This window comes from Rattus norvegicus, chromosome 4, assembly GCF_036323735.1.
Source record: "Rattus norvegicus strain BN/NHsdMcwi chromosome 4, GRCr8, whole genome shotgun sequence".
In the NCBI taxonomy this organism is placed as follows: Eukaryota; Metazoa; Chordata; class Mammalia; order Rodentia; family Muridae; genus Rattus; species Rattus norvegicus.
In genome coordinates this window covers 46,322,966-46,395,054 of record NC_086022.1, presented here as the reverse complement: position 1 = coordinate 46,395,054, position 72,089 = coordinate 46,322,966, and the positions used below count along the sequence as shown (strand labels likewise).

Genomic DNA, 72,089 nt, shown 5'->3' with positions numbered 1-72,089 from the left:
CCATTGATGAGAGTGGGGTGTTGAAATCTCCCACTATTATTGTGTGAGGTGCAATGTGTGTTTTGAGCTTTAGTAAGGTTTCTTTTACGTATGTAGGTGCCCTTGTATTTGGGGCATAGATATTTAGGATTGAGAGTTCATCTTGGTGGATTTTTCCTTTGATGAATATGAAGTGTCCTTCCTTATCTTTTTTGATGACTTTTAGTTGGAAATTGATTTTATTTGATATTAGAATGGCTACTCCAGCTTGCTTCTTCTGACCATTTGCTTGGAAAGTTGTTTTCCAGCCTTTCACTCTGAGGTAGTGTCTGTCTTTGTCTCTGAGGTGTGTTTCCTGTAGGCAGCAGAATGCAGGGTCCTCGTTGCGTATCCAGTTTGTTAATCTATGTCTTTTTATTGGGGAGTTGAGGCCATTGATATTGAGAGATATTAAGGAATAGTGATTATTGTTTCCCTTTATATTCATATTTGGATGTGAGGTTATGTTTGTGTGCTTTCATTCTCTTTGTTTTGTTGCCAAGACGATTAGTTTCTTGCTTCTTCTAGGGTATAGCTTGCCTCCTTATGTTGGGCTTTACCATTTATTATCCTTTGTAGTGCTGGATTTGTAGAAAGATATTGTGTAAATTTGGTTTTGTCATGGAATATCTTGGTTTCTCCATCAATGTTAATTGAGAGTTTTGCTGGATACAGTAACCTGGGTTGGCATTTGTGTTCTCTTAGGGTCTGTATGACATCAGTCCAGGATCTTCTGGCCTTCATAGTTTCTGGCGAGAAGTCTGGTGTGATTCTGATAGGTCTCCCTTTATATGTTACTTGACCTTTTTCCCTTACTGCTTTTAATATTCTTTCTTTATTTTGTGCGTTTGGTGTTTTGACAATTATGTGACGGGAGGTGTTTCTTTTCTGGTCCAATCTATTTGGAGTTCTGTAGGCTTCTTGTATGCCTATGGGTATCTCTTTTTTTAGGTTAGGGAAGTTTTCTTCTGTGATTTTGTTGAAGATATTTACTGGTCCTTTGAGCTGGGAGTCTTCACTCTCTTCTATACCTATTATCCTTAGGTTTGATCTTCTCATTGAGTCCTGGATTTCCTGTATGTTTTGGACCAGTAGCTTTTTCCGCTTTACATTATCTTTGACAGTTGAGTCAATGATTTCTATGGAATCTTCTGCTCCTGAGATTCTCTCTTCCATCTCTTGTATTCTGTTGGTGAAGCTTGTATCTACAGCTCCTTGTCTCTTCTTTTGGTTTTCTATATCCAGGGTTGTTTCCATGTGTTCTTTCTTGATTGCTTCTATTTCCATTTTTAATTCCTTCATCTGTTTGATTGTGTTTTCCTGGAATTCTTTCAGGGATTTTTGCCATTCCTCTCTGTAGGCCTCTACTTGTTTATTAATGATTTCCTGTGTTTCCCTAAGTGTGTTCATGTCTTTCTTGAAGTCCTCCAGCATCATGATCAAATATGATTTTGAAACTAGATCTTGCTTTTCTGGTGTGTTTGGATATTCCATGTTTGTTTTGGCGGGAGAATTGGGCTCCGATGATGGCATGCAGTCTTGGTTTCTGTTGCTTGGGTTCCTGCGCTTGCCTCTCGCCATCAGATTATCTCTAGTGTTACTTTGTTCTGCTATTTCTGACAGTGGCTAGACTGACCTATAAGCCTGTGTGTCAGGAGTGCTGTAGACCTGTTTTCCTCTCTTTCAGTCAGTTATGGGGACAGTGTGTTCTGCTTTCCGGCGTGTAGTTTTTCCTCTCTACAGGTCTTCAGCTGTTCCTGTGGGCCTGTGTCTTGAGTTCACCAGGCAGCTTTCTTGCAGCAGAAAATTTGGTCTTACCTGTGGTCCCGAGGCTCAGGTTCGCTCGTGGGGTGCTGCCCAGGGGCTCTCTGCAGCGGCAGCAACCAGGAAGACCTGTGCCGCCCCTTCCGGGAGCTTCAGTGCACCAGGGTTCCAGATGGTCTTTGGCTTTTTCCTCTGGCGTCCGAGATGTGTGTGCAGGGAGCAGTCTCTTCTGGTTTCCCAGGCTTGTCTGCCTCTCTGAAGGTTTAGCTCTCCCTCCCACGGGATTTGGGTGCAGAGAACTGTTTATCCGGTCTGTTTCTTTCAGGTTCCGGCGGTGTCTCAGGCGCAGAAGTCCTGCCGCTCCTGGGCCCTCCCCCACGGGAGCCCAGAGGCCTTATACAGTTTCCTCTTGGGCCAGGGATGTGGGCAGGGGTGAGCAGTGTTGGTGGTCTCTTCCGCTCTGCAGCCTCAGGAGTGCCCACCTGACCAGGCGGTTGGGTCTCTCTCTCACCGGGTCTGGGAGCAGAGAGCTGCTGCGGGCCGGGATCCGCGGGTGTGGGACTTCCAGTAAACACAGACCGTGCCTCCTAGAGAAATTCTGCTTCCGTGTCCCAAGCTCACCAGGCAGCTTTCTTGCAGCAGAATATTTGGTCTTACCTGTGGTCCCGAGGCTCAGGTTCGCTCGTGGGGTGCTGCCCAGGGGCTCTCTGCAGCGGCAGCAACCAGGGAGACCTGTGCCGCGCCAAAAATGGTCACTTTTTTAATTTTGCGCCAGAGTCTCGTATGTAGCCCTGACTGGCCCTGAACCTCTGAGTACCTCTGCGTGGTGATCCAATATTATGAATATAGCTTACATTCTAAGAGACTGGAACTTTCACTGGTTCTCACAGCTAGAGTTAATAATACCCCTTGAGGTCGCGTAAGTCTTCAGACCGATATGCTTATGTGCGCTCCTTGTTTAACATGACTGTAGGAGAACAACATGGCAACCAACCTCATTTGCTTTGGATTTCCCACGTAACCAACTTTTAAAACTAAGTTAATACATAGATGTAATCTTAAATTACATGGTCTTCCATGCCCCTGACTCAGAAAAATGCATATGTCTCATTTGCTAAATGCAGTGAATACAGAGTGTGAAAGCAGTCTTCTAAAATGAACATCCACTGTAAATGTTGAACACAACATGTATGTACTGGTTGATAAATAATGGCATTTGCTTGTTTTCTGGGTCAGTTGGGGTCAGTTAGAACCAATGATTTAATCTTGAGTAAAACTTCATTAAACGTTTCTGGAAGAGTACCACTCCTTTACCATGTGATGCTTCTGTACTGTTCAGTAGGGAACCCTCGATAGGGACAGACAGACATATAGAGACAGTCACAGAGTCAGACAGTAGATGTGAGAGAAAGATTCACAATGAGCATTCTTCAGGCAGGCACAGATTCAGACTCATAACAGACAGAAAGAAAACATAAGGCACAGGTATCACAAAGTAAACAGTTAAAATCTAGACTTTCTCTTAGGTGACTCCAAGGGAAACTTTGTATTTCTTTCATTAACCTGATTTTCATTGACTTTTGATTGATTTCCTTAATGTGATTACCTCCAACTGGTAACTTGGAGTAAATCACCAGTGTGTTTAATCCATGCACTTTTGCCTCCCCAGTGCTGGTATCAAAGGCCTGGCCACAAAGCCTGATATTAAGTACATTTTAACATACCACATTGGCCTTATTATTGTTTTTCTTTTTCTGAAGTTTGCTATATGAAACCTGTAGTATATTTAACATGCATATATGGTGTGTATTTCTCTTCTGCTTGAGAAAATTTACAGGCTTTGTGCTTCATTCATTGGTTAACTATTTTGTTGCTACTTTGAAATAATTATAATATAAAAGTCAAGACAATACTCCAATTATCTTCAATATCTACTATAGCATATACGTTACAGATGTAGGATGCATGTGAAGGATTCAGATGTGGGATGCAGGTCTAGGATGCAGGTGTGGGATGCAGGTGTAGGATGCAGGTGTAGAATACAGGTGTAGGATTCAGATGTGGGATGCAGGAGTAGAATTCAGGTATGGGTTGCAGGTGTAGGATGCAGGTGTGGGATGCAGGTGTAGGATGCAGGTGTAGAATACAGGTGTGGGATGCAGGTGTAGGATGCAGGTGTAGAATACAGGTGTGGGATGCAGGTGTAGGATGCCATGAAGACTTCTGTTTTCCTATTTTATTTCCCTACTTCTTGGACCTTCCTTGACCTTCACGACATTGATATTTTTTGAGAGCCTAAGCCACTGAATTAGTCTCAGAATGTTTCCAGGTGAGTGTTAGCCTTACAACCACTCCTTATGGTATATAGTGGTGTTATGGGCTTGTCAGTACACCATAGGGAACAGTTTGTCTCTGTACCAATGATGTTATTTTGATGACTTTGCTGCTTTGTAATTTATACCCTATTCAGCTCTTTACTCTCTGTTAAATAATCCTTTAGTGCCATGAATTCAGAAACTGTATCAAATTCAGACTTTCTGTGCCATGCATACTGGCTTTCCTAGACTTGCATGTCCCAACCTAGTCTTCCAATTCTCCTTTCACCCTTGCCAAACCTGAATTTCTGAAACTCAAGCTTTCCTAAGGCATTCTTCACCCTTTAGTGACTAGGCCCTTCAGTTCCACTCCGTACTTTACAGTACCACACAAGCAACACCAATGCTTATGACAACTGTTCTCTACCTGTGGATCTTGACCCCTTTAGGGTCAAATGATCCTTTCACAGGGGTCAACAAAGACCCCAGAAAACAAAGGTATTTACACTGTGGTTCATAATAGTGGTAAAATTTATACTTATGAAGTAGCAACAAAAATAATTTTATGCTTCAGGGTCACAGCATTCGAAAGGTCGAGAAACACTGGCTTATGCTAACCTGTGTAGGAAGATTTCCTTTGGTCAAACAAACATAGAAATCTATCATTATCACTATACCTTGTAAACTATATATTAGCAAATTAGACAGAAATTATATGGATAACAAATTCAGAATGTGTTAAATGTGCCTTTTCTTTTCAGTTGCCAGTTCATTGAAAGTAACATAAGAGATAAGCGATCGATGAAGCTGCCGTTCTGTCATGTACCCTTTGGAAAACACAACCTTGCAGCTGCCTGGCTGAGGTTGTCTTCCAGAGATCGTTGTGTCTTCTCCTTTTCACCAGCTCAGAGACTGCTCCTCTGCATACATCATTCCTTCTTCTCCATCAGTCACACTAATGCCCCCTGGTCACATGCACATTCATGACTTCTTACTGAACACACATGGTTCTGTTTGCATGACTGTGCTGCAGGCATGTCCACTGTGCTGCCTCCTTCCTTCCAGCCATCCAGATTCCCGATTAGGACTCCAGTTCCAATGATCTTTTCCTCCCAGTGTCTTTTTCTCTTCTTTTTTTTTTTTTTTATTATTAACTTGAGTATTTCTTATATACATTTCTTTTTTTTTTTTTTTGATTTTTTTTTTATTAACTTGAGTATTTCTTATATACATTTCGAGTGTTATTCCCTTTCCCGGTTTCCGGGCAAACATCCCCCTCCCCCCTCCCCTTCCTTATGGGTGTTCCCCTCCCAACCCTCCCCCCATTGCCGCCCTCCCCCCATAGACTAGTTCACTGTGGGTTCAGTCTTAGCAGGACCCAGGGCTTCCCCTTCCACTGGTGCTCTTACTAGGATATTCATTGCTACCTATGAGGTCAGAGTCCAGGATCAGTCCATGTATAGTCTTTAGGTAGTGGCTTAGTCCCTGGAAGCTCTGGTTGCTTGGCATTGTTGTACATATGGAGTCTCGAGCCCCTTCAAGCTCTTCCAGTTCTTTCTCTGATTCCTTCAACGGGGGTCCTATTCTCAGTTCAGTGGTTTGCTGCTAGTATTCACCTCTGTATTTGCTGTATTCTGGCTGTGTCTCTCAGGAGCGATCTACATCCGGCTCCTGTTGGTCAGCACTTCTTTGCTTCATCCATCTTGTCTAATTGGATGGCTGTATATGCATGGGCCACATGTGGGGCAGACTCTGAATGGGTGTTCCTTCAGTCTCTGTTTTAATCTTTGCCTCTCTCTTCCCTGCCAAGGGTATTCTTGTTCCCCTTTTAAAGAAGGAGTGAACCATTCACATTTTGATCATCTGTCTTGAGTTTCATTTGTTCTAGGCATTTAGGGTAATTCAAGCATTTGGGCTAATAGCCACTTATCAGTGAGTGCATACCATGTATGTCTTTCTGTGTTTGGGTTAGCTCACTCAGGATGATATTTTCCAGTTCCAGCCATTTGCCTACGAATTTCATAAAGTCGTTGTTTTTGATAGCTGAGTAATATTCCATTGTGTAGATGTACCACATTTTCTGTATCCATTCCTCTGTTGAAGGGCATCTGGGTTCTTTCCAGCTTCTGGCTATTATAAATAAGGCTGCAATGAACATAGTGGAGCACGTGTCTTTTTTATATGTTGGGGCATCTTTTGGGTATATGCCCAAGAGAGGTATAGCTGGATCCTCAGGCAGTTCAATGTCCAATTTTCTGAGGATCCTCCAGACTGATTTCCAGAATGGTTGTACCAGTTTGCAATCCCACCAACAATGGAGGAGTGTTCCTCTTTCTCCACATCCTCGCCAGCATCTGTTGTCCCCTGAGTTTTTGATTTTAGCCATTCTCACTGGTGTGAGGTGAAATCTCGGGGTTGTTTTGATTTGCATTTCCCTTATGACTAAAGATGTTGAACATTTCTTTAGGTGTTTCTCAGCCATTCGGCATTCCTCAGCTGTGAATTCTTTGTTTAGCTCTGAGCCCCATTTTTTAATAGGGTTATTTGTTTCCCTGTGGTCTAACTTCTTGAGTTCTTTGTATATTTTGGATATAAGGCCTCTATCTGTTGTAGGATTGGTAAAGATCTTTTCCCAATCTGTTGGTTGCCGTTTTGTCCTAACCACAGTGTCCTTTGCCTTACAGAAGCTTTGCAGTTTTATGAGATCCCATTTGTCAATTCTTGATCTTAGAGCGTAAGCCATTGGTGTTTTGTTCAGGAAATTTTTTCCAGTGCCCATGTGTTCCAGATGCTTCCCTAGTTTTTCTTCTATTAGTTTGAGTGTGTCTGGTTTGATGTGGAGGTCCTTGATCCACTTGGACTTAAGCTTTGTGATAAGCATGGATCGATCTGCATTCTTCTACATGTTGACCTCCAGTTGAACCAGCACCATTTGCTGAAAATGCTATCTTTTTTCCATTGGATGGTTTTGGCTCCTTTGTCAAAAATCAAGTGACCATATGTGTGTGGGTTCATTTCTGGGTCTTCAATTCTATTCCATTGGTCTATCTGTCTGTCTCTGTACCAATACCATGCAGTTTTTATCACTATTGCTCTGTAATACTGCTTGAGTTCAGGGATAGTGATTCCCCCTGAAGTCCTTTCATTGTTGAGGATAGCTTTAGCTATCCTGGGTTTTTTGTTATTCCAGATGAATTTGCAAATTGTTCTGTCTAACTCTTTGAAGAATTGGATTGGTATTTTGATGGGGATTGCATTGAATCTGTAGATTGCTTTTGGTAAAATGGCCATTTTTACTATATTAATCCTGCCAATCCATGAGCATGGGAGATCTTTCCATCTTCTGAGGTCTTCTTCAATTTCCTTCTTCAGTGTCTTGAAGTTCTTATTGTACAGATCTTTTACTTGCTTTGTTAAAGTCACTCCGAGGTACTTTATATTATTTGGGTCTATTATGAAGGGTGTCGTTTCCCTAATTTCTTTCTCGGCTTGTTTCTCTTTTGTATAGAGGAAGGCAACTGATTTATTTGAGTTAATTTTATACCCAGCCACTTTGCTGAAGTTGTTTATCAGCTTTAGTAGTTCTCTGGTGGAACTTTTGGGATCACTTAAATATACTATCATATCATCTGCAAATAGTGATATTTTGACTTCTTTTCCGATCTGTATCCCCTTGACATCCTTTTGTTGTCTGATTGCTCTGGCTAGAACTTCAAGAACTATATTGAATAAGTAGGGAGAGAGTGGGCAGCCTTGTCTAGTCCCTGATTTTAGTGGGATTGCTTCAAGTTTCTCTCCATTTAGTTTAATGTTAGCAACTGGTTTGCTGTATATGGCTTTTACCATGTTCAGGTATCGGCCTTGAATTCCTATTCTTTCCAGGACTTTTATCATGAAGGGGTGTTGAATTTTGTCAAATGCTTTCTCAGCATCTAATGAAATGATCATGTGGTTTTGTTCTTTCAGTTTGTTTATATAATGGATCACGTTGATGGTTTTCCGTATATTAAACCATCCCTGCATGCCTGGGATGAAGCCTACTTGATCATGGTGGATGATTGTTTTGATGTGCTCTTGGATTCGGTTTGCCAGAATTTTGTTGAGTATTTTTGCGTCGATATTCATAAGGGAAATTGGTCTGAAGTTCTCCTTCTTTGTTGTGTCTTTGTGTGGTTTAGGTATAAGAGTAATTGTGGCTTCGTAGATGGTATTCGGTAGTGCTCCATCTGTTTCAATTTTGTGGAATAGTTTGGATAATATTGGTATGAGGTCTTCTATGAAGGTTTGATAGAATTCTGCACTAAACCCGTGTGGACCTGGGCTCTTTTTGGTTGGGAGACCTTTAATGACTGCTTCTATTTCCTTAGGAGTTATGGGGTTGTTTAACTGGTTTATCTGTTCCTGATTTAACTTCGATACCTGGTATCTGTCTAGGAAATTGTCCATTTCCTGAAGATTTTCAAGTTTTGTTGAATATAGGTTTTTGTAGTAAGATCTGATGATTTTTTGAATTTCCTCTGAATCTGTTGTTATGTCTCCCTTTTCATTTCTGATTTTGTTAATTTGGACGCACTCTCTGTGTCCTCTCGTTAGTCTGGCTAAGGGTTTATCTATCTTGTTGATTTTCTCAAAGAACCAACTTTTGGTTCTGTTGATTCTTTCTATGGTCCTTTTTGTTTCTACTTGGTTGATTTCAGCTCTGAGTTTGAGTATTTCCTGCCTTCTACTCCTCCTGGATGTATTTGCTTCTTTTTGTTCTAGAGCTTTTAGGTGTGCTGTCAAGCTGCTGACATATGCTCTGTCCTGTTTCTTTCTGCAGGCACTCAGCGCTATGAGTTTTCCTCTTAGCACAGCTTTCATTGTGTCCCATAAGTTTGGGTATGTTGTACCTTCATTTTCATTAAATTCTAAAAAGTTTTTAATTTCTTTCTTTATTTCTTCCTTGACCAGGTTATCATTGAGTAGAGCATTGTTCAATTTCCAAGTATATGTGGACATTCTTCCTTGATTGTTATTGAAGACCAGTTTTAGGCCGTGGTGGTCTGAGAGCACGCATGGGATTATTTCTATCTTTCTGTACCTGTTGAGGCCCGTTTTTTGACCAATCATATGGTCAATTTTGGAGAAAGTACCATGAGGAGCTGAGAAGAAGGTATATCCTTTTGCTTTAGGATAGAATGTTCTATAAATATCCGTTAGGTCCATTTGGCTCATGACTTCTCTTAGTCTGTCTACATCTGTTTAATTTCTGTTTCCATGATCTGTCCATTGATGAGAGTGGGGTGTTGAAATCTCCCACTATTATTGTGTGAGGTCCAATGTGTGTTTTGAGCTTTAGTAAGGTTTCTTTTACATATGTAGGTGCCCTTGTATTTGGGGCATAGATATTTAGGATTGAGAGTTCATCTTGGTGGATTTTTCCTTTGATGAATATGTAGTATCCTTCCTTATCTTTTTTGATGACTTTTAGTTGAAAATTGATTTTATTTGATATTAGAATGGCTACTCCAGCTTGCTTCTTCTGACCATTTGCTTGGAAAGTTGTTTTCCAGCCTTTCACTCTGAGGTAGTGTCTGTCTTTGTCTCTGAGGTGTGTTTCCTGTAGGCAGCAGAATGCAGGGTCCTCGTTGCGTATCCAGTTTGTTAATCTATTTCTTTTTATTGGGGAGTTGAGGCCATTGATGTTGAGAGATATTAAGGAATAGTGGTTATTGCTTCCCGTTATATTCATATTTGGATGTGAGGTTATGTTTGTGTGCTTTCATTCTCTTTGTTTTGTTGCCAAGACGATTAGTTTCTTGTTTCTTCTAGGGTATAGCTTGCCTCCTTATGTTGGGCTTTACCATTTATTATCCTTTGTAGTGCTGGATTTGTAGAAAGATATTGTGTAAATTTCGTTTTGTCATGGAATATCTTGGTTTCTCCATCTATGTTAATTGAGAGTTTTGCAGGATACAGTAACCTGGGCTGGCATTTGTGTTCTCTTAGGGTCTGTATGACATCAGTCCAGGATCTTCTGGCCTTCATAGTTTCTGGCGAGAAGTCTGGTGTGATTTGATAGGTCTGCCTTTATATGTTACTTGACCTTTTTCCCTTACTGCTTTTAATATTCTTTCTTTATTTTGTGCATTTGGTGTTTTGACTATTATGTGACGGGAGGTGTTTCTTTTCTGGTCCAATCTATTTGGAGTTCTGTAGGCATCTTGTATGCCTATCGGTATCTCTTTTTTTAGGTTAGGGAAGTTTTCTTCTATGATTTTGTTGAAGATATTTACTGGTCCTTTGAGCTGGGAGTCTTCACTCTCTTCTATACCTATTATCCTTAGGTTTGATCTTCTCATTGAGTCCTGGATTTCCTGTATGTTTTGGACCAGTAGCTTTTTCCGCTTTACATTATCTTTGACAGTTGAGTCAATGATTTCTATGGAATCTTCTGGTCCTGAGATTCTCTCTTCCATCTCTTGAATTCTGTTGGTGAGGCTTGTATCTACAGCTCCTTGTCTCTTCTTTTGGTTTTCTATATCCAGGGTTGTTTCCATGTGTTCTTTCTTGATTGCTTCTATTTCCATTTTTAATTCCTTCAACTGTTTGATTGTGTTTTCCTGGAATTCTTTCAGGGATTTTTGCGATTCCTCTCTGTAGGCTTCTACTTGTTTATTAATGTTTTCCTGTGTTTCCCTAAGTGTGTTCATGTCTTTCTTGAAGTCCTCCAGCATCATGATCAGATATGATTTTGAAACTAGATTTTGCTTTTCTGGTGTGTTTGGATATTCCATGTTTGTTTTGGTGGGAGAATTGGGCTCCGATGATGGCATGTAGTCTTGGTTTCTGTTGCTTGGGTTCCTGCGCTTGCCTCTCGCCATCAGATTATCTCTAGTGTTACTTTGTTCTGCTATTTCTGACAGTGGCTAGACTGTCCTATAAGCCTGTGTGTCAGGAGTGCTGTAGACCTGTTTTCCTCTCTTTCAGTCAGTTATGGGGACAGAGTGTTCTGCTTTCGGGCGTGTAGTTTTTCCTCTCTACAGGTCTTCAGCTGTTCCTGTGGGCCTGTGTCTTGAGTTCACCAGGCAGCTTTCTTGCAGCAGACAAGTTGGTCTTACCTGTGGTCCCGAGGCTCAAGTTTGCTCGCGGGGTGCTGCCCAAGGGCTCTCTGCGGCGGCAGCAACCAGGAAGACCTGTGCCGCCCCTTCCGGGAGCTTCAGTGCACCAGGGTTCCAGATGGCCTTTGGTGTTTTTCTCTGGCGTCCGAGAAGTATGTACAGAGAGCAGTCTCTTCTGGTTTCCCAGGCTTGTCTGCCTCTCTGAAGGTTCAGCTCTCCCTCCCACGGGATTTGGGTGCAGAGAACTGTTTATCCGGTCTGTTTCCCTCAGGTTCCGGCGGTGTCTCAGGCAGGGGTCCTGCCGCTCCTGGGCCCTCCCCCACGGGAGCCCAGAGGCCTTATACAGTTTCCTCTTGGGCCAGGGATGTGGGCAGGGGTGGGCAGTGTTGGTGGTCTCTTCCGCTCTGCAGCCTCAGGAGTGCCCACCTGATCAGGCGGTGAGGTGTCTTTCCCACAGGGTCTGGGAGCAGAGAGCTGTTGCCGGCTGGGATCCGCGGGCGTGGGACCTCCGGCAAACACAGGACGTGCCTGGTCCTAGATGAACTCTGCCTCTGTGTGTCCCGATCTCACCAGGCAGCTCTCTTGCAGCAGACAAGTTGGTCTTACCTGTGGTCCTGAGGCTCAAGTTTGCTCGCGGGGTGCTGCCCAAGGGCTCTCTGCGGCGGCAGCCGTCTTTTTCTCTTCTTTCCACTCTTTTCTTTCTTCTGAGGATCCATGTGTTGTCTTAAACTATTGGGACTACTAAAACAAAATGCCACAGACTGGTGGTCTTATAAAACAGGAAAATTTAGTTTGAACAGTTCTGAAATTGAAAACCCAAAATCAAGATGCCAAGGAGACTGTGGGTGTGATGGGGCTTGCTTCTTCATAGACATCCAACTTTCCCTCTCAGTGACAGATGGCCTCTTCGGTCTCTTTTATAAGAACGGTGAAGGCTTCACTCCCATCCCAAATTCCACCTCCTACTCCACTGGGGGAGGCGATTTCAGCATAAGAACTGGGGAGAATGTAAGCACTCAGATGATACTCGGGGATGGTTAACTGTTTGCATGCTTGCCTCCTCTACACACTGGAGCTCATGTGCTCAGTGTACACCTTATAAATAATATCATAGTCCTTGGAGCTCAGTGAGCACTGGCAGCTGAGGAAATGAACAGCCCAGACCTGATCTTTGCTACCTGCCATTAGAGGGCTATCCACTGGTCCTTTACACCAGTTATACCTGGTAACGACATCACATGATTGACTATAAAGGAACTTTTCAACAGAGTCAACATTATAGTTATATGAAAACAGATTGCTTTTTATGCCTCTTCTCCTTCACCACATGGGTACTTTTTGAAATATTTGGTACAAGAGGAGAGGAAAAGGACTTGGCTTTCTTCCTTTGAGTAATAACCCAACCCAGGAGGCATCATGCATATTTTCATCTCAAAAACTTAAGATTGACAAATTCAGAGTGCGTGTCCATAACATTGCTTAGCAATGAGAGAAAAATTTGGGACGCATGGGTATTCCATATTTTTGAAACATTAGTAATTCTCTATAATTTGGGGAAAATATATGACTTTGTGGCACTTACCTATTAGAGAAAATTTTAACTTTAAAATTTTTAGAGAAAATTTAAATTTCAGCCACCAATTTTCTGTTTTCTTGTTCACTCAAAAATGGCTTCAGTGTTTATTTTTACATTTTCAGATATGTTAGCCTTTGGTGAAATTCAAAAGGAAAGATAACAACATCCAAGAGGCACAACTCTTTCCTCTGAAATAAAACTTGAAGCGTGACCACTCGTTATAATTCACTTCACTATGTAAGTGCGTGCTGCTGATAAGCAAACCCATATTTTCAGCTTAGTGTAAATCTGCAAAGAACATGGTGGTGAGCGACATTCTCACGTGTGTCTGTGACTTAGATAAACAGCCCTTATCATGAGAGTCTTTGCTTTCTTACAGCTAAAGCTGTGTTTCTTTTGACCTTTATATTTGTTCAAGAGAACTAGCCAAAAGCCTTGCCTGTGGTACCTATGTGTTCTCATGGCACATCTTGCCCACTTCAACTCCCCACTGAACTGTTTCTATTACCTCTGTTGAAAAGCTGGGTCATCTAAAGAGGTCAAGACTGGGCTATTTCCTAATCAGAAGCCCCAGGGCTTTAGCATATGCAACTCAGTTCCTGTCCCTGTCACCAGACAATGTTTGAGGAGTAAACTTTTCCACCACATAGATTTTTTTTATATTGCCCTCTATTCTTTGAAATCAACTGTTGAGCTAAACTTTAGATTTGTCTTCTATTTAAATGCATTCCGTGTAGATTGTGGCACAGGACTAGGGTATATCATTCAACCTCCTTGTCAACTGTGATTCATTAGGAAACCCCTTTTACTGACTGCCAACAACGCAAGAGCTTGAGATACCAAGGTCTGAAGGATTGCAGATTTTGAGTGTGTTTGGACCTGGCAGAAACACACTGTTCATTCCAGGTTAGGGGGAGCGGAGCATAGTTTACTGTTGCAAGACAAGGTACAGCATTGTGTGTGTGTGTGTGTGTGTGTGTGTGTGTGTGTGCATGTGTATGTGTGTGTGCATGTGTATGTGTGTGTGTGTATGTGTGTGTGTGTTTGTTTGTGTGTATCTGTGTGTCTGTCTCTATGTCTGCCTGCCTGCCTGCCTGTTTCTCTGTCTCTTTCCTATTTCCCCTCTTACATTTTCTCTCTCTCCTTTTCTGTAACATTTGAGGCATTGGTACCGTCCTGAAACTCTTTCCCCATTGTTAAGTGTTAAGCCAGTTAAATTCACTGCAGAACCATAGTACAGATCCAACACTTCAATCACAGTTGGACTTGGGATGCTGGAGTATGTGATGGCTTGAATCAGCATTACCATACAAGGCAGCTTTGAATTCCTCATGGTAACATTTTATTACCGTTTTTAAGTCTCTAAGCACTGCCAAACATCTTGAACTTTGTGGAATGATTATAAACTTTATAAAGATAAACCTTTGATTCTACTTTGAAATTCTGCTACAGGGTGCCAAAATTACAATAAAATTGCATATATTTCAAAATCAAAGACCTATCAAACCATTTGGATCATTCAGTCCCAGAAAAAAAAAGAAATGTTGGTTGGTACCATTGCACAACTGATAAATGTACATTGCTGACTTTCAGAAGAAAACTGAAAACTCAGACGTAGTGCATGTGGCTGCAGGGCTAGCTTGTTGTCTGCACTGGCTGCTTGCAGATTCCTTGCATATTTAGAAAGCCACCCCTTTACAATCTCGAAAACATTTGTTAGAAACACTTCATAATGCGGATTTGTTTCCCTTGGCACCTCGGCTGAGAGGATCTTACTTTCAGCTCATAATCGGAGGAGTTTTGTTAGGAATTTTTCTTGCTACAGAGCTCTGTCTGGCATTGAAGCTGGCCTCCCTGTCAGGTACAAATCCACATGGAACGATTCTTTAAGGAGTTATCTTCCCTGTGAAGGATGAGGTTCTTGCAAGATGAAATCATTCAGAGGGCAAATAGACAAGGCCCACTCCTTTTATGTGGTGTGGACATGGTGATCTGCCACAGTGGCCATCAAAGGGAAGAAGGAAGCCATGATGCTCAACAAGCCAGCGTGGTCTTGTGAATAGGGTTCAGACACTAGGCCTGGTTGTCACAGCCCCAATTCTAGCCCTTTTATCTACAGGCATGGCTGTGGCCAATGGTGGCCAACTGGCTTTTATCCTCAGTTCCTTTTTGTATGACAGAATGACTTACCTCAAGGCCTTGCTGTGAGGATTAAGTGATCAGGTTAAGGAGTCCAGAGCAGCTGAACTCAACTTGTGGGTCATGATCTTTGAGGAGATTCACAGGACACTTTCACAGAGGTCACATATCAGATATCCTACATATAATTTATTTACATTACTATTTGTAACAGTAGCAAAATTACACTTATGAAGCAGCAGTGAAGTGGTTGGGGGTTACCACAATATGAAGAACTATATTACAGGGTTGCAGTGTTAGGAAGGCTGAGGATATGTGCACTAAAGATTCTGCTCAAAAGAATATTAAGGCAGTTTTAGAAAGCAAAGAAAGACTGAATGTGGACTGAGTTTGGGAAAAGTGTCAGCCTAAATTGCTTTCACTGGAAAAAACATGCTTCAAATTTGCCCCCCTCTCTCTTATAAATACACACACATGCACACACCTGTGCCAACATAAACATGCACACAGTTGCACACACACTGGTACAATCACATACACAAATACACAGGCACATATACTTATGTGTGTGCATAATACAGTCACACACATGCATGAGCATACACACATGCAGATGCATACAAACAAGTACAGTCACCTGCATCTACCTGTACCTGTGCAAAACACACACATGAGCAAATATACACACATGCATACACATAGGTCATTCTAATACCATTAACTCACCCTTCATCAACATCTAGACATCTTCTAACAAGGCTTGTAGAGCTGTCCAAAAAATATCATGGTAATGGGCAAGTGAAAGTTTCATTTCATAAGAAACAATAATTGTCTACAGTCTGCTAGGTAAATACTAAGTTTTTGTTGTCCAGTGATGCACACACTGCAAAGAAGCAAAGCTTCCCTGACAACATAGCTGTTGTTTTGTGCTTTGATTCAGATGAATAGAAGAACTGCATAGTTTGGTTTTTTTTTCTTTGAGTAGTGATAATTTCATACTAGTGCCCTATAGCTAACTTGGGGATTAAGTCATTTGTGGAAAAAATAAGTGGGACATGTGTGTGTGTGTGTGTGTGTGTGTGTGTGTGTGTGTGTGTGTGTGTGTGCACAAGTGAAGGGGGAGATGTGGAAGAGAAAGAAGATGAGACAGAGAAGGTCTAAAGGGAGGAAGGATGACAAAATAGCCCATGATTTCCAGCATATGGGAAATCTAGATTTAGTAACATATGCATGTAGATATATGTATATAAGATGGAGAGGCAGAAGGGAAAGGGAGGGAAGAGAAGACAGAAGATAGACAGTGGCACAGAGCAAAAATGAGCAAGGTACAAATAATGCATATATATGAAATACTTTAATAAGAGGAAATGAAGATAGTACCCCAACTTGTAAAGGGCATTTGTGACGATTGCAAATGCTGGGTACAGGACCCGTTGGTGACCCTAGAACATAGCATGGAAGCCATGTTCAGAATGATGTACCAGATTCTGCAGCCAACTTCCCTCTTCTCTGTCCCCACTTCCAGCTCAGTAGCAGAACGCAGTTCACAAAGACAGGTGTGTGTATGGAAAACTGTGCTGTATATGTTTGCCAGAGCTGGCAGGACTCACTAACTCTCTTAGAATGAAGACTTTGAAAGTCTTAACCATGTAGCTTATCACTTGCAATTAAACATAAGTAGTTCATTTTTAAATTTTGACTTAAAAGTAAGACATGAAGTAAATTGATGATTATGAATGCCCTCACATGCTAAGTATTGACAAATCTCCATGTCAATCAACGCTGTCTTTATCTTTGTTGAGGATTAAAATCGATTGCTCATTTGTTTGAATACTTGATTTACACCTCTTTGCTCAAGCAGGCCCCCAATATTAAAACAAAAATCAAACCCAAACAAACAAAACAAAGGAAAATAAAACCAAACTCTTGGTGTAGTTCAGGATTTCTGTGAGCAGTGCCAATCCAGGTGGATGGAGTAGTGTCATGCAGGAGCTTTCCAAAAGTGCCACATTCAAAAAAGTCAAGGTCATGTAAGAATGCCAGCATTTCGAAATGTAGATGACAATATGCCTGTAATGGAAGAATGGGAGGAGGCTGGGTTAGTACTTGATGCTCTACATAGTGGCCTAGAAGTGCTAGTCCCATCCTGTACTTTGGCAAAAGAGTGAAGACTAAATCAGAACAAGAGCTCCTAAACTGGATTCAGACCATCACCAGCTTCTCCCAGAAACTTGTGAAAATGTAAATCCTTAGACCATACCCAAGACTTGCTGAATCAGAGAGTGTGAGAAATGGGTTCTGGTTATTTCAGAAGTCCATCAAGTGACTCTGAGGCATTCTCCAATAAGAGAACCATTGACTTATGTCAAGGGCGAGAGCATAGACAGGAAGTGTAGACACAGACACATTTACAGGGAACCTCAAGATTGTAGCTAGTTCCAAAATGAAGTGCCAGGTATGGTGATAGAGAGAGTAGGCACAAACTGTGCAAATAAGTGTTTCAGATAGCAAGATAGTCTGCATGATAAGAACGCATGGGATTAGTGCTCACTGTTCTATGAGTGGCATGCTATGGCAAAATAGCAAAAGGCCTGTGGCTTAGAATCTGTGACTTAGAAATCGATGAAGAAGAGGAAGAGGAAGAGGAGGAGGAAGAAGAAGGAAGAAGGCAAAGAAGAAGAGGAAGAAGAAGAAGAAGAAGAAGAAGGAGGAGGAGGAGGAAGAGGAGGAGGAGGAGAAGGAGAAGGAGAAGGAGAAGGAGAAGGAGAAGGAGAAGGAGAAGGAGAAGGAGAAGGAGAAGAAGAAGAAGGAAGGAGAAGAAGGAGGAGGAGGAAGAGGAGGAGGAGAAGGAGGAGGAGGAAGAGGAGGAGGAGAAGGAGGAGGAGAAGGAGGAGAAGGAGGAGGAGGAGAAGGAGGAGGAGAAGGAGGAGAAGGAGGAGGAGGAGAAGGAGGAGGAGGAGGAAGAGGAGGAGGAGGAGGAGGAGGAGGAGGAATGAGATGATGGGAAGAGTAAGCCAAGCCCATTAACTGGCCACCTTGAAGATGTCCCATTGTCCCTTAGTCTGAAGTCATATATTTGCTGTCCATTTTAGTGAATTCTTGCCTAAGACTTGTGTTCCCCAATGATGTAGTGTCACTGTATAAGCTAACACAACCCCAAAACTCCAGAAACATGCATGAGAGGAGAGTACATCTGGTTGGAGAATCAATCTAAACAACTACTGGGTTTGATGGGTTGTAAACGCATCCGCCGTTTTGCCTCTGATTCAGAAAACTACTTCTGTGTTGGTTGACTACCAACCTAGCCCTCTGGGTATGAATTATGAGAAGGTAAGTTAGTCATAGATACTCTATTTATTTTTACCTTTGATGGGATAAACACATGACTTTTTTGTAACCAGTGAAATAGAAGGGCAGGTAAGTCTGCTGGGGAATTCTGGGAACACTTTTTCCTCCTGTCTAGGGTGCAAAACATTCATTTTCCTCCTTTCTCCCTTATCACTAACGCTGGTGTCAGTTAGGGAGGGGTGCCCAAGGAGTGATAGTCCTAGGATGGAGGCCTGGGGAAAACAGCAAAGCAGAGAGAATGATGCAAACTCATGAGATGACTCTTGTTGGCTGGCAGTCCCGTTACCTCTACAGAGACTCGGTTGTTTTCAGTTTTCACTCAGGCATTCCTGATTGCTCACCTTTTTCTAGGAAACTACTGGGGCTGGAACTTCAGCATGCCTCCCAGCCCCTTTTATCCCAGGCATCCAGACTTTTCCGGCTCATTTGGAAACCAGACACCCACTCGGCTTCGTTAGTCTCCTCAGCTAAACCTCTCTCTTCCTAAACTGCTGCCTCTCTATATTCTAAAATCTAACTGCTGTGATTCCCTTATAACCAACGCCTCTTCATTACATGGCTGAATTGAACTCCTAGGTCTATCTCCAAGTCTCTGGTATCCGTCCCCGTCCCATTCTGTTCACCCCACTCCGCACATCACCCCACCCACCCCGTAGGCAGGTTGGTTGCAGTGCCTGAGAGGTAGGTAGGTGTGTTCCTAATGCTGTCTCTCTTGTTTATAATTCCTTTTGGTTTACAAGACTCACAGTTTTTTAAACATGATACAGCGTCTCAGACTTTACCCCCTGTTTCTTTTCCAATTACTCGATTCCATTTTGTTTTGAATGCTTAAAAATTAATTATCGTGCTAAATAGCAGCTCCAATGGCATGCTCCCAGTGAAAGGGCAAACTAATTAGGCAAAGCTACTTAAGTACTTAAGTATATGAAAGAGCAAAAGATGGACACTTCAAGCTGGAATGTTTGGTGGATTGTATGATTAAACTCCCACATAATCCAGGGCTGTAGGTTCTTTGCATACATGTGAGTTTCCATTTTCTGTGAAACTTCAGAAAAATTCTCCCCATTCTTTGATAATGTCAGTCCCTGGCTCATGCTTTCTTCCCTTTTATTGTTGTCATTGCATGATGACCTTAACCAACACATGGGTTTTCATACAACACTTGTGGCAATTTTTCCATCTTCCTAAAATCCAATAGTCCTGCCTTCCTTCCTATCCAGCTGTAGCTGGAGAGGAGATTCCATGGGATTTTCCCAAGTGTCTGTTTTGACTCCGAAACCCAGATTTCTTTGAACTATACTGTGGTATCCCAGGCAACAGACATTATTTATGGAGAATTGACTGCAACATGTCTACATGCAATGCGGTTGACAGTAGCAATGGTAACTGGGTAGAAGGTGCTTTTGTTATTGGGTGAAGGGAAAGATATCCTGGGGGAAATGCAGCATTGAAGAAAGATCAATGGCAGCCTTTATAAATGTCATTTAAAATGCCATTCAAAACAACTATAAAGGTTAATGGCATTTCGTTTTGATTATTTCAAAATATATTATCAGATTAAATAAAAGCTACAATGACATGCTTCCCATGAAAGGACAGAATAATTATCCACAGTTATTTAAGCACCAGTAAATATATGAAAAAACAAAACAAAACACTCTATTAGTCAAACTGCAATGCCTGTCAGATGTGCTAAAATTCTATCTACGTAACACAAGGAAGTGGGTCTTTTCATAGACGCACTCAGTAATGTCAAGAGTTAGCACTGAGCAGTTACCAGGGGTCAGGAAAGGCAAAGAGTAGCAGGTAAGAAATGTCTACCTTCATGAAATTCATAGCCAAATGGATGGAACTAGAAAATATCATCCTGAATGAGATAACTCAATCACAAAAGAACATACATGGTATGCACTCACTGATAGGTGGATATTAGCCCAAAAGCTCGAATTACCCAAGATACAATCCACTGGCCACATGAAGCTTAAGAAGAAGAATGACCAAAGTGCAGATGCTTCAGTCCTTCTTAGAAGGGGGAGCAAAAATATTCATAGGAGGAAATATGGAGACAAAGTGTAGAGCAGAGGCTGAAAGAAAGGCCATCCAGAGAATGCCCCACCCGGGGATCCAATCCATATACATAGTCACCAAACCCAAACAATATTGTTGATGCCAAAAAGTGCATGCTGACAGGAGCCTGATATAGCTGTCTCCTGAGAGGATTTGCCAGATCATGACAAATACAGAGGCAGACGTTCACAGCCAACCATTGAACTGAGAATGGGATCCCCAACAGAGGAGTTAGAGAAAGGATTGAAGGAGCCGAAGGGGTTTGCAACCTCATAATAATACCAACCAAAGAGAGCTCCCAGGGACTAAACCACCACCCAAAGAGTACACATGGATAGACCCATGGCTCCAGCTGCATATATAAGAGAGCATGGCCTTGTTGGGCAATAAAAGGGAGGACAAGCCTTTGGTCCAGCCAAGGCTCGATCCCCCAGTGTAGGGAATGTCAGGGCGGGGAGGTAGGAAGGGGTGAGTGGATGGGTTGGTGAACACCCTCATAGAAGAAGGGGGAGGGGAGATGGGATAGGGCATTTGTGGATGGGAACCAGGAAAGAGGGTAACATTTGAAATGTAAATTAAAAAAATATCCAATTAAAAAGAAAAAGAAATGTCTACCAAGTGATTTTTTTTTTAATGCAGCCAGGGAGAGTCTTGAGTTTTCTAAGAAGTTACAGACAAACTCAGAAGGCAAGTTCTGATGTGCCAGGTCAATTTGAGACAAGGACTTCAAACTGTTCTTGGGTGGTGGTGTCTCTTTGGTTACCATAGTGAAGTTGGAAGAGCTTAAACACTACGTGTTACAAATTGCTTAAGAATGACTCAACCCTGAATCTCTTGCCTTTGGTGAAATTCATTTGAAACACTTGAGTGAATTTAGAAATCTATGCTTAAAGACCAGTCACTGTGGTACAGCCAGGGCTTATTAAAGAGAAAATCTATAGTACCTTGTTTAAAAATAAATAGTAAGCGCCCACCTCACAGGGGCAGCACCGTAGACCTAGCCTGGTGGCTCTGATACAGAAAAGCTGGTAGGATCACCAACTACAACCCAGGCCCAGATTCTAGGCTTTGAGTAGACCCTACCTCAACGTCTACCCCATCTATGAAACGCTGGATTATGGGAAGAAGACAATCCTGTAGATCCAAAGCTACAGAGTTTCTATGACACAGGCCAACAACAGGATATCTGAGAGGAGTTCCAGTGAGGATCCAGTATTGAGGGTATGACAGAAGCCAGAGGCCTCCAACCAGACTCACTGCAATGAACATTTGGAAGTAAAGATGTTTGGCCAAAAGGGTATCTTTGTGACACATTGTGATACACTGCAGCTTCCCCTGTGAGATGGTTTTGTCTTGGGATTTTTTGTTTGTTTTGATTGTTTTATTTTTAATTTAGGGTTTTAATTTTTTAATTCTTTATTTTGTTCTCTTTTTGGAGGAGGTTACAAGGATAGAGAAAACCGCATGGGACAGATGATATGAAGGGATGGGGAGATGAGTGGGATTGAAGTGTATGGTGTGAAATTCACAATCAATAAAAAGTGAAAAACAAAGAAATGATTAAAAAAAAATGCCCCAAATGTGAAGGCCAGTAAGCTACCTGAGGAACTGGGGTTCCTTAAGTGGAAGTGAATGAAAATAACAATAATAAAAACCAAAACACCAATTTCTCAAAATCATATGTATACCCAAGGTTATACAATTGTTCTATTTAGAGATGAACAGTGTACATGCAGCCTCCATGAAGGAGTTCATGATCAATAAGTATTAAGCATCATCTCTCATGAACAATGTGCAGAAGCTGATGCTAAGTCTGCATCTTCCTTTGAATTTCCTAGACCCCCACCTTCTCTTTCCTCACAGAACTCTCTGCTCTTGAGTTCCCACTGCTGTTCGGGGTCCAGGAAAAGCAGAGATCACTGTCATATCTTTTAATATCCAAGGTGGTGACTTTTGTGGAGAGAGAGGACATCTCCAGTCTTGCCCTAAGTACCAGCAATGGTTCTATGCTCTCTCCTGAGAGCATTTTGCTTCTGTTCACTGCAATGATGTGACTGTCAAATTCATGCTCTACCAAACATAAAAAACTCTAAGTTCTGCTTCTGAGAAGTGAACTAGAATGAGACTCTAATGAGAAAAAGAATTGAAAGAGCTTGAAGGGGCTTGCAACCCCATAAGAACAACAATGCCAACCAACCAGAGCTTCCAGGGACTAAACCACTACCCAAAGACATGGACTGACTCTGGGCTCCAACTGCATATGTAGCAGAGAATAGCCTTGTTGGGGCACCAGTGGAAGGGGAAGCCCTTTGTCCTGCCAAGGTTGGACCCCCAGTGCAGGGGAATAAGGGGGATGTATAGGGCGAATACCCGTATGGGGGAGGGGAGAGGAGAGAATGGGGGCTTATGGACAGGAAACCGGGAAGGGGAAGAATGTTTGAAATGTAAGTAAAGAAATATATCTAATAAAAAATTGAAAAAAGAAAAAGAATAGTATTAATCTATCAGTGCCAGGTAATTATAATTTAAAATAATGTTCTATATTGTTCACATTTGGAAAAAGAAACACACAAATCCAAATTTAAAATTTCAATTTTCTTCAACTTCCATGGAAGTTAGTGTTGGCTTTTGTAGCAAGAGAACTCTTAGTCACGGTGGAAAATGCCTCTGCTGCTGCACTGGTCAGCTGCCTCCTCTAGTCTTTTCTTACTGCTTCTACAGCAGTGGTGTTCAACCTTCTGAACGCTGTGACCCGTTTAGTACAGTTCCTCATGTGATGGTGATCCCAACCATTATTTCCATTGCTATTTCACTATAATTGTGTTACTGATATAAATTGCAATGTAAATATCCATTTCACATAGTCTCCTAAGACCCAGTGGGTTGAGAACCAGTGTTCTAGACTCTCGAAGAGGTCTTATTTCAGATTCCTCAGACTTGTGACATTCTTTACCTTCTTCAATCTCATGAGGGTCTTTCTTTCCTTAAGGGAATGTTTCTATTGAGAGGAAATTGATGTGCAGCAGGATATCCTGAGTACTAGAGGGAAACATAATCAGAAGGAATAAGCATCATATTCTTTGATAAGATAAAGTAATGCGAAAGCCTATTTCTTACAGCCACTTAGGAAGAAGGACCTTTAACTGAAGGATTACTTCCACCCAATTGGCCTGTGACCATCTGTGAAGTGCTTTGTCATTAGTATTTTTCTGACTTGTGTGTGAGGCATTTTCTTAATTGCTAATTGATGTAGGGGGGCCCTAAGTGTGCTCGAACTGTGTAAGGAAGCTAACTGACCAGGCCAAAAGGAACATGCTGGTAGAAACATTTCTCCACTCTGTTTCAGTTCCGCACTCGTAGGTTCCTGCCTGAGTTTCCCTCAATAAGGGATTCTAATCTATAAGCCAAATGTCCCCCTCCTGGAACTGTTTATGGTACTGATGTTTATCACAGCAACGGAGGCAAACAAGGTCATCAGCTAACAACAGACATGTCCAAGTATCTTGAGCACTTTTGAGCCAAGGAGGCCATGACCTTGTACTACGAGGACAAAAGAACTTCTGAGGGGAGAGCCAGGCCTGGTGGATCTACACCACGCCCACCTTTATTGTTCCATGATAGATACATGTAATTGTTCTCTTAGTGAATGACGCTTAGTGCCAGCCTTATTCTGTCTTAGCCATAGGGACAGCCAGGATGACTGTGGTGGTGTGAAGAGTCCATTCCGCTTTAGGCTCACTTTGCCAATGTCGGGGAAAAGTATTAAACTTCATAGTCAAAATGGACTGGAAAGTATGTGCTACTATTTAAGGCAAACCAAGGCAAAGAGTAGAGTGATGTGTATCTCACCAGGATAGTGTCAACACTGCTCTGTGTGCTCAAACTACAAAGGTACTTCTCACCATGGAGGAACCAGAAAGCAGAGGGGACGCAGTGTGCTTGTACTTGTAAGTACTTATGTACTTACTCCATGTGTGTGTGTGTGTGTGTGTGTGTGTGTGTGTGTGTGTGTGTGCGCGCTCGCGCGCACGTGCGTGTGTGTGCTTCTTACACCAACAGCGCAGTACTCAACAGTAACTAAAAACAAAACAAAACAAAAAAAAACCCAAACCAAACGTCCTGAGAATGTGTCAGAAAAACTAAACTTACTAAGACACAAAAATTCACTTGGTGGGGGTGCAATATGCAGGATGTGTGCCCAGCATGCACAAAACTCTGAGTCCAACCAAGAGACAGCATAAATCTAGGGTACACTGGTGCAATCCCAGCACTTAGAGAAAGACTTGAAGATGATCAGAAGTTCAAGGTCATTTTGTCTTGTAGTGGTTTTGAGCCATCCTAAGATACATGGGACCCTATCTCAAAAGAAAACAACCAACCCAGTTTCAGATTGAAGAAACACACACACACACACACACACACACACACACACACACACACACTCCCCAGAGTCCGCTAATAATCTAGAATCCAGCCCAAAAAACACCTAGGAAAATTTATAAGATCCTATTTATAGCTAGGCACAATGGGGCACACTTGAAATCTTAAAACTTGGGAGTCTAATGCAGAACTGAGCGTGTGAAGTAGGCTAGCCTGGGCTACCTAGTGAGACACCGTCGCAAAAAGAAGGAAAAAAAAAACAGAAAAAAAAATTTCTTCTCAAAACAACAAAGAAATGAAACACTTGACTCGTTTAAAGTTTAACTAAAAGAATGACAGGCTCCTGAATGACCTAAGAATTACTAGAAAGTCCTGGTTTAAATCTTTATGAAACCACTCTCTCTTTGTCTGCAATGAGAAATCCAATCTGTCTGCTGGATCAGCAGCTGCCTTTACTTTTGTCAGGGGAATTTTTTGCTCTTGGAGACAGCGCCCCCTGCTGTACACGATACTTAACTGCAGAAGGATTTTTCCACTCAACAAAAAGGACATAGGAAGACCATTATTAAAGTGAAAGAGGCTTTATTTTCAATATCATATAAGTCATTCCATTTAATATTTATAGTGCATAGTTATGTATGAAAGCATACACGGAAAACATTAAAAAATACCCAAGGATGCGCGTGCACAGGCAAAGAAGACAGCCTTTGTGTCTATAGCAAGCTCAGAGGTAGCACAAGAGAGTATCCATCTGGTAACATTGGAAATCATGCAAACAACTGAGTCAAGGCATGGCATTAAGGTGACATCAGCATGAGTTATAATTCCCTGGGTACAAAACCTATATATTCTTTGGGTTTCAAAAAAATTAAATGAATGGCCTACTTTTATCTTCTGGACAAAAAAACAAAAAAAAAAAATCTCTAAGAGCAAAGTGCACATATTGTCCTAACCACATACATATAAAATATTCAAGGCCACAGATGGAGGTCGCTAGATGACAAAAGAGGATACTGAGAGGTAAAGTAACCAGAGAGAGATGCAGGAGGGAGAGGCCCCTCTGCCTCCATGGGGGATGCAAAGGCTTAGGCACTGGAACACCCAACGTGGACCACACTGCCTGCCACAAGGAACTCCTCACTGAGCTGACGTCACCATCATCAAACCGCTCGACAGGCGGTTGTAACTTCCTTTACATTTCCCATGGGGGACAAGCATGGAAGTTAAAATGTTCATCTCTCCCAGGACACTAATTTTAAGTGATTTTATATATATATATATATATAATATATCTAGCACTAGGAGTATGCGGTTATAAGGATTGATTAAATTCAAGCTTCCAACTCAAATATTTAATGTGCAGAAATAAAAGCTATAATTCTTTACTGTTTTTTTTAAATCATGCGCTTAAAGCAGTCATTTAAAAATAAGACAGACAAAATTCATAATGGTTAAAAAGAGAAAAATATTGGACAAAATCTTCCGGTTCGTTATGTAGCTTTTTTTTTTCCTTTTATTTTTTATTTTTTTTTTAAACTGCAGTTTATCATGAAATGCAGGCCACTGTAGACAGCTATGGCTCAATACTGCTTGGTGTTCACTCAGGACATCATCTTCTTACACTCCACAGAACAGAAAACCATCCCTTCCACAGGCATGAACTTCTGCCCGATCAGGCACTTGCTGCAGCAGGAGCAGAGGAAGCACTCCGTGGACGCGTGCCAGCTGAAGTTATTGTACGTCACTCGCTGCACTTCCGGGTCGATGGCATTGTGGCACCCTTGACACACCTGCTCGGGGATGAATGGAGAAGAGGGTTAGAGACAGCGACATCTTTGTGAGACACTGTGCCGACGGGGCCCTGTATGCTGAGTGTGCCGAGAAATGGCAGGTGACGGACAGGGTGGGAGTGCGGTCCGTAGATGTCCCTCAGGGTGTAAATAGGAAGTTATGATGGCAAATCCCAAAGCACCGCACTTGTTTCCAGTCAAATTTTAGTAGATTTCACCGAAACAATTAGAAGGAATCTCTAAGACTGTTTTCCCGCACTCATTAACGCTCTGAAGTGGTAACATCACTAGGATGTGTCATGCCTAGGACACTGACACAGGTGACTGTTAACACCCACCAATTTCAAGAGAGTAGTAAACTAAAGTCATGCTCAAAATAATTAAGGATTTGAATAAAAGTACAGACAGTATTTGAAAACGAATGAGGGGTTCACACCATAAATATAACGTGTAGTTAATCAGCTTCTGTTCTGTCCTAAGTTTAGTCATCGTTTATCTGTGATCTATGCCATGAACTTTAATACCTCCCTTCCCTGCAGCACCCTTTGTTTTGTTTTGTCTGGGAGAAGGTATTCGGCCGGACCTAACTTCGTGATACTTCTCCTCCCTCCGCCTCCCGAGGGCTGTGATACCGGGTGATTTAGGTAGTGCTGTGCAGGAAACCCAGGACACCATGCACATTGTGTCAGGACAGTACTGACGGAGGTGGTATATTCCTAGCCCACCATTCAGTATCCTGGGTATGTTATACTCCAATATACTAATGAGGTAAACATACGCGTAATATTCTTAACTGATGATACACATGAAGAGAACGAGAAGCAGCCATTAATATTACAACAGAAAACCACCTCACGGAAAGCTTCAACGCAGGAGAGTCATTTGCATTGTTTATATATGACCTGAATAAAATGAGAAACATCTAAGATCTTGGTTTTACAACAGCTGAGGGAATACCATGTGGCACTGATCAACCTTAAGTACCACTTGTCTCTTGGTTGGGGATTACTGCAGTGGGACGGCCATTGTTGGACAATGAGGTGACCTGCATCACACAGCCACTGCAGACCTGAAATATACTTTTTGTATATTTTACAGCTACGTACCTTCTTATTGTAGAGACTCTATCTACAGGTCTAACAACTACCTCCTGGCTGGGAAACAGACATTCTTTGCATAATGCAGATAGGTGTCCTGAATACAAATAATATTCAATGTGGAAGCTCTAAGTTCCCCCTGAATCTGCAGCCGCATCATGCAAATGGTTGCTTTTGCATGGAATTTCTGTAGTGCGATAGCTCACGTAGAATGTTCTGGTTTTCTGTACTTCGTATTAGTCTTCCGACACTTTAGAACTGTGTGACAGAGGACCCCTTTGCTTTCCTTTTTTACTTTCTGTTTTGTAACATTATTTGTGGATCATTTTATTATTAGATGAAACATGGCCTTTTCATTTTTAGTATAAGAAAGAAGACAAACCAGTTATTCAATTGCACGTGAAATTGAGGGGAGTCTTTAGGTCAGAAAGAATCACACGGATACACAAATGGCATGGTGTTGCATTTAGGGTTTATGGTTCCATACAGTTTAGCTTCACAACTGCAGTGGGTCACCATTCGTCTAGGAATCTTACATATGACTCCAGCTAACACCAGCAGATCCTTGCTTATCCACAAAGCTCAAAGCTACATGCCACAGAGGGCCTGCCTGGGGACTATACCTTTCATCGCAATGTGCCTGGCAGTGCACTGCCTGTGAAATAGTCCTCACACAGCTCAAAGAGCCAGTTCCTTCCATCCCTCCTGCTTTCTTTTATTTGAACACAGGATGTGAGGTAGATAATGCTGTGTCGTCATGGGCTCTCTGGCTGGAGGACCCTGAGAGCCTTACAGATGCGAATCCTGGGTGGCCAGTGGGAGTCTGGTGTGCACATGGGGACAAACTGGGTTTCTTCCCATCTCACTCCTCCTTCCGGGTGATTTTTACCTCATAAATGCCCTGATTAGATTGAGGACATTTCTCCGGGTCTAAACATGTTTTCTCTTTCACTTCTTTTATATATATCAAAATCTTTGCACAGATTAACACAGTGAATTAAATAATGTGCAGCCCATTGTTTCGGCACTGGTGAGATAAAGACAGCTCGTTTTAATATTAGGCAGTGCGTCAAGACGGAAGACGGGCACACAGCTAAGCTTATTTCTCTGTAGACGTACTGGACTCTTAGAACTATACACAGGTACTGTTTTCCCCCTCTCCTAGGAGTTTCCCCTATGCGATAGCTTAGGGAACTTTAAACTAAGAAAACGCTGGAGCCCATCCTTCTGATATTATCAGCCAGGAAGGCTTATAAGCTGACTATATATGGTCATCTTTTCACCGTGTATCTACGTTACCATCTCTTGGCCAGCATGCAGCAGCAGGCGCTCTGTGGAACACAATGGATGTCATAAAAATATGCTCTCACATTAAGCACCTGAATGTCCCACACGGCAACCTAAATATACAGGCCAATTTCCTCTGTATTCGATCAGTTCCACAAATGTTTGGAAACAGTCACTCAGCAATCTCTAGATAGCAAGTCAAGGGCCTCATGGGTGGATTAGCAGCATGTAGTGAAACCATTTTTTTTAAAAGATCTATTTATTTTAGTATTTACATGTATGGGTGTTTTGCCTGCATACATGGCCATGTAACATGTGTGTCCCTGGTGCCTGAAGAGGCCAAAAGACCCCGTAGGAATGGAGGTACGGATGACTGTGAGCTGCCACGTAGGTGCTTAGAATAGAACCCAGGCCCCCCGGAAGTGCAACAAGCTCTCTTAACTGATGAGCCAATGGTAAGGCCCCCGGAAACCACTTTAAATGGAATCTGATCTGCGGTGATAAGAATAAATCCATTCCTATTAAGTAATGTTTCTAAGTTAAAACATTATTGCCAAGCATCATATATAATCTATATGGCAAATGCCCAGACAGGACGAGCCATCTTGGGTAGTCAGTGCATTTAGGGCTCTGGAACTGCCTAGATTTATAGAGTCTACGAAGGAAGCACTTGCTTTCTTTGTAGGGGCTGGCTCTTGGCTTCTCACTTTTGTGACGTAAGAGGCAGAAATGGAAGAAGTCAGCGCACAGGCTGAGGTGGGTGTGCCCCGTGCCTCTTACCACAGCATGGTTCTTCACATAGCACGGCTTGCACACAGGCTTGTCACGGACCATCACGTATATTTTTCCGGCCAGGATGTTGTCGCAGTCAAAGCAGCAGAAGTGCTTCAGATGCCAATTCTGGTTTTCTGCCTGGGTATACTCATTGCTGAATATCAGCTGGCAGGAGGAGAAAAACAAAACCCATCAGGCATCTCTCTCCTTTACCCCGAAGGAACTCACCCAGCTCCTCCTGATGGCCGTCTAAGCCTACAAGGGCAGATGCCTTCTTGGGGGCTGAATATTTGAAGATGGTAACGTCAGGCTTGGGTTTGTTATCAAAATCAATCTTTTCTTTCTGATCATTTCTCATTGGTTTGACCAGGGCGCCCACAATGAACAATAACCAAGTTGCTCGCACGATCGGTACTTGTGTAACGCCCGTTGTCTCCCGGATGGCGGGGACCTGTGGGACACAGGGAGAGGCTGCAAGCGGGGTGGCCCTGGACGACGTACCTCATCACAGCCAGCACAGCGGGGCTTCTCGCTGTCACAGTAATGTCTGCCACAGTACAGCTTCCCATTCTTCCAGAAGTAAATCATGTCGACCAAGAGTTCACCACAGGTGCTGCAGATAAAACATGCCGGGTGCCAGAGTTTGTCGTAGCCAGCTCTTTCAGCATAGATGGCTGGGTCTCCTTCCCTCATGGTGTTTTTGCAGCAGTAACAGGACTAGGGGAAAGAAGCCAGACAACAGTTGTCAGAGCACGGGCATCCTCAGTCCCTGCATTGGGGTCCACCAAGCAACCGTTTCTACAGAAACGACAACACACACCCGACATGTCTCTTCTCAGTTCCCTTCTATCTCAATCATCTTCTTCCCCTCAGTGTTCAACACACTACGGTTTCCAGAAAGGAAGTCTCTTGTTGGGAAAAAGTTCATAGTTGTTTTCACCTCAACTTTTACGTCAGTTCTCTCAAAAATAATTCCCTAAGAGCTGTGACTGAATGTTTGGAGAATCACACCTTATTAACTGATGTGCTAATCGTACCTATGAGAAATGCATTTACAGTCAGCTCGGGCCTGACGCTTTATCTGCGTCATGATTCTCCTTTTCCTTTGAGCCATTTCAAAAAAAAAAAAAGTCTCTGAACGAGACTTTTAAATGCCCTTGCCGGTACAGCTGCCCAGATTGAAGTCGGCATCATAGTCATGATCTTGCAAGCAAAACTAGATTAGCCTAAGCATATATTCTTCCTGTGTATGTGGAAAGATAAGCTCTCTGATTGGATGTGAGACCTGATTCATAAGAGGGAATTCATGCTTGCTGAGATAAACTCAGTCAAAACCCATGGCTGCGGACACTGAGGAAACTTATACTGTTGTTCCGTTGTATTGGTAGAGCAACAAACCGCCTTCTAAATGTTCCTGTTTATACTCATAACAAAAGCTACCTCGGCCTTAGTCATAATGAATGCAGGGACTCAGACTGCTCAGATAAGTGATGGGTGAGTAGTCGGCTCTAAAGAGGACATGTGTACCACTCAGGGGACATCATGGAAGAGAGGGTAGAAGGATCGTAAGAACTAGCTGAGGGAGGGAAGGACTGCGAGCTGCGGTCTTCTGGACATGACTCCGCCATTGTAATCAGGATCCCACAGTACCAGAGGCTGTCTGCACTGGGCCTGCACAAGATTGGGCCAATCAACCGTCCATCATGCATTGGGGCGGGCCTCACAGGGCTATGTTCCTCCTTGCTTAACTATTGGTTACTGACAGGTTCTGGGGGAGGAGCAGTCATTGTCTTCATCTGTGTACTCATTGGAGAGCCCACTAAGATTCAATGCCGAGTTCCAATCTCTTGGCCACACACATTTGGTTAAAGTAGATCACAGTACAAAGCTGTATGAACCCAAAAAAGGGCCTTGGGAACTTAATGGGAATGAGAGGAAGATAAGAGATCAATAGAGTAATCCAAACATATTATATACATGTGTGAAATTGTCAAAGCATATATAGAATCAAACCGGAAAAAAGTAAATCAGCCTCATTAATTTAGGGGCTAATGAGATGTTCAATAGAAATTGGCGGATGCCTCCTCACTGTGATCTACAGCCATCCCAACAAGGTACAAAGGCTCAACATAGCCCTTGCTAAAGTGAGTGAAAGAGGAAGTTTAGTGATGTCATCACTACTCAAGGTTACATTGATGATGTTAGCCAATGTTAGTCAATGTAATTAAAGGAGAGAAGTATGATATGCATAAAAAATAACCAGTTAGCACAAGAACTATGTTTAGAAACAAATGCTGAGACCAGAGAAGTGGCCCAGCCGTTAAGAAGACCTGGCAGCTCTTCCAGAGGACCTGTGTTTGATTCTAAGCACTCATGATGGCGCACAACTGTATCTATCTCCAGTCCTACGGAATTCAGCGCCATCTTCTGGCCTTCACGGGCATTGCATGCATATGGTGCACAAAAATAGATGCCAGCAAATAAATAAATAAATAAATAAATAAATAACCATACACATAAAAAAAAACAAAATGTTCAAAAAGCTTTTTAAAGAAACAGATGCCAGATTGGTGTGTTGTATTCAAGTAAGAAGCTAAAAAGCTAATGCTATCTACTGTGAACACATGAAACTCAAAATTACTCTTCGTAATAATCAGAAAGTTTGGCTGCAGATAGATGCCCCAAACGTCCAAACCTAGTAATTCTCTAAGATAAGTCAAAATGAATTCTCATTAATTTTCTTCTCCTTACCTAATCCTTTTTAGAAACAGAGGAATGGTCCCCAATACACACACCACACAAGTTCTAAGAAAGGAAAAGATCCACAAAACGCAAAGCGAGTCGACATGGCGGCTACTCACATATTGGGTCTTCTTGGCTTCTGCAGACTTGTCCTTGGAACCCACTGCTGCTGGGGTGTTTCTGTCTCCGGCAGGGTTGTGCACCTTGTCACCTTGAGCATTCATCTCGGAAGGAAGCTTCACGTCGCCCACGCCCAGAGCTTCACTCTTATATTTCTTCACGAACTGTTCCATCTCCTTCACCTCTTTGGGAGACAGCTCGTGGCACTTAGAAGGGTCCTGGTCATGTGCAGGGAGCTGCTTCGCCAGCTGCTTCTTCCGGTACTGCGCCCCCTCTGAACCCGCCACTGGCTGCTTCTCTTTAGGGAGCATCTGCATGTACTGCCTGGCCTGGAGGGCGGGAAACCGGCGTCGCATGGGGTTATTCCGTCTTTTATAACACGCACAAGAAACAAGTTACTTAAGAAGGGAGTTTCAGCCTTTTGCTATAAACATCTGAAGACATTAACATATTTAAAAAAACACGTTTTAATGAGTATAATGTACCCATTTTCTCCGGGAAACTAACTCCCTCCGTCCAGTTTTAAAGAGCATTTGGATTACCGTGGTTTATGTGAGCTAAATCAGCAGAAGTGTGGCTATATGAAACAGTCTGGGTACACCATTACGAGTGCAGCGCGGACGGTGGCCTGTTTGCCATATGCAAATATCATTTGTGAGGTTTACTGAAATGCCCTAACTGACCGTCCAATGTCTCAGCTAGTTGTCCGTTAGGAAAGAGTTTGATGCCAATCGTACTTTTTTGCCTTTTCTAGTAAAAGAAATATAATGCCGGAACTTTTTTGTTCAGTTCTAAATACAGGCAGTAAATCCATTATGTATCCTCTCTCTTCATAAGAAACATCTTAAGGGGGTACCAGAAACCGGCTAGATGGATATAAAACACCGATTGTTTTTTTCTTTTTCTGATTTTCACGTAATTACTGACATTTTTAGAATATTCTCTAAAAAACAAGGTAAATTAGGTAGTTAGGAAAAGTCTATGGGGCATGTAGTAGACTCATGGTTTAAAAAGCAGTAATAGGTACCCAAAGTCGAAATAATGGGAACTCAAGGAAAGCAACAGATGTGTGGCGGGTGACCATGTCACAAAGGAGCTGCCCTAAATAAACAATCTAATAACATTAAAAACAGAACAAAGAACTTCCTTCCTCATCCCTCCTAGTACTTACCAGTGCCTGGTTCTGAACCGGGGGAGCCCACTCATAGGTAACGGTGTTGATGGAGACGTTCTTCTTGGCAGCCACTGGATTGGTCAATATCATAACATTGCGTTTATACATGGGGATTCCATCTGACTTCAGCTTGGCGATCAGGGTGGTGTACTTGGTGTCTTCAAAGAGTCTCCCCACCTTCCGGTCCTCCTCAGTGCTCAGGAGGACGTCATGCTCTTCTTGACCACATTTGCAGTTACGACATATTTTCCTATGAGTTGGGGAAAAGCAGAAAATGACCCAGTCTACCTAACTGGTGATACACGTGCAGTCCCTCCCCGTCCTTCATGCTTCCTAAAACACTTCAAAAATGCATTACATATAACACAGAAAAGCAAGTTGTTTCACAGGGGAGGGATGAGAATACATTACACAAGCTGAGGCAAGAAAGACACAGGGAAACACACCCTTACTTCATATGACTTTAAAAAACTAGGTTATAGCTAAGAAGTACATGTCCAAAAGGCCCAGTATGACGTTAAGCCATGTGGTCTTTATCCCAGACTCCTCGCTCAGTGACATACATACATACAAACGATACACACACACACACACACACAAACACACACACACACACACACACACATACATAAATGTCACCTCAACTTTCCCAGCAGGAAATGTCATGTTTCATTCATTACCTGTTACTATTTCATTGTCCTTCCCCAAGTCACTCTTTTAACCGAGTGGGAGATTCAGAGGCTTTCCCCACAGAAAACATCACAATCCTACACTTAGCCTTACAGCCTTTTTCAATCTCTTTTCCTGTTCCAGGTTCAATCTCCGTTCCTTTCCCATTTTCATATTTTCTTTCTTGGTTCCTTCCTTCTTTCCTTTCCCTTATGTTTTTTAAGCACTTGTCCACTAACTATCCTGTTTCCCATTACATATCAAAGAAAGATGGGCTGGTATTAGTTTCAGGCCAGCCAGGTCTACATATTGACATCCTGACTCCAAAATAAGACAAAGGAATTAATGATCCTCTGCTCTTCTGGTGTTTATTCGAGTTTAACAACACAACCCATTTCCACTCCTCTCGCTAGCATCCGACATCCTCCATGCAAGCTCCACGTATGTCCGTGTGGCAATGTGTCGAGACCGGACCCCACGAAAACCACAGGTCCAGTCTTTGAACTTCTAAAGTCTACGTCCTGGTAAGAAGATGACACAGACACACATAGACATTTTCATTGCATTTGTGTTAGGAGTGAAAAATAGGCTACCATGACAGTAGAATTTCTACTTCAACCTGGTGAAGAAAGGATTCCAAAGGAAAGTGCTATTTAAGTTTAAAGCTGAAAAGATGCATAAACATACGTGTGGGGGTGTGCAGGCGTGGCGTGTATTTGTGGCTGAGGAGAGGCTCCCCAGGCTTGAATAGAAAGAGTGTTTGCAGTGGTGCTAAATTAGGAAAGAACTATTCGATAGGTCTCACACCAGAGAAGGCTGGAAGCAAGTGAGCGTGAAGCTGATGATGGAGAGAGAGGCAGGCATAAGACACCTGAGGGCACATCATGCAGAGTGCGACCTTCGTTATCACAGCAATTATGCATCACTGACTCATTGATAATTAGTAACACGAACAGACCTATTGTTTCAAATATCACACAAGCAACCATGCACAGACTGGATTAGAGATAAAACGTACTTGAAGGCTAACATAGCTTGTTAGTCTTCAGTACATGCACTTAATTCAAAAATGGTGTATGTTGCCAGCACTTGCTGGCAGGAACCCGGTATGGCTGTTCCCTGAGATGTTCTACCAGCACCTGACCAATACAGACACAGATACTCACAGCCAACCAACTCAGGGACCAAGCTCAGGGACCCCAATGGAAGAGCTAGGGGAAGGACTAAGGAGCAGAAGGGGAGTGTAACCCCATAGGAAGAACAACATAACTAACTGGACCCCCCTGCCCAGAGATCCTGGGGACTAAACCACCAACCAAAGAGGGACCCACAGCTTCCGCTACATATGTAGCAGAGGATGACCTTGTCTGACATCACTGAGAGGGGAGCACCTTGATCCTACGGAGGCTCGATGTCCCAGCATAAGGGGGATGCTAGAATGGTGAGGCAGGAGGGGGTGAGTGGATGGAGGAGCACCTTCATAGAAGCAAAGGGGAGGGTGGAGGGGCAGATGGGGCAGGAATGGTTATGAAGAGGTAACTGGGGAAGGGGATATCATTTCAAATGTAAATGAATAGACGATTAATAAAAATAAAAATTTTTTAAAAGTGCATGGGGTTAGCTGTGCTATGGTTTTTAATAACAGCAGCACTGTGACACTTCCTAATGAAATGTATACATCACATAGGTAATGTAATGCCCTGGAAACAGATCATTAGACAGTGGAGAGAAAAAACATGTCAGATCTTATAGTCAAATCTAACTAAGCTTGTGGATGACTGAGACGTACTGACAGATTCTCGAAAAGACAATAGGGTTTTGGTGATGAATATGATGGTAAAAGAAATGTTTGGTTTATCAAGATTAAAAATACAAAAGAGAAAGAGATGTGAGGTAGGGATGGGCAAGGGTGAGAGGCTGAGTGTCTTCAACACTAAACTATTGTGGTATTTGGATTGCCCGGGATGGGGTTATTGGTATCATGTAGACTACAAGACAAAACAATCTAGTGTGTTCTGGTAAAACAAAGCAAACCGAAACGAACCGCTCCAATCTTGAGACTCAGCCAGCAGTAAGTAACATGAATGAACTGTGTCAAGGCCTTTGTGTCCTGGGGGAAAGCACGGCATGAATGGCTGAGGACCCAGACGGTGTCTGGCAAAGGAGCAAACTGGGGAAGATGACAGAGAAGAGCGACAGGGGAACTCCAAGGTACTGGAGTTTTAAGCTGGAAGGACATAGAGGGCAATGGAGTTGACACTTCTCAAAGCATTGCATAACTTTAGATTGCTCAGGAGGTCACGACAGATGCAAATTGGCATTAGATGCTGTTAAGTGTGTGTACTAAGTTACACAGATCACTAACAAAAGCACTTTACAGTATACACGCACATACCAGAAAGGATGAAAGGACAATTCCTGGGTGAAGTATTCTATCAAGGAAATTATGAAAAGGCGTCATAAAGCTCTAAATCACAAGGAATAAAACAAATAACATTAGGAGAACTAATCATGTGAAAGGCTACTTTTCATTACTAAAAGCATTCAACATCTCTCAAGATCACAATAGAATTTTGGATCTCATGATAAGAATCAATAGGCTCTCAGAAAAGCCTGTCTGGGGGGAAAAAAGAAAAGAAAAGAAACACCCATCTCCAATCCACCCAACATTGAGCATACATTTACGGTTAGTATATTAATTTTAAATTTTGAGGCGAGAGACTAACCCCGCTATCTCCATTTGTACTCATGTTTTCCAGGAGGCACTATTCAGAGCAGTGAGAAAAATCAATGAGACACAAGTGATAAGGACTCATCAGAAAGAAGAGAACCAGAGAGGCAGGAGAAAGAGAGAAAAGGCAGGAGAAAGGGGGCAGACATGGGGGCTGAACGAGCTCATCTCTCTTCTTGTACAAGTATTGGTCAGGAAACTTTATTTGGTAAAAATCTGTGGAGAATTAGTGCATCTTATTATAGCTATAAAAGATCCTTTCTTGCATCCAGTTATCTCATACCCCCATCTAGTGGAAAGGATCACATCACTGTGACTACTCCAGTGCGTTCTTTATTTGCCTGCAGTTACCCAAAACAATGGAATTATCTATAAAACCATCACTTGGTGGTTAGATCAAGATTAAAACTATAGTAGAAGGCATTCTGGAGAGGGAATGAGGTAGGGGAGGAATTTGGTTCTCAAAACAGGTAAGCAGATCTTCCTGAGGCTGAGGACTATGGTGTGTGTTCTACTAATCAGAAAAGCGACTGCTTACAGGGATACAAGGTGACTCTGCCTTTGGATCTGGTGACCTACGTTTCATCAGAAAATATGTGTACCATAAAATAAGGGCCTTTTAATGAGCAGTAGAAGACACGGTAAGGCAGAAAACCTTGCTGGCGGGTAACCATGCTTTAGCAAACTGAAGTTACAGCTACATTTACTGTGAAGGTTCTCAGTAAAACAGGCACATTAACCAATGACACCAGACCCACCTCTATCATTTTATTACATGTCTTGCTCATCCTCTGGAGGATTCATTATTGGATGAAGCCCCTTTTTCCTACCTACCCCTTTACCAACTCACTACACTTTCACCAGGAAGATCATCTCAGGTTAAACAACATGCCAACTGCTATGGTGAACAAGGAAAAAGAAAACAAAAAAGCGTCACGTCATCCCAGTGCTCAGTTTTCTAAGTAGAGAAAACGTACTATTGATTAATGGGCAGTTTTAAACTGGGACAGGTGTAGCCCTTCTGTATTCCCACTCCCACAGGGATGAATACGGAGCTGAACACTTGAAAAACGTGACCCCAAAAGGGCAGCTGTGCTCTTTCTCGGCTGCACAGCCACCCCACCGCAGCTGCATGCCTACAGTGGGAACCTGGCTCAAGCCACCACACCACCGAGATACCTGTAAAACCCGAGCAGCGGCCACAATCTGGACATTGTGGAAATCTGGGTTGTAGGAGTTGGAAATGGCTGTTAAACCATTTCATAACAACTCATACAGTTGTTTAGCCTACATAGTCAGGTACATGGAGGAACTGGCTAACCAGATTCAGAATTAAGCTAGGTTAAAATCATCCTTTTTTTACTTTAAAAAAGGAGGGAAGTAGACATTGAAAGTCTAAGGTGTATGTGTGGGTGGGTGGGTGGGGACTCTTGTTTGAAATAAAGGGTTGTTTTTAAAAATTAGAACCTGACAGACAGACAGACACACAAACACACAAACACACACACACACACACACACACACACACACACACACACACACACACAAATACAGAGAACAAATCCAGACTCTAGACCGTGACAATTTAAGAGTTCTTGAATTAAATCCAAGGAAGAGAATGGAATTTCTAAAGTCTTTAACAGAAAAACACCGAAATTTACAGCTTCAAGCTGAACACAGTCAAGAAACTCCAATTCACCTGAGAGAGGAATCATTTCTGTAGCAGTGATACATACAAATTATTATTTTTCCATTGCAAGTAGCGGAACCTGGAGAGCTCCCACACACCACCAGCTGTCCCGGTGATCTAAGAACAAGGCTGTGGCATTGCTACAAACCATAATTTAAAAGGCTGGAAGCTGCCCTTTTGTAATAGGGACATACATATATGGGCAGGAACATGGGCCTCGGTTACAGAATTCAACACAAAGGTTACTCCATTTATGGTCAGGAGTCCTCAGTTTTCTGCCAGACTTAAATCAATTGGAAATTCTGCAGTATGTGCACTGCAATTGAAGCAATAGCGTCTTTTGTAAAATGTAACTGTTTTAACATACATAAGACAAAACTATAATTCTGTTACTTATACAATGAATGACCTATGGTTGTAATGATCTTACCACATCTTCAGTATAAAAGAAGTTGGCGATAAATGCCTTGAAATCTTGAGATTGTGCCATTTCATACATTTCCTAAGTACTTATATCTGCATATTGCTTGAAGTGTGTCCCATAGATAGTTCTTGGTGGGTAGATGACAGTTTTCTTAATCTCTAGTCTTGGGATCCCTAGCACACTGAAGAGAAGCCCTCACAGATAAAGGATGTCATTAATCACAAGGAGGTCTGTGCCACCAAAGTCACTTCAGGGCAGACAGCTGGTGAAGCCCAAAGCTGCCTGGTCGTGAACGTAAAAATGTGTTCCCCTTTCTCACGTGGCATGAAGGATACTTAGGAAGATTTTGACAAGCTTTGGGTTCAAGTTCTGCTGTCTCCGTGAAGTATTTATTTGCTTTTCTCAGCCTGCGTCCTAACATAAAACTGTGGGTGTGAGGAAAGTTAGGAAGAACCAGGAACATAAAATGTGGTGATAAGCAGAATCTAAGGCCAACCTTAGACTTTCACCTCTGGTGTCGTTCCCATAAACATGGTTTTCGTTTGATAAATGGGGGAAGGGGTGTCCAGGCAGACCTACTCTAATCGTACAAGCCCTTAAAAAGGAATGGAAGCGGAAGTCAGGGAGATTGAAGACATAGAAAGGGCTCTAACTACTGTTGACCGAAAGACGCAAGTGTTCGTGTGTCAAGGTATGTGTGTGGCTCTCAAAGGTGGCAGCAACTCCATCTGATAGGCAGCTAGGGACCAGGGACCTCAGCTGCCCAACGACAACAGAAATCGGATTCTACAAACAGCAGAACAAGCAGTTGGATAGAGCACACATCAGCACATTGATAGCGGCCTTTTGAGATGCCAAGAACGGAGTCGCCTCTGCTGTCCTTCTCCCTCCTCAGCTTGTAACGGCAAGGAGGGAGGCTCAGGTAACTAACAGGTGGTCTTCTTACCCACCGAGTTTTTGTAAGTGGTTACCCAGAAACAGAAACCCACCACATGTGCGGCATATGGAAGGGCTCAGAAATTATACTTAATAGAAACCATTGGCACAAACAAGTCATTAGAACATTTTTCAAGTTTTGCTATTTCAGTGAGTTTGCTAAGCGGAGCTGGAAGTTTCCCTCTAAACTTCTCTAAGCGCAAAGACTTATTTTTAGTTTCCCAGAACTTTTGTGACAAGTTCTGAACTTCCATTCACCTCTCTGCAGCCACGCTCTTCCACCCACAGTGCTCTGGCTGACGATGTCAAGTGGACTCCTTTGTCCTCAGCAATAAGGCAATGGAAGTCATTAGCCAGAGGCTCAAGGGTAAAGCGGGATGAAACCTGAAGACTCCATAGTATTCGGAAAAATAATTTCTAACCTGGGAATGTGTGGAAGGAGGGGCCACAGATCACACCGTATCCCCCAATTCACATGCCGACCTCCTATTGCCTAATGGAAATAAAGTTAAAGCTTCTAGGAAGTAACTAAGGTTCAATGAGGTGATATGGAAAGGGTCTTAATTTGATAGGACTGGAGGCCATATATAATACTTGGATGACCCCCTCCCATGGGTGTGTGTGTAGGCACACACGCACTGGCCTTGGAAGTGACCGCTGACAAAGCGACTGCCTACAACTAGGAGAGCGGACCCTCGACAGAACTTTATAGCTTTCACAGTGGAATGACATCCGTGTTTAATGCACTAAATCTCTGTGTTTTGTTACAGCAGCTAGAGCTGACTCATACATTGGCATAGTAGTGCACGATCTAAGAATTTCTGTTTCTAGTGCTAGGAGGTGGAATCTGCCCAAGCATGCACGGATTGGGTAAGAAATTCAGAGGATTTGGGGGAATAACATGGACCATGTGGTTGGGAGTAAATGATGCTTAGAAGGAGAGTGAGAACAGCTGGACAAACAGGACCTCGGATGCTGAGATCTGCCATCAAAAGCCAAAGAATGTCAGGAAAGGACATCCTGGTGTGTATGGAGGGTTCTTATGCAATTGAGAAGTACACAAGAGAACCTACTAAACCACTTCAAAACACCATTCTGTGCCTGTGGGGATGGTATGAACTGAGTCCTAAATGTCGAGGTTCACCGTGAAGATAGAGGCGATTAAGTGCTTGGGGACCCCCTGGCTCAGGTTTGAGAGACGACATCTCTGTTTGCACTCAGGACCACTGATCTATAATTCGTTTCTATGACTGTTCCAAAAGGGGGCTAGAGAGATGGTTCCGTGGTTAAGCACAGCTGCTGCTCTTCCAAAGGGTGAAGGGTCAGTTCCTGGCATCCACATGGATGTTAACAATTGCCTGCATCCTCAGTTCCACAGGACCCTACACTCCTCTTCTGACTTCTGAGGGCACCAGCAACATGTGTGGTATGCAGGCAAGCATGCAGGTAAAATATACATACCCATAAAATAAAAATGAATAGATAAATGTATTTTTAGAAATACTGACAACTAGCTGTACCCAGAGGTCAAAGGCACCTGCCTCTGGTCTTGCAGTTATGGACGTTGGAGAATGACAAGAAATTGTACTGAAGATATGTGTTTGGACCCCTGCCAGGAGGATTACAACATTTCTAAGAAATATCATATGGAAAGACCATACAAACTCCAGGCTATCTTTAAGGCCAACCTCTAGTATTTATGATTCTTGGACCCTAAGACTATGGCCAGTTTATCAAAGCACTCTGTTTGATAAAACTAAGAAAGGGTTTTCATGCTCTGGAGGTTATCTGGCCAACCTTTCGACAATTTAAAAACCTCAGATTATAGCAGAACAATCTGCAGACCAACAAGTCACTCTAAACTAACATGGTCTACAGAAAAAGCAATCTCTCTCAGGAATGAGCTTTAAAAGCCTCATGAGCAGTTTGGGAAATTACATAGCTGAAAGGATTATTATAAGCTTGAAAACACCATGCCCAGCAGGGGGCGGTGTGTCCCTCTGAACCATCATCTGGTAGAGAAAGGAAAGGTGGTGAAGGGAAGAGATGGTCACCCTGGTTGGTATCTTCCTCATTCACACATTCAATAAACAGAGAATGTAAAACAAACACACATCTTCCCCAAACAATACAGCATACCAAGAATCACATAAGTCACCATGTACTCGATAGACACTATAGCAAGTCTGAAGAAGAAGTGGACAGAGAGCAAGCCGACACGAGGTTAATGGTGAGGTTTGAGCATCTGTCATTCTGGCCCTTCAGTAGTACTGGTAGATGACCTCATTCTAATCCTGAGAAATTACTCTACATTCAATGATATTATCGTTGCATTACCCTACAGGCAAGGAAGCTACTTAAGTTTGGAATATACCAACTCCATGGAAAATTCTAAGCTCTTTGAAAAAAAAAATGAGGAACTGGTCCGTTACTTGTGGGAAATAGGGATTTCTATTTCTATCCCTTTAAGGCATTTATGTCTCTTACCTAGAGCTTATTAAACATTCGAGCTTGTAAAGGAGATTTTATTCTATCTCCCTTTAGCTTACGCTGTATACAGACATAATGGCTGTTGATGCCTTTTTATTTTGGCTTCTGTTGTAATCTAAAATGTGGAAGTAGGAGTTCACTGGAGTTCAGTGTGAACTGGAACTACATACAGCTCAGAGGACGAACGCTTGCTTTGCATACACAGGGCTGCGGGCCGCCGTTCCTCAGTACTGAAAAGGAAAGTTTATTGCCCCAGGGGAACCATCATCCTCTGGATAACTGACTTTCACTTTTTTAGATTTTGACAACACTATGCTGACCCTAACTTCCGGCAGCCATGTGGAAGAACCTTTATGGTCTTTGAAATAGTCTTTTAGACTTTTAAGAGCCATTACCTTCTGTCTCTCAGATACACACACGTCCTTCAAAAATCAGCAACAAATTTTAAAAGTTTCAAATTCCTCCAAGTTTCTCAGTAATAAAATTACTTCTGAGGAAATTTTTAAGAATAAAATATAGTGTCATTTCTTGGCACCCAGGATAGGAACACGCACACTGACCACACTCCAACGGTAGGTGTGGGCCATGAGGAGTTCACGGTTAGTAACAAGCTAACTGACTGTCGAGCACTGCTACCACAAACTCCTCAGCTACTCGGAAAGGCATATTCTGTATTTGGGGCTTCTCTGGAAATCTGAAAAGGCAGCGAAGAAGTCAACCAACTTTGCATACAGTTATCAGCAAACCCACCCCATGACGTGAACACGGAGCAGTTCATTTCTCATTAACCCAGCAGCTAAGGAGCTGTGCCCACGAACTCATCAGAGGACGAGAACACTGTCCGAGAGGAGAAAGACTAATAATACTATGATTTCGAGAGCTCACCTCCAGAAGTGTAGTTCAAACCCTTCACAGTTCTCTTTGCATTTTAGACAGGGGGCTCCAAATCCTTGCTCGTGACCTAAGCCCATCTGTTAAGGGGAGGAACAAAACGGGATCTGTTATTATACATTTTTTACATTTTTAAAAATCCAATAAATCACACTTTTAATTCCACTTAACGCTCTTGTTGATGGAACTCTCAAACAAATATTTTATGAGCTTCACACTGTTTAGCTAAGTCTGACACCGGGTATGTAAGTGGAAGCCGTGAGTACGTATGTAGCATTCTTTCTATTCTCATTGTTTTTATTCATGAAAGGAAGAGAAGCAAAACACAACTTTATAGAAGACCACAAATACTTAAAGTCACAAAACTCATGAACTCATGGCTTTGCCCCTTCTGTGCCCTGATTATAAGTTCAGGGAGGACACAGAGGGCGGAGACTGAAAAGCGAACAAATGTATGAAAGAGTTTAGGAATTATGATTAAAGGGTTATTTATATTATGAAAGTACAACCACAGCAGCTACACATATTGGTTGAATACCAGAAAAGGTTTCCTATCATACTTACCACTTAAATCTTACAAAACCTCACAAAACACCTGGGAACCAGGCACCATGTCCCTCTGTTCTTTATAGATGATTTCATTAAAACCCCAAAAGCTTTCAGAATTTGCTCAGGATGGAAATCTCAGTACGTTCTGGAACTTAGCTGGAAGCCTCCTCCCTGAGGGCTGCTCTCTCTTGGCACCCAAAGGTGTTATGAGGACTGACAAGGAGAAAAGCCATCAGCAGGCTTATCCAGCTGTAAATCTAGATTTTATACTGACTACCCCGGCAAGATATCCAAGATGGCGCTTTAGTGGTATTTTTGTTTGAGGGGTAACCAACAGTGGTCCACTTGGACTTAAGACCCACCCCGTAAATAGAGATTTAAGCCTGGTATTGAAAATCAAGCAGTTATCTACGGCTGAGAGGTCATGGACACTAAAGGAGAGCCTACAGCCACATTCCTAAACCAGTAGACTGTAGTCTAAATACATGTTCTTATATGCATTCTTATACCCAAAGACAAGAGTATCTCTCACTCCTCATCCAAGAAGTGTCTCTCTGCAGTAGGTGGAAACTATCATCGGAGTCTACAACTGGTCGAAATGTAGAGAGCACCTGGCTATGGCGTACCCAAGCCCCATGGTGCACCTACAGTAGGCCCAGGGAACATGGCAGGGGTGGGAATGTAAAAGCCAGATGCCTACTGCTAGATGGTACCTTCTACATGTAACAGGAAAGCTGCATGCATGAACTCTCAACAATATGGTCACCGACACAAGACAATGGTCACGGACACAAGACAATGGTCACCGACACAAGACAATGGTCACCGACACAAGACAGCTGACAAGAGATCTCTGGCCTCATGTGAACACCGAGATGCGTGTGCTCACGAATCTGGGCTTCTCTGGAACCAACTTTTTGTTTCCCAAATACACGCACTTTCATCTTCTCTGAGTGCTCAGACTTAGTGAAGGCAGCAGGAATGTCCCTGACACAGGAGTTAAGTAAATGAGGGTAGAGATAGGTCACAACAGTATACACTATGTCCTGTGACCCAAAAGAAACAAAGTCCTAATTAAAAACAGACCCCCAAAAAGACACCTAGTTTTCAGAATCATTGCTATCAACCAAAGCCGTGAGACACAATTCCAGGCTGGCAGTGAACTAATTTGTCTATGACAGAAATGATTTTACATATCCACGTGTGTAGAGGGCCGCAATAACATTCGCCACCACTAGATGGCGCTGGCTTCCACTGTGTCCCACGTGGAAGGCCGAGCTGGACAAGATGGCGCTGGCCTCCGCCGCGCCAGCCGACTTCCTTTCAGGAAGTTAACTGTGTGCGCATGTACAAGGGTGCCTTCGTGCCAGGTCTTTGCCCACTCCGGGGCGTGCCTATTGAGATCATGGGTAAGCGACCAATCAGGTGTGGATGCGCCGCGCTAGGGTGTATATAAACCGCGCCATGCCGGCGCGCGGGGCTTCTCCTTAAGATTAATAAAAGTTTGGTTGTAGCAAGGATCCGTATGTCCCCGCATGTTTTCTTGCCAGCAAGAGGTCGCGCGTGGGACACACGTGTTGGTCTATAAAACTTAAGCCTCACTGACATCCAACTAAAGATGTCTTATCTTATGCTACATGACTGGGTAGGAATTTTCAACCTCAATTATGACAAACAAAAGGAAAAGGGATTTGAGATCCCCACTCTCATTCCTTGTTCATTAGATGTGTCTACTTCCAGACTGAGTTATAATCTGGAACGCAATTGTAAAACTTGATACAATAACATCTTCTGGAGAGGACGTAGCTCTCCAACTGTAAATCAACTTTCTTCTGATTTGTTCCTCCCTGAGGCTTCTGGGAGTGTCAGCCTCCCACTCACAAGTTGGATGAAGGAAAATGTACTACTCTACTCTGTAGACCCAGAACCATCAACCCCTGAGCTGTCGAAAGTCCATTCATTCCAGATCTTTTAAAGCACATTGCTAGAGGATCTGGGCTGCCCCAACTCTTTTGAATTTCAGTTCATGAGCTCTATTTGTTCTAATAGTTCCAGCAATTTCTCTCTTCAGTGTAATTCCATGTTCAGAATTCTCTGAAATATATAGGACCCAGAATCCTCACCACACATCTTCCCTTTCTTTGCCCTCAGCACAGACTACCCCAATTGGGCATAGTCCTCTTTTAATAAGAGAGATGGTTCTTATGTTTGGACACCCAGGTCTTACAGTCTAGTTTCTGCCCAGCTCTCTGTGCTTGAGAACTCTTGAGGACTAACAGAGATGATAGACAGTGATAATCAGCATGGCTTCTGGGCTATGTAGGATGGGGTGGAAGAGTGACAAGGAAGGCCTGGATGTTAGGTCTTTGTCAGCTAAGGCAACGTAGCTGTTTAGACAATGAAATCCAGATCCTTGGACTCACGAACACTATAGTTTGTCTGCTTATGTGTAATAGTGATGTAAGAAAATGATGAGAATTGCATAGTTACCAATATTAGAGAAAGAACAAAACAGAGAACTGTGAAAATGAAGGAAGACTATTGAAGAAGCGTCCAGAAAACTGTGGTCTCGCCTCACATTATCACCAGCTACATTCAATGGTTTTTGAAATCATTTTTCTCCTCTGAGTTTCGTCTAGATAAGGAAAAGATATGAATCGGACTGACTCCAACTTTTTTGAAATTCTAAAATTACAATTGCAGATCGTATGTTGGGTAACGATTTATCTTCAGTTAGCCACTTAGCAACCTGCCCAAGCTAAATGGCTAAGCATGAAATGATCATCTGAGAAAGGCCGTGTATGATCAGCTCATGCGAGCCACCGTCACCTCCGTCTGTAAAGGACGTGTGGGACACAAGCAAGTCCAGCTTGGAGTGACACGGCTCAGTGCTGCAGTGTGTCTTTGTCTCACCAGCACTGTGTGGTTACATTCCCTGCAGAATCAGCATTGGTGCCTTAAAAACACATGGTTTTCATAAGTACACAAGCTCTGAAGCTGTCTACTTTATATAATTTTAGCAACACATTGCGGCCAGTGTCAATAGAAGGATATGACAGATTAAATTTTTTCTCCTTTATTGTCCAAGAAAACAACAGTTCCTCTGGATTGACTATATTCGGAGAAATCAGAGTTGGGCCTTGAGACTACCTATCGAGGTCCCCTGAAAGAATAAAAGTCCTTCTGCAATAGTCACCTTAAAATACTACTCACAAACAAGGCGTATTAAATAACCATAACTATAGGCTCCTGACACTTAGCCTACATTTCCATGACCCGAATCTCCAATCCCCTTCTTCTCTCCGTTTATTTTAGAGTTAGAAATGGAAGTGGCATCAATTTCTCCATAATCACAATGTCAAGAAACCAGATATGTTGGCGACATTTCAGGTGACCCTCTTGATCCAGAGCAGAGATTGCATGTTATATACTTGAAAGAGAAAAGTGGGGGGAGGGGAGGAAGGGGTATAAAACATCTGGTATTTCAAACATGGGCTGGGTTAATCTGGAGACAATTTGGATCTGGAAGATATTATACAGTGTTCAGGATGAGATCATGTGAGTCTTGCTGCCTTATAACCAAATTTCCCTGTGGAGCAAGACTTGTATGCAGTTACTAAATAAGCAAGTGTTACTCAGACCGTTAATCACCGTGGAATGAAGCTTCCCAGGATAAGAGATATGAAATATGCTATATTCTTTCATGTATGTGCATATATTTACACACATATTGGATACATAGGCACATATACATGCAAGTGTATATGCAGTGTATACAGAGATATATAAAATGTTATGTATATATATTTATATTGTAGTCATGGACAAAGGAATAACATTTCTAAACAATGTTTCTCAGCGACTGGATCTTGTAGAATCTGAGTAGTTTCTGTAGAGTCCTGCTCCCTTCCAAATCAATAAATCTTGACCCGTCTCTGACACAAGGTCTTAAAGTGTTGCAATTGTTTGGATCACTGCCTGTTTCCCAATCTCTACCAAGATACATACGCTTCCCCCAAAACGGAGAGGGGTAAGCTAAGTCAAACACTGACCTAAAACAGGGAGAGAGAGACCCTTTAACTTTTATATACCTTGCCAGCTTTATCAGGTGAGGAAACAAAAAATCTAACTGTTATTAGGACTTGTGATAATTACCACTAATGAAATCTCTAGGTTTGCCTTTTCAGAATATCGAAATCTCCTTTCTCACTCGTCAAAATACATGAGAGGGGGACTAAGGAGACGGTTGTGCCTAGTTGCCTCGTCACCTCACTGAGAGCCTGAAGTCTTCTCCATTTGTGTGGTAGCTTGCTTACTGTGTGCCAAGCTCTAAACATACCAGGTTGCCTGCTCTTCCACACAATCTCTTTGCACAATCTCTCCTCGTGGTAACGTAGCAACACATTCTAACTCTGTATGTCACCTTGCTGTTTCAAAAATTAATTCATCCTATAGCAACCCTCCTTGTGTCCGATGTTTTTAGTGAGATAATGAAGTCCTCTTTTTCTCCAATGTCAGAGAAGATACTTAAAACCTGCCACTGCCTCATTTGTTCCCTTTCTCCTCCTTTAACTGTGTTCCCCAAGAGCTTTTCTGTCCTTGTCTGGGTCTCTATTCCTATTCCCCATCTGTCCAAATCTCTCTCTGCCCACTCTGCAGGCTCAATCCTAATCTTTAATACTTTGATAACCTTCTTTCATTCGCTGATTCCCTCTTTCCCACGGGTCTGGGTAGAAATCTCATTATTTAGTGCTTAACTGCACTGTGACAGTGACTGTGAGATGCTGACCGTGAGGCTGAAATTCTAGCAGCGCTACAGGGATTTGCTTATTTAACTGCTTTAATCGCGCGATCTTTAATATAGTAAGTACCCTGCCCCATAAAACTTCCACCATTTTCACAGGAGTGGGCCCGCAAGGGATTGTAGCAGGAAGAGCAGCAAGCATTCGTACTGCCAGACATGGTTCTAAGGGTTTCCCATGAATCAACCTGCTTGGTGTCCATAGTTCCATCGAAATAACAAAATGATCTGTGATGCAGGAGGTGTGCTATAAATATGGGTACAAGCATCGATTACTGCCACCTTGCTTTCATTTTTTTATGTTTTTGTTTTCTATCAAGCCTCTTTACTCACATGCCACACTAAAATAGAACTTTCTCCTTCCCTGTAAATGATTTTCTTCTCAATATGTTGGCTGTTCACTCTGTCAGGACCAGGAAGAGTCTTCCCAAACTCAGGACAGAGAATGACTTTTTAAAAAAAAAATTCCCAAACCCCATTCTCTTTCTCAAGAAATAGATGAGGATACCCAATTGTACATACATGTACATGCACAGTTATAAACCAGTTTTAAAAATACTATATACAATGCCAGGCTTGATTAATAGAAAATTTCCAGAGATAAATTTATCAAAATATCTCTATAAGTCTATAACACAGTAGGGTCTTTATTGAATGGTTTTGTATAAGCGTCCATATAAGCTTTCTTACAGAAATCCACCTGGGATCAAGAATGAAGAAATAGCCACAGGACCTCCATACTATGAGGATGTTATACTATATGACTAAAATTGGGGAGAACTTGCGGCCAATCATTCTTATTTATATTATATATTTATTTATATAACACACACATATATATGTATGTGTATATATATTATATATATATCACACACACATGTGTGTGTCTGTGTGTGTGTGTGTGTGTGTGTGTGTGTGTGTGTGTACTTGTCCAGCATTCAAAAGCCAAAGGAACATGATTGTTGCTGAAATCACTTCTTAGTTTAGACTGGCTCCACGGAAGGGCTCTGCAATGACATGCACTTAAGCAACATGCCCTAAAAAACCCTCTTTATTAGCTATAAATGGGAACCTGAGTCCAAAAGGTATGCGTGGGAGAGCCTGAAAAGACTGTGGACGGCCGCCAACACTCCTAATTTGGTTTTATGTCAGTCATTTTCTCCACCACGGCTACAAAGAGGGGCCACTCAGCACACTGAGAAGCTTTATGTAGACTGTGCCCCAGGATTTGGATGGTGCCATCGTTCTTGACATCTGCCAAGTCCGGAGCATAATTTCTTCAGGATTGCCCCATTATACTGTGTCAGTGAGAGCAGGGGAAGGTTCCTGCACAGTGGTTGACAGACCCTTGTTCTCCACCTGTCTAATTGGCGTGTATATAGGAACCAGGAAAGTACAGGCATGTTTTCACCAAACAGCAAAAGGAAAGGCTTGAAGTAATGGCTGAGAGAGCTGTAGAGGAAGCTGAGAAGGAAACAGGGAAATCCAAGATGACCTGGGAGTGAGGCCCCAAGGAGAAAGCACAGGGAAAGTGGGGTCTGGGGGTGGGGAGGAGTCATGCAGAATAAAACTCAGTTTCCATGGCAGTCAGGGAATTCAGATCCTAGGAGTAGAGAGTACTGCCAGCAGGGCCACGTTTTTGTAAATTTACTAATACCCAGACTTTCCACATCACCCCTTGCTCTGGACAACAAACCAAATGAAAATATCAAATGCATTTACATGGTGTGCTTTAACTGACTTAGAACTGTTATCTAACTTTTGCTGGGTTGACAGAGTGCTTAGAGACATGGCTCAGTGGTGCTGTGGGAGCCAAGCGTGAGTAGAAAAAGAATGAGAGAAGGGTTTAGTCCACTGTGTTCTTTATTTACAGAGCTCCTATTGCAGAAGAAGTTCCCCATTAAAGAAGACACACAGCCAGCATTTACATTTGCGTAATGGTTCAGGAACATCCGGTCATTTGCCGAGCATGCACATACTTTCTACTTAGAGCAGCTATCAGATCTCAGTTGCATGCTAATTCAATCTCCCTTTACCTTGGCAGAACAAGCAAAGAAACTAAAGTTAAATGATTAGAGCGGGCCATCCCCAAGTCCCGAATGATGTCACAGAAGCTATGGCCCACTCGCTTTGACTCTCCCCTCTTCACAGAATATTAGACTGCATAAGTAATTCAAGGTTGAAGAAAGTTACCGCCATGACTCCTTCTGTACTTCTCACTACAGGAGGGAGATAAGACTCCATCCCAGCCATGATTTGGTGCCTAAATCCCACAAATTCACCGGTAAAGACAGTTGTTTATTCTGTCCTTTCTGTTTGCTCTGTTCATGCTTCAACAATGGTGTGAGCTGGGGTCAGCTGGCTAGGCCAGCTGCCAGCCATGCTTCTGTTCACTTGAGGGCAAAAGGTTCAGGGGAGCTCCTGCTGAGATCTCTCATCTGTTTCTGTGGCCTCTCATTTTCTTCCAGGCTGGCCTGGCTACTTCCCAAAATAGGATCAGAGAGCCCCAAGGAAGCAGGGCGAGACAAGCAAGGTTTGTTGAAGGCCCAGCCTGGAGCTGACACTGGCCCATTCAATACCTCATACTGGGCCAAGGAAGAAACAACAGCCGGAAAGGGGAGGAAGGCGGATGGCATTTTTAAAGGGAAAGACTGCAGAGAGCCATGGAATTCTCTCGATTAACCAGTAGAGGCATACCAATCCCCTATCCTTGACTCTGTCCAATCAGCTTTGAAAGAGGAAAATAATTAATTCCAGAAATGGAACATATCCCAGGTTACTGAGCTGTGAGAAGTGTTTCTTTGTGCTCCGCATAGCCCCGGCTAGGAATAAATTGCTGAAGTGTGTCATGGCAAAATTGCTGACGGTCCCATCGGGTGCTTGGTGAATGGTGTGATCATTGTGCACGGCTCTCTTCCCTGCATGCTCACCTGTGATGATGGTGGTGGTGATGGCAGTTGTTTGTTTTCTATGTGGACACTCCAGACCTAGTGTGTCAAAATGTCAGTTTCAATTCCCTAGAGGGAGCAAGCACCGAGATCACCAGGATACACTAAGACCCCTGATACAATTCTGGGTCTCTGGACATTTACTTATTAGTGCGAAGAGACACCCAAGCATCCTTAACAGAGAATAAAAAAAACAATTAACAATTACAGAGCACGGTCAGCGTCTCAGACTAGTTTATCAAAACCAAAGAAATAGGACAAAATTAAAAATAAAACTTGTCCAAAAAACAAGCAAGTATCAAAGCTGGGATTTAAACGCGTGTGTGCAAACACCAAGCTCTGCTTTGCTTCCTTTAAACCCCTGTGCTACACAAGAGTGTGGAAGGCAGCGGTGAGTGTCCTCTAACTGAATTCATCTGGTTCTCAGAAGTCACATTAAACAACAATTCCACTGCCTTGGGTATGGCATCTTAAGAATGTGGAGTTGGGGTAAATATGTCTTGTCTCCCCTTCCCTTACACTGGGCCTATTTCTCTTTGGATATTTGCATCCTATTAGCACTGACATTTTAACACTTGCACTGTGGCCCAAACACTTCTGTAACAAACTTTGAATCTGTTACAATATTTAAAAGGTCGCACTTTGTAGCCTACCTTCAAGAAATCTCATGCGCTTTGGCATTTCCCACAGAAATAAGTTCTACATCTCTTCCCACAACGTGGAAGAGACATGGTCTGGCTGAGAGGAATTTAGAAAGATCTATGTCAAAGCTAGCAGAACAGTGGCTGAATTAAAAACAGGAGCTCTGAAAATCAAGCGAGGCACACTGCGAAGCTCGCAGCCTTTTCGAAGGCCCAAAGACCGTCTGGAAGAGCCGTGGTCAGTACTCGCATGGGATGCTATTACTGTGCAGATTCTCAACAAAGGGGACATTTTCAGAAATGAACCTTCAAGTCCATATTCACCAGTCCCACTACTGTACACATTAGAATGCCATTTCAAGATACATCACTGCCATCACCTACCGTCGCTTGCCCGGACTTCCTTCTCCCTTCATTTAGGGCTGGGAAACGCAGTTGCCTTCGAATAAGGAAGGTTTAATGGTGTTTTTGCTTGCCCTTTACTGTTCCAACCTTTTGCTACAAGTACTGGTTGATCTAAGGTAGGCAGATCAGATGGTGCCAACCTTCTTTAAGTTGATTTAGCCCGAAGTTAAGGGATTGTTAGATAAAGCTCACTGAAAAGAACATTTAACTTGGTGTAAGATCTTTGTTAAAGGTGTGCCCTGATGCTCTTCCTCATTATGAGTAAGGATGTTGGGCTGAGGCACGTCAGTTGCTTAATGGGAACCTGACTGGCAGCTGTCAGACTATTTTCATACCTTTGGTCTCAGTGATGCTGGGTACGGAAACTACTAGTAACCTAGGTGGAAGAGAGGTGGAGGCTACCTAGGGAGGTAGGCAGCTCTGTGCTTTCTGTTGTTCCACAACCTGCCTACGCTGTGAGTGAGCTTACTGATTCTCCATGAGTCCTCCAGGGCTACACAGTGCAAACACAATGGCAGCCGCACCAGGTCCGGACGAGCCCTCAGCTACTCAACTCCCATTCAGCCCCACGGGCAGCTCCTCGAACTAATGCCATAACAAACTTAACTGTTTTAAAAGCGAGACATAGCGCAGAATCTGTGATTCTGATATATGGAAGGTAGCGGCAAGAGCATCACAGGTGTTAGGGGCATCATGGGTTACATAGAAAATTCAAGGCCAGCACGGGCGATAGAAGACACTATCCTAAAACTATTAAGCAAAGTGGTTCATATGTGAAATCCTAGAACTCATAAGGCAGAAGATGAACTGCCCTGAATTCAAGACCAGCCTGTGATGTGTAGTGAGTTTTAGCCTAGTAGCGTGAGACCTTAACTCAAAACAAAAATAAAAAACAAAAACCCTAGACACATCTACGGGCACATACCCTCATGGCGTCTCCTGAAGATTGATCTGATGGCTCAGAGAAGTCAAACCCATCAAAGGCAAAGATACATGTTGTTCCAATTACATGGAGTATTGCAACTCTCATGTCTGCTTCTCCAACTGCACCTTCGCTTCAGGAGTCTTTGATTCTGTTGTGAAAGCTTCAGATGACCCTGCTCAGAACACTGGGGCACCTTCCATCAGCCCTCGCTCCTACTGGGAGAAGCAACTAGCCCACCTATGACAGTGCGGGATTTGCTCGCCCTTGCAGTGGTCCATGAATGATGCAGGAAAACCCTTGATGTTACCCACTGATGCGGCAGCTCAGACTTCGATAAAACCTCATTAAGAGTGTTTGGTAGTCCACTTGTGGTCTCCACTACAGGTAGAATGCACAACATTGACAACTGGACAAGCTTTTGGCCCCAGGCATATGCAAGAATTTGAGATCTGCTCAAGATCTTGTCCCCAACAAGCAGGGGACAAAGACTGAACAGAACTTAGCCTAAGAGCTGCAGAGAGCTTTGTCTACAAAAACAAATGGTTGTAAAAAGCCAAACTATAGAGAGGCTACAGGTCTTAGCCGCTGGGGAAGTTCTAGAAAGCCACCGAAAGTTACTACTCTGGCTGTTGAGGAGCTGGTGTGTTCCTTGGTTTACTAGCTGTTTGCTCTCTGGCATTGCTTGACCTCCCAAGCAAAACTCTCGCACTGAAGGTTAAGGTGGTAGCTTGACTCAGAGATGCTGAAATCTAAGTCTTAGTTTGCTTATTAGTCTTTGAAGAGCAGACGAACCCTTGGTTGGAGATATAATGAAGGCAAAAGCTTGGGGGCAGGGTGATGCCAAGTCCAGCCAAGACCAACGTGGAGTGGCCTGGTTTTTTTTTTTTTTTTTGTTTGTTTTGTTTTTTTATCAGCAGATGGAAACCATGTATCAAATCTGAATCGATGTTAGAGCAAAGAGACCCGCAGCAGAGGGATAGGGTGCTGCAGCTCCGCCTCACACACCTCAACTAAAACCTGACCCTGGGAAAACTACAACTGCTGTGCCTTCCGTGCTCTCCACGTGACTTTTGAAGGGTCCACTAGAAGCTGTTAAACTGTGAACTCCGAGCGAGCAAGAGTGCACTTACTGACTTTTCCCATCCATCACCTTGGCTTCATGCTACTTCGTCTGCCTGCAAAATGCTTTCTTTGCCTAATGAAAGTTTGTTGTATAGGACTTGTTTCCTCGATGGACTACTCCCAGTCTACCCAGTGGAAGTTAGGTACTTTTGTCCTGGGACTCAGTCACCGTTGTCCGAATTTCCATTGTCGCAGGGCTCTTCAAACTGGCAGGTGGCACGCCATGACTCACCAGTCCACTCTGACACCCACTACAGGAGCCATTAAGGACTTAAACAATCTTCTATCTTTGCCTTTAACAACTTTTTCCCATTAATTTACTTTGCATCCTGGCCGCAGCTGCCCTCCCACCTTTCTCTGTCACCCCCTCTTCCCCAACCCCCTTCTCCCCTTCTCCCTTTCTCCTCCAGAGCAGGGGAGGCCTCCCATGGATCAATCGGCCTTGGTCTATCCAGTTGCAGTAGGACTAGGCCAATTTCTCCTATCGAGGTTAGACTGCCTTTAACAATGTTAAACAAAAAACAAAAACAAACAAACAAAAAAACAAAAAACAACAACCAAAAAAAAAAAACCCAACAGCTTAGTGTGTTTTGATTTTAATAACTCAGTTTTGTTGTTTTTAGAAAGTCAGCCCATGACAGATCTTTCTTAAAATGTTGTTCCTTACCAGATCAAAGAAATAATATTATTACATTCATTCCAGCCTAGCCTGCACTGTAGTAAATTTACATGTTTGTCTTGCTTCCCCCTCATTCCGGACCCTTTTTGTCTTCCTTCCCAATACTTACACCCTAATATTCGAACTACATAAACTCAACAAGTGATGTGGATGAAAACCCAGTTTAGAGTCTATCATCTCAAATGTAAACCACTTTAAATATCCTCTATGTAAAACAAAGCATAACTCTTTGAGGAGTCCCAGTTACTTTTACTAGAGGTCAGAACCTTATAAAAGAAAAACACTCGCCCTCCACAGCAGTGACTCATTCTGTCAGGCTATCATGATGATGTATCCATATAAAACCAAAAGTCTACCTTAACATCTGCCTGACCATTTTTCAAAGAAACACAATGTCGCTTTATTCGCAGGGAAACACAATATCACTTTATCATCAGACAAAGCAAGGAAAAGTTCCTGTGGTTTTGACTTATTACTGACTCCCCACCAAAGCATTCGAGGCTCCCAGCCCAGTTTTCTGAGCTCAGCCCGCCACTGTTCAGATAAGAAGCTATGCAATAAACTCCTGGAAACTCCTTTTTATAGTTTTTAAAGAGAAACACCAGCTGAGTCACTCCTGGTTTGAGGATGAGTCAAGTGTCTCATCCAGCCTTTCTGTCACTGAGTCACTAAGTCACTGAGCAGCCATGATCTCTGCAGTATCCCAGGGGCGAGCCTCACCAAACACTCTCCACCCAGAAGCCTTGGCCAAACCCGGTCAAAACCTCAGACTGGGGTGGGGTCAGAGAAACTGAAGATGGTAAAGTGTCGATTTTACCTTGGGAGCCAAATAAAGCAGGAAGCATTATGATTTCATGTATCCGTTATTGCTCTGGGCAATTATTTAAACAGGAAGTTAAGTGGATGGGATGCTCTGAAAATAAAAAGTAGAGGTAGCTGCTTTACAGGAGAGCCGAAGGCTGTAGTTGGTTTCTGAAAAACTTAATCTTTACATTCTGGTTTCTAGCACAGGGCTTATTTACTCCAAGAACAGTGACACTGTTTTTCTTTAAAATCTTGGAAAGGTTATTTTACAACCTGTTTTTTTATTTGATTAGTCTTTTTTTTTTTTTGAGGTTTCCTTAATCACAATTCATATAACTTCCCTGAATGTTTCTCCATCTTATAAAAAAAGCTTCCTATATGCCTTGAACATTAATGATCTAATGGACTTTTAAATATCCTATTAGTTGCCATGGCAGTAGTTGCCAAACAAAACATTCTGAGCACAGCAAACAGGAATCCAAGACTGACTCTCCCCATAGGGCATTTGTCATCAAGAAGACAATGTGGCTACTTCAGAAGTGCAAGGGTATAATGGCTACTGCCTCATTTCACTACTGGGGTTTCCACATTCCAGTACAGAAAACTGCTTTACCCATTTCTGCCCCAGTGGCCAATCCTTAAGCTAAAGAAAATAAGAATTCCAAAGTTTGCAAGATGATCGATGATGCCCACAATTCATGACTCAAACTCCCCACTATGTTAGGGATCCAGGACACTGCTAACTTTTAAAGGCTACAGAGGAGGTTATAATCCTAGCTCTGATGACTGTCATCTGTCATTTAGTTTTATTTATTTTTGCTCTATTCCTCTTTCATGGGTGTAAGATCCGTGTCTTTTTTTGTTCAGTCCTATAGTACTACAGTCCGCACCAGCCCTAGATACAATTTTTTAAAAACAATTTTAAAGAGATAAATCTTATTTGAGACATGGTGCTTAAAACAATGCATGACCTTTTGCTTCTCATTTCTCCATACACCAAGGAAAGTAGCGCTTCCCATGTGAGCTCATTTGTCCCATGTCACTAGTTTCCTTGTGGAATTCACTGATAAATAAAACAGTTCTACACTATACCACTTCCTGTGTTCACGCGCACATTTGGGACTGCGTGATTAACTGTCATGGAGTACTCTACTTGGCAGACTGTCGCAACGACTTTTCATACAGGGCCATGGGCTTTTGAACCTTAGAATTAATCTCTTTCACCTATTCAGTGGTTCTGAACATAAAAATTGAGATCCAGGGTGGACAACATAATATAAAATAAAAAAAAGAGTAGATTGATTCAGATCTATTATACCCAGTTACGATGTGAAAGGTATGCTAGTAAAAATAAAGGAGAAAGTCAGATGCACAGCTAATCTTTCCAGACAGAGATGTATACTGCATGTTTACTGGCTTTTCCTAATTTCTAAGCACAGTGTGTACTTTGGTTTGTACCAAGAACTTATATTCCAATCATGGAGTCAAGCACTATTCTAAATCTCAGAGAAAGAACATGGAGAGTAATGCCAAGAAAACCCTTTTCCACAGAGTGCCGGCCCCCAATATTAAATCTACTCCTAGTACTCCCATAGCAAATTCAAGAGACAGCCCATCCTTTTGGTGTTTCCCACTGCCTTTTAAACCAAAGTTTTTGTAAGCAGGAGAGAAATGGACCATAATAGCTTCCTCAACATAAGGGTGTCTTGTGTTTACCTTTGTTCTCTGCTGTTAGCTGTCTGGTCTACTATGCCAGTGAAACTTGGAGCATCTGCCATTGGAAAATGCATTTCCTACCCACAAAGTGTGGAAACTTCTACCAAGTATGTAGTCCTGAAAGTAGAAAACTTTCAGAGCTCAGCAGGACCTCCAAACACAGACAGCCCAACACAGGCTCACTACTGCTCAGGACCGTATTGAATACGGACAAGAGAGCATTACTCTTCTGCTTCCAACAAAACTGAGAAGCTGGAAGAATCCTAGGAGCTACGGTGAGGGATGCTATTGGAGTTTCTTTGCCTGTAAAAGTCTCCCAGGAATTTCTATTTATGAGCCTTTTACATTTGTAGACTTCTGTCTGGCTATTCATCAAATGTGGACTAGGCATATGAAACCCAGCAAGATAAGATGGTAAATTTACTGGTAGAGAAACCCGTTCTTCAAACATAATCTCCTTAAATAATCAAGTACAGACGTACAAATGCATCACATTTTATTTGCACGACGCAGTGAATAAGTTGGGTGATAAAAGGCTCCAAAGGTAGATGGCATGATAAAAGGAGGATGAATTCTAAGGGTTATGGTTCAAGATCATAGTAACACTCTTCAATTTCAGGTTAAGTAATCTGAACTGGGGTTTCTTCCTCCTCAAAAATGACACTATGGCTCCCATAGGACACTTTTGAACAAGAACCAAAATTATCAAGTATCATAAAATATGAATTTATCTCTCAAGCTTAATATCTAGGTAAAAAGGTGAAGCTATAAATGTATCTGTCATCTACAAATTGACGACCTTAAGAGTTAAAGAAACATGTATTGGGAGTTTAGAATTAGTTTTCTTGTAGGTAGAAACATGGGAGATCCTCTAGAAGATGGTGCCTTAGTTACAATATGACAGACCTTGAGGAATGGTTAAGACTTGGTGTCCAACTTGAAATACGAACACTACTTAGTGTTATTTAGGAAGGAGTACATAGTTGTAACTATCAGTGTTCACCATCAGCTTAACCAGATCTAAAATCACCTGGGAGATGGGTCACTGAGCATGCCCATGGTGGTCATCTTTATTTGGCTAATTAAGATGGGAAGATAGCACCATTTCCCTATGAAATCGAGGAGCTGAAGAGCAGTGTGTGCTCATGGCTGTCTGTTTTACCATTATCATGGATTTGCTATGACCAGTTCCACCAAGCCCCGAACACCGTGACTCCCCCACCAGGATGCACTGTACTCTTGAGCTATTGGCTTTCTCCTTAAGTTATATCTGTCGGGTTAGTTTACCACAGCAATAGGGAAAGAAACAAGAAACGGGGCCTTTGCTAAGAGTCACTTTCCTTTCTTCTGTTTTTTCTGAGTCCAAGCATCTACCTTTAAAGCTAAGCCCTCCCTTTCCTCTGCTGTATGCCAATGATTCTTGAAGAAAATGTGTTTCCAGTGTGCTGTGAACCAAGTCTCCTGGAAACAAGCTATGCTTGCACAGTGACTGAATGGTTGGAATTTTAGTACTATGGAGAGATTGGGAGGGGCAGAATGAAGGCCCGGAAGCTAAGAACAGCCATTCTCAGCCCATCCGAGTCTCATGTGACACCTAATAGACTGAAGCCTTTTGGAATCTATTAACTTAACAGACCATTATCTCTCAGCAACTCAAAAGCTAAGACTGTCATCAGATAGCATCTTGTGTCTTGGGTTCTCCCCATCTTGATGTGACTGCACCCATACATATTTTAAATTTGCCTTGAGTTATGACTTTGTTTGCTCTGTAAAATTATAAGATGTCATGAAATTACTTCCACATTAGAAGATGGAATGCAGGGTAACTTAAATCTGTGTTTCTGGGCCATGGTCACTCAAAATGGCTCCAGAATGAACCTTTCCTTTCCTTTCCTTTCCTTTCCTTTTTTTCTCTTCTTTTCTTTTAGATGAGAGTTGCAGTTTTTGCATCAACAGTTTCCTACATCAAGAAAGGATTCATGCAGAGATGCTGACTAGATTTGAGGACCCAGATTTCCACCTACTTCCCCCCTTTCTTTCACTTAATTAAGGGACTACCTATAAGAAAAGGCTCATTCTCTATCCAGTGCAACAATCTCTGGGGTTCTGAAGCTTTTCCAAGGCCACTCTCCTGGACTTCCTATCCATTTTGGGGTAATAATTAAAGGTTTTGAAACACATCTGAATGGCAGAGAAGAACCTTTTGTTGCTGTTGGTGGCCCTTCATATTTAAGATGCATCTTATTCTTCCTAAAGCAAAGGTTAAAGAAACAAAGAAGTTCAAGAAAAGTATGTAAGATGCTAGCATAGATTTAAAAAAAACAATACAGGAAAATGAAAGTCCTGCAGCAATTCTAGGCAGTATAATGAAAATCACTGGAGTCTTTCTCTTTGTCTCGGGTATATTTTGAAGAATAAAGTTTGATTTTTCTCAGAGAGAGTAGCTCTGAGAGAAAGCAGCTGTTGATGGGCCATGATTTCCCATTCACCACAAAAATGAGGCTGTTTCTACCTCTCAGTCAGTGTTTATTTCTGCAATCAGATGCAGATTTTTATTTACACAAAGTAAAATGGATGCAAGATACAGGGACCGGGTCCAGCTGAGCACTTCAAAAGATATGGCATTAACATAAAAGTCAAATTCTTCCCTAAAATATTGTTGAAACAAAACTCTGTGTAGAGAAACTAGCTTCCACATCCTAGCAACAGCTCACTTACTTCAAACAAAACAAAATACAGAAAAACAGCAATTATGAAACCCAGTGTACCTGTGATAATGGTAACTGCTAATCAACTCAAGGGCAAGTTCTCGGAGAAATCTCTCCTTTTATCAACCTAAACTTTTACCATATTAAAACCCACCCAGGTCACTGCAAGGTAAGGACTCCCGTCTGTGATTCTTTTTTTTTTTTTAAATAGGATATGTTAATAGAAAATAAATAATATTTTCCATCTGCCTGGGGAAATTCCTTCTGAAATCAACAATAATGTAAGGGTTTTGGAAGGGGAAAATGCCCCGCACCTCAAGCTACAAGTCAAATTGATTTTGATTTAAATGCATCTATATCTCCATTTCCACACTGTCTTTGTTTTCAACTGTATACTCAAATCATGGCTTTCCTTTTGTACTTAAGATCTGACAACTATTTAGATTTGAAAACCAGGGAGAAAGTCTTGGAAGTCAGAAAGTCTTGAAATATTTCTTTAAGTGTGTTAGAAAGCAACTTATAAATAAAACAATTCCTAAGTACATTTTATGGTTTAATGTACTCCCAGGACCTTCAAACTGCTTTGTACTAGGGAACCTTTTATCCAATTCACTAAAAACATAGCTTAGGAAGGGAAAAATCAAGGACATGGCTCAAATGGATCACTCTGAGTTTCTTAGTCATTTGCTGATAGAGGATCCTTCTGAGAGTCACCAGAAATGGCACGTCATAAAATAAGGATTTATTAACTGTATCGCATATTCTTTAACTTCCTGAAATCTTTTTTCCTGAGGTGGGATAGAAAGCTGTAAGCTTACAGATACTGCAAAGGCACTTGGTTGAAAAGATATCCTTTTAAAGGAAAGGTGTAACGGAGGAGGACAGCTATGCCACACTTGAAAAGATTTATTCATTATAAACAAGACTTCAGAAAACTGCTCATAAAAGATATCTGCCTGTTTTAACCCTTATAAACCACTTAATTCTTAACTTTGGACTTTTCTCTAAGACCTATTGTCTCAAAGAGTTTGTCTTGTTTCATTTAGTGTACTTTCGAAAAGATTGGTTTTAGGTTCACAGCAAAACCGAGCAGAGGGCATGAAGCTCCCCAATGGTCTTTGTCTTCGCATGTCCGGCCTGCCCCCTCACGATCAACCCTGTTTCAGAGGCGGCCATTCATGAGACACACTGGCACATCACTATGTCCCAAGTTCGGATTCCACATTACAATTCACTTTTGTTATCCTACATCCTGTGGCACTTGACAAACATGTAAGTGAGATCACACTTAATAGTGTCATTATCTTAACAAGCCTCTGATTTCCTTATTTATCCCTACTCCCTCCAAGGAATCCCACTTTTACAAAGCAGTTTTCAAAACAGCATTACTAAGCAAAGACATCCTCCCATTTGGGACAAACACCTAAAATAGTTTTTATATAAAAAACTCAATAACTTCAGTGTGTGTTCATCAACAGAAGACTGCACATCAGATATTTTCTAAGTGGCAAGCACAGGTAACCAAAAAAACATGTTAAAAGAATAAATATCCAGAGACTACACAGGGACAGACCCATGGCTCCAGCTGTATATGTAGCAGAGGATGGTCTTGTTGGGTACCAATGGGAGGAGAAGCCCTTGGTCCTGCCAAGGCTGGACTGTCAGGGTGGGTGAGAGGATAAGTGGGGGAACACACTCAAAGAAGGGGAGGGGGATGGGGTAGGGGGGTTGTGGACAGGAAACCGGGAAAGGGGATAACATTTGAAATGTAAATAAAAAATCCAATTAAAAAACATAAATATCAAAAGAGACTAGAAAGTATCTTATATTTCCTGTTCTTTCCTTCCCTTCTGGGTGTTGATTTTAATCAGAAGGGACCAAGGAACTGCTTCCTATGTTCAAATTTTTATTGATCAACAGCTTCCTAACCTCATACCTTACATTTTGCATACGATTTGAAAAACTCATTTCTGGCACAAAATAGAGAGTCCCTTTTGGAAGATGAACTGCAGCTGCAAAGCTGCAGGAGAAGAAAGTTTTCTCAACTTGTCTTTCTTCTGCACAACTTCCTTCCTTATTTGATAAATGACCACTGACTTAAATTTACTTCAAAGTAAACAGGCGCAATTCCTGAGAACAAGACCTTTAAGGTCGAATGTTACAATAGAATGTGACGTCAGCGTTCTTTTGAGTCATAGTCTGATCCCCACCCCTTTCTCCCAGGCGACCTGAGACATAATCTCCGAGTTCCTCAGGTAGGGCCTTTAGCCTGGACACCAGGAACAGCCATGAGGGTGTTCCGCAGGCCGGGCCGCTGAGCACCTGCAATGACCACTGTTTGCGGCTGGCTGCCGAACAGCGTTTTCTTTGAGAACTCACTCCGCAAGAAGGAAACAGTGTTTTGGCACTCAAGCCATAAGTGAAACACACACACACACACACACACACACACACACACACACACACTCCCCCAAAAATCATCACTTCAGAAGTTATCATCAGGCGCGGGTGTGAAGGAAGTGTCACCAGTCAACAGTCACTTTAGAGAGCCTGGGGCAGCCAGGCTGCCTGAGTGGAGGATGTCAAAGCCACATCACTGAATCACACAGGCTCTCCAGAGCGCAGCTTCCCGCAGGCAGGAAGCGGTGTCAGCCACTACCTCGCCTAGACTTCACCCAGGCTTTGGGGGAAGGCGTGGCCGAAAGGTTTTTCGAAAAGTTTCAGGCGCAGCGACAGCAAGTCGCAGGGTCCAGCCCCGCAGCGACTGTCACCCAAGGGAACGGGGTCCGCCGAGTCATCCTCCAGCCACACCCACAGGGTCTGAACCCTGGCCAGCCCCCGCGCTCAGGTGAGGCGACCACGCCCGCCTTTCGCTCCACTCACCTTCTTCATTTTGGTTTCCAGGTCCATGCTGGGCGTCGGATGGGCTCAGTCCCGCGTCCCGGATCTCCGCTGCGGGAACTCCAGCGCCGCGGCCGCTGCCGCAGCTACTCACCCTGTGCCCTCGAACTTCCGCAGCCCGCTTCGGCAGCGGCTGGGACCTGGAACAAAGAGGCCCTGGTAGCCAATGGCAGCGGGACAGCGCCGGGTAGTGGCCAATCAGCGCGCGCCGCACGCACCTTCGCAGCCTGAGCGTGCAGCTAGCAAGGTGAGGGGCGGGGCCTCGAGGGGCGGGGCCCTGCGGAGTTTCCCTGTGAGCAGGGACTTAGTTTCTTCAAAGCCTAGCACTGGACATGTGGGGAAGCCTTTCCTCTAGCCAAAGGCTAGGGCCAGACCTTTACTTTTCGGTGATTGTACTTGTGTGTCCGAGGAATTTTCATGCAGGCCAAGAGGAGTGATCCTCCCAGTACTAACTTCTTGGCTGATTTCAGAGGCAAAGAGAAGTCTTGGAGCTCCTTAGGCATCCAAGGGAAGAGCACTGGGCCCTGGTTTCACTATTGGTGAAGATGTCCATTTCTCAAACGCTTTTCTCCAGAGTCCTGAACACTGCCAAGGAATCTTCTCTCACATCCTCAATGCCAACGAAGGCTACTACTACATTGTTTTGTGAGCACTCAACACCAAAACATGAGGCTCACAGGCACTACTGCAGAAGTAGGTGGTGTCCTTGTTTGGGAAACAGAGTTGCTTTGGTCCTACTAAGTGGAGTAAGGCGAGGCTGCTCTTGCTTCTTGTGTAGTCTAGTTTCAACCTCTGGTCTCACAGAAGCCTGGGCCACCAAGAACCCAAACTATTCTTTCTTTCAGTAGCTATTGCTATTGGATTATCGGGGCCTGGAAGACCCTAGGGATTCATTTACTCACACATCCTACAGGGATCTGTAGGGTTTGGTACAGAGCTTGTGTCCCAGTAAATTTTCCAGGATGTGAAACTGAGGAAAAGAAGATTTTGATTTAGGTAAATAAGCATGTTCTTTTGGAGGAAAGAAGTTAAATTATCTGTCTCTCTGTGAGCACTTGTGAGAGCAGGTTTGCTTAGAGCCCAAAATAGGTTGGATCTTCAGGGGTTGGAGTTCCAGGCCACTGTGAGCCTCTTGACTTGGGATTTGGGAACTGAAATGAGGTCCTCTGCAAGAGCAGCAGGAGCTTTTAACAACAGACCCACCTCTCCAGCCTCAAGTAATTTTCTTCTGTTCCTACAATATAGAAAATGTTAATGGCTAGGTATCAGGTGTCCTCCTAGTCCCACATCTACATATGCATATGTATGTCTTACTATATGTGCACGTGATATTAATAATAAAATTTCCATATAATGCAGATACTCGGGTCCAGATGTCGTTTCATTTTACTTCTGAACATTTGGTAACTAAAACACTTCAAGGTTCGCTTTAGCCAACACTTTTCCTTGATAACTTGTTAATACCACTTAACAGAGCATTGCTTTAACACAAGTTAATGGAATGATCAAAATGGCTTGTTATAATTTTTGTTTTTCATTCAGTTGGAATAAAGTAATCTGAGGCATTTTCCCAAACCACCCAACAGACTTGGGCCTACTGAGTCTGCCCAGTGAAAGTGTTAATCGGATGAGGTCTAGCAATGATAACATTTCTGCTTTTCCAGAAAGCTTAACAGAAAGGAGACGCTCATGAAATCAGTTTAAAATACCTCCTCCTTGTCTTCCTTGCAAGCCCTCCCCATATCACTTAGTGTGGGTAGCGTTAGGAAGGACAGACATTGAAATTCTGTGGATTCTAACTGGAGTTTCCATCCTGCCAATTACAGATTATTGTCAATCATTTGTAGATACTTTATTTAAAAAAATGAAACCGGGTAGATCAATATTTGAGAATTGGAGTGAAGTCTCTTATCAAGATAAGTGTTAAACAGCAGAGATGTCAAGAGCTAGAACTGGCATGGTTTGATGACTGGATATCGCTGATGGTAGACAGATGCAAGCATTTCTAGAATGATCATCTCCAGAAGATTTAGGGGAGAAAGGAATCTATGGGACAGGGCAGGGTTTTCTATAGCTGTGCATTTGTCTCTGCAGAGGAGGACAGGTAATAGGTATGGTTTTGAATATCTTGGCCTTGAAATCGTGATGTTGAAACACCACACTGTAACATTTAGAGATTAGGCCTGTGCTGGAATGGTGATTTGGGGAAGTTACCTTCCCACTGGACTAATTGAAAGCCATGAGTGGGAACGAGAACAACTTGGAGGATAGTAAACTAGAAGATCTGGATGACAACCAGCAAGCCAGGCTGAACAGGACCAGCACGGAAGAAGGGAAGTGAAAAGCTAGTCAAAAGAGGAGAAAAGACCAAGGTGAAGGAGTCAAAGGCATATAGCGAACAAAGGAGCTTCGGGGAGGGTTACGCACAGTGTGAAATAAGAGATGCACTTAGCAGAAGTCATTGATAACTTTTAGGGAGTGTGTGGTTGGTGAATTGTGAGGCTCATTCTACTTAACAGTTGGAGCTTCCTTTGTGCCTACTGGAGTCCTGTGGTTAATGTTTGACTTGGCTCCACACCAAAACTCATGGAAAAATCAGCCAAACACATGACCTTCTCCGGCAGAGGAGAAATCAATCAAGTAATGACATCAATGTTTTGTTTGAATGTCTTTATCCTTAGAAAAATAAGCAAATATGCTAGATTTTACACATGTACACATACACACACACACTAAAAGTTCTTTATGTAGACTAATATGTATTACAATAATAATATGCATTTTTTGGCACTTAAATATAGGCAGTGGGTTATCTAACTACAGCCTCAGATGACAGAAGTGAGTGACCCCTTCCTGGCCCTCTGTGCTGTCATGGACACTGAGCAGTGTAGACAGGCCTATGGAGTTTCGTCTGTTCTTAAGTTGTGTGTAGATGAGCAATGCCGTTTACAGACAGAGAGGTTTACTTGTAAGAACAGTGAGGTTCTATCGATAGAGGGAGCATAAGCAAGGTCAGGGGAGGGGGTGGTGTGGGTGTTTCCCAAAACTTCTCAGAAGAATATTCCTTGGCTGAAGATTAATAAGTGTTGTTTGACATTATTTTTCTTACTTCGTCAAAACGTTCATAAAATGTATTTTTGAAAATATTCAAATTTCCATGCTCTCTTCCCCAGCCCCTCCCATTTCCATCACCCCCAACCCTCTCCAAAGAGTCTGCTTTGTGCTTTCCAGCTAGTTTTGGGAGTAGGGTTCTGGCATGTGCTAGGCCTTCACCTATCTCCTTAAAGATGCTTTCCTCTCCCAGAAACTATCAAATGCCAATAGCCCCTCAGCCAGCGCTGGGATGTGTACCCATCTCCCATCTTCCCATGCTGGGATTTTGTCTAGCTGAAGCTTGTGTCCTAATTAAATCCTTTTGGATTGTCAGTAACAGAAACCCAGGTGAGACAGTTTGATAAGTTAATAACAAGATGGCAGTATATGATCAGGAGAGAAGTGTCCTGCAAAACTCAACAGGTAAAATGTATCTGGGAGTAGATACAGGCACTACATGACCCCCAATATCCAAAGCACTGCTCCTCTCTGGGGACACACAGACTCTTGTCTCACTGCTTCCCCTACACCAGCCTTAGTGCTTTTCCTCCTTCAACTGTCGTCTATACATCCTGACACCTCAGAAGGCACTCTCAGCTCTCATGTTGATATCGTCTCTGCTCAAACAAAAGACCTAGAAATGGGTTTCCAAACCAGGCAATAGACTGGAGGAGTCCTGACTTGGAGGAGTTCGGACCTCTAGTCAAATCCACTTGGGCTGATGCCAAGTGCAGAGGCTTCCGAGGGACACACAAACTAAAGCCCAGAGTGAGTGATAGGACAGATCTCACAGAAAGGAAAGATGGAGGTGTCCACCGCCCAAGGCAAACCAGTGGAAGGGAGGTTGAATAAATCATCTGAGCTGAATCCACATGAATTAGGTTGAGGAATAAATGAAGAGGCAGTGATGGGGCTGGAGAATTAGAAGGACCTGCTGGTGATGTTAAAGAGGAGGCAATGTTGGACTGAGGAGGCAAAGAGATCTGTTAAAATCTGTTAGAACGCCTCACATCTTAGGATTGTTCAGATTGCAGCTGTATAGACCTTACACTTTTCCTCTGTACAAGACAGAAGAGGACAAGGAAGTGAGCTTAAGACAGGCAATGAGTTCAGTTTTCTATGTAATGAACTTACAAGGCAAATAGAATCTAGTTCTAGTAATGAGTGGGACGGTCTGGGACTGAAGATACAGAAGATATGAACACAGGCCTATGTGCACAAATGCACACACACACACGCACACGCACACACACACACACACACACACACACACACACACACACACATGGGGTTGAACAGACAGAACAGTGATTCAGAGCACTTGCTGCTTTCAGAGGACTTGAATTTGGATCCAACAGCTGTGTACAACTACTCCACACATGTGTACGTATAATAAAAGATGTTTCAAACACACCATAAATATGAAAAGATAATATTGGAAAGTTTTCCATATTAGATGAGGTGAGATTTCAAGGTAAATATGACTACATCTTTGTCTTCAGTTGTTAATATAAGCCTCCTTAGAGAAGATAATCATTGCTTAGTGCTTGTCACAAGAATGCTTATGGGAGCCTGGCATGGCTATTATGACTCACTCGAAGCCTGGATAACATTACAGACCGCCCTAGAGGACACATTCTTCAGTGAGGAACCGGGACCAGTCTATCTCAGAACAAACCATCATGCAGAATGCTTTTTAAACTGTCCAAACGCTAGACCTTGACTTGTGAGGAATGGATGAGCCACATCTAGATTTATCACAGCTGCAAAACTGTGATACTCATCAATTTCTCTAACAGTTGCATCATAGGAAAAAAGAGAACTTGGAGTTGCATATCCAATACTGTCGCGATCATGGAAAAACAAAAAACAAAAAAAAAAAAATCATACCACGCACAGAGAAGGGTCATGAGAGAACTATAGGGAAGTCAGCAACGATTTGTCTTTTGCTGGGGACCCCAAGGTGATTCTTCCTTCATTTAAAGACATATTCCACGATGTTTGCGATGTACTCCTTAAGGTAAAAAACCTTGTCTTAATAAGATAGGATCTAAAGCATTTGAATAAGACAAGCCAGTAGCTGGGGAAGTCCTAATCTATTTGAAAACATACATTAACAAACCTAGTGTAAAAAGAGATCACCGAGTTGGGAAAGTCCAGGGCAACCTACAGTAAAAGCAGGTGAGAAATTATTTCATAAACAAAAAAGTCTAGAGATGAGGCCACAGTACCAAGAGGCACAGAGCAAATATGAGCTTCTCTGCAGTAGGGAAGGGAAGAAATGGTGGAGCTGTGCTGGTGGACAGTTAGCTGGAATGGTCTCTGGTTAATTTCTATGAAAAACTCAGGCCAGTTTGTTTGTTTGTTTGTTTGTTTCCCAGGCAGTTGACATTTTGAGGGTTTGAAGTTACCTAGCCCACATACTGTCTCAAAGCAGATGGCTGGGACCCAGAACAACTTTTATCTATTTACTCATTTATTTATTTTCTGTTAAAAGCTCCACGATAAGAAACTACTTCCTTAGAGGTCAATGGTGAGCACCAGAAGCCATGAATTAAAAAAAAAAAAAAAAAAAAAAAAAAAAGTCCTGTTTGATTGCTGCTAACTGGATGTGGCTATTTAAATTTTAATTAATATATTTACATAGTGTTAATACGTTTATGTCTTATCCTTCTGGTAACACTAACCATACTGCATGTGCTCAAATAAGAGGGGAAATCCCCCAAACACAGCTCGATTTCTCAAGATTTTATAAAAACTAAAACTAGGTTCTATGATGTTGAAAGAAATCTAAACCTTGCCTGATTGCAAGCACAAAATGAGTAATTCATGAAAATGAGGGGCAGTAAATCCTGGGGTGGGGGCAGAAATCATACAAAGTTATCAGAAAAGGAAGAGGAGGAAGAACAGGAGATCAGGAAAATATTCCTACAGATAATGAGGGAAGATCAAAAAATTGTGTCCACGAGACAAAACAGGACAGTGAGCTGTTTTAATTTAAAAGAGTTTTCACCAGTTTCTGCCTGTGCATGAATCTGAACCAGTCCCACAGCAATCTGTACTCAAATCTAGTGGGGGAGAGAACTAGACTCTCAGAAGTGCAGATAATCCTGAGAGCTCAGGTGAGACCACCACTTCTGCTCACATTCCTAGCCCAAGAAGAACCTGCCTCTGAACACAGGAACGTAGGAGCAGTCAGGGAAAGGATCCTTCCAGTCTCTGCTAGCACTCAGAGCTGAAAGCCAGTCGCTAGGAGCTCTGAAACACCTGAGAGCAGAGGTAAGACCACCACTTCTGCTCTGAGGGACTTACCTGTAGCTCTCAGGACATACAAATCCAGGAGCAGTCTGGGACAGGACCCTTCCAGTTTCTGCCTGTGCCCAAGGCTAACCCAGTCCCACAAATTTCTGTACCCAAATCCCACTGGGAGAAAGACAATCTCCAGAAGTGCTGACACACAGGCTTACAGGATGGTCAAGCCACTGCTAGAGACAGCAAGACAAGCTAATACCAGAGACAACCAGATGGGGAAAGGCAAGCACTAGAACCTAAGCAACAGAAACCAAGACTACTTAGCATCATCAGAGCACAGTTCTCCCATCAAAGCAAATACTAGCTATCCTAACACACCTGAAGAGCAAGATTTGGATTTAAAATCACATCTCATGATCATGATAGAAGACTTCAAGAAGGACATAAATAATTCCCTTAAAGAAATACAGGACAACAAGGTAAACAAGTAGAAATCCTTAAAGAGGAAACACAAAAAAATTACAGGAAAACACAACCAAACAGGAGAAGGAATTGAACAAAACAATCCAGGATCTAAGAATGGAAATAGAAACAATAAAGAAATCACAAAGAGAGATAACCCTGGGGATAGAAAACCTAGGAAAGAGATCAGGAGTAATGGACAAAAGCATTACCAACAGAATACAAAAGATAGAAGAGAGAATCTCAGGGGCAGAAGATACCATAGAAAATATTGACACAACCATCAAAGGTAATGTAAAACATACAAAGCTCCTAACCCAAAACATCCAGGAAATCCAGGACACAATGAAAAGATCAAACCTAAGGATAAATATATTGGGCCAGAAAAGAAATTCCTCCTATGACATAATAGTCAAAACACCAAACAAAACAAAGAAAGAATATTAAAAACAGTAAGGGTAAAAGGCCAAGTAACATATGAAGGCAGACCTATTAGAATTACACCAAACTTCTCACCAGAGACTATGAAAGCCAGAAGATCCTGGGCAGATGCCATACAGACCCTAAGAGAACACAAGAGCCAGCCCAGGCTACTATATCCAGCAAAACTCTCAATTAACATAGTTAAAGAAACCAAGATTTTCCATGACAAAACCAAATTTACACATTATCTTTCCACAAATCCAGCCCTACAAATGATAATAGATGGAAAACTCCAACACAAGGAGGGAAACTACACCCTAAAAAAAGCAAGAAAGTAATCTTCTTGCAACAAACCTAAAAGAAGAGAGCCACTCAAACATAATTCCACCTCTAACAACAAAAATAACAGGAAACAACAATCACTAATCTTTAATATCTCTTAATATCAATGGATGCCATTCCCCAATAAAAAGACATAAAGTAACAGACTGGCTATGTAAAGAGGACCCAGAATTTTGCTGCATACAGGAAACACACTTCAGTGACAAAGACAGACACGACCTCAGAGTAAAAGGCTAGAAAACAATTTTCCACACAAATGATCCCAAGAAACAAGCTGGAGTAACCATTCTAATATCAAATAAAATGAACTTTCAACCAAAAGTCATCACAAAAGATAAGGACAACACTTCCTATTCATCAAAGGAAAAATCCACCAAGATGAACCCTCAATCATGAATATCTATATTTCAAATGCAAGGGCATCTATGTTTGTAGAGGAAGCCTTAAGCTCAAAGCACACATTGCACCTCACACAATAATAGCGGGAGACTTCAACACCCCACTCTCATCAAATGACCAATCGTGGACACAGAAACAAAACAGAGACACAGAGAAACTAACAAGTTATGATTTAACAGCTATTGATAGAACATTTCATCCTAAGACAAAAGAATATACTTTCCTCTCAGCACCTCATGGTACCTTCTCCAAAACTGACAATATAATCAGTCACAAAACAGGCCTCAACAGATACCAGAAGATTGAAATGATCCCATGCATTCTATCTGTTCACCAAGGACTAAGGCTGGTCTTCAATACAAAGAAAAATGACAGAAAGCTCACATATTCATGGAAG

The 72,089-nt window shown here is 42.5% G+C and overlaps 1 protein-coding gene and 1 long non-coding RNA gene across 2 annotated transcripts; one reads left to right on the top strand and one right to left on the bottom strand.

Moving 5' to 3' along the window:
• Window positions 1–25,272: 25,272 nt before the first annotated feature.
• Window positions 25,273–63,798, bottom strand: Tes (testin LIM domain protein). Its single transcript, NM_001039344.2, has 7 exons — window positions 63,704–63,798; window positions 43,517–43,602; window positions 33,689–33,941; window positions 32,517–32,846; window positions 30,157–30,372; window positions 29,662–29,820; window positions 25,273–26,497 (listed from the first exon to the last, which is right to left on the bottom strand). The coding sequence occupies exons 1-7, from the start codon at window positions 63,728–63,730 to the stop codon at window positions 26,309–26,311; spliced, it is 1,260 nt and encodes a 419-aa protein (NP_001034433.1). The 5' UTR covers window positions 63,731–63,798; the 3' UTR covers window positions 25,273–26,308.
• Window positions 63,799–63,829: 31 nt separating this feature from the next.
• On the top strand, window positions 63,830–65,079 carry LOC120102238 (uncharacterized). The gene is made up of 2 exons (XR_005503460.2): window positions 63,830–63,968; window positions 64,192–65,079. It is a non-coding gene; the product is annotated as an uncharacterized LOC120102238 (long non-coding RNA).
• Window positions 65,080–72,089: the final 7,010 nt, after the last annotated feature.

Excerpts from the sequence above, each read along its gene's own strand:
- Tes (NM_001039344.2), bottom strand. The coding sequence starts at position 63,730 with ATGGACCTGGAAACCAAAATGAAGAAG. Across the intron at positions 30,373-32,516 it reads AAGCCAAGAAGACCCAATAT|TCCTGTTACTGCTGCAAAAA; the intron begins GTGAGTAGCCGC and ends TCTTTCCCCTAG. Across the intron at positions 26,498-29,661 it reads ATGTGAAGAACCATGCTGTG|GTGTGTCAAGGGTGCCACAA; the intron begins GTAAGAGGCACG and ends ATCCCCGAGCAG.